This window comes from Salvelinus fontinalis, chromosome 2, assembly GCF_029448725.1.
Source record: "Salvelinus fontinalis isolate EN_2023a chromosome 2, ASM2944872v1, whole genome shotgun sequence".
Taxonomy (NCBI): domain Eukaryota; kingdom Metazoa; phylum Chordata; class Actinopteri; order Salmoniformes; family Salmonidae; genus Salvelinus; species Salvelinus fontinalis.
Genome location: NC_074666.1, coordinates 25,238,014 through 25,310,102, shown reverse-complemented (window position 1 = coordinate 25,310,102; position 72,089 = coordinate 25,238,014). Strand labels below are relative to the sequence as shown.

The following is a 72,089-nucleotide window of genomic DNA, read 5'->3' as shown; positions in this document are numbered from 1 at the left end:
ATACCGGAAGTAGCCTTCCTTTGGACACTGCGCTCAACGCGAGAAGGATATCTGACTGGCCTTTTTCCAAGCATTGGTTTAGCCAGTAATATAGCGTCGGTCATCTTTTTACTTGTTATAGGTGTTAGAAACATCATAATGTAGTTCATTTAAACCGTTTTATAGCAATTTATATCCGTTTAGTGCGATTTTGAGGCATTGCTTTTTAATAGACTTTGAAGCTCCGGGCACGTTTCGAGGTCCCGGTCGTACGGTAGTGGGCATTTCGACGGACAAGTGGACATCTTTCGACCAAAAGAAGATTAGACCCAAGAAAGGATTCATTGTCCAAGATTCTGATGGGAGAACAGCTCATAGTAAGAACAATTTATGATGATAAATCGTGTTTCTGTCGATAAATGTTAAACGTTTATGCCGCCATCTTGTTTGCTATAGCTTCACTTGGCGCAACCTGTATTGAAAAGTAAGGATAATTAAAAAAATGTAATTCCGCGATTGTATTAAGAATTAAATTGTCTATCAATCGCTGTCCACCCTGTATTTTTTAGTCAAGTTTATGAGTATTTATGTATAAGACTAGATCACTGTCTAATATGGTGCAGGACATTTTCTGACCAGCTGAGCTACTTTTGTCATTGTCTAACCATGATTTTGGTGGCTAAATATGCACATTTTCGAACAAACTCTCTATGTATGTTGTAATATGATGTTACAGGAGTGTCATCTGAAGAATTCTGAGAAGGTTAGTGAAAAAATTTATATATTTTGGCGATGATTACGTTATCGCTCTCTTTGGCTAGAATCAATGCTCTGGTAATGTTTGCACATGTGGTATGCTAATATAACGATTTATTGTGTTTTCGCTGTAAGACACTTAGAAAATCTGAAATATTGTCTGTATTCACAGGATCTGTGTCTTTCGATTAGTGTATGCTGTGTATTTTTACGAAATGTTTGATGATTAGTAATTAGGTAATACACGTTGCTCTATGTATTTATTCTAGTCTAGTTGTGATGGTGGGTGCAATTGTAAACTATGATTCTACCTGAAATATGCACATTTTTCTAACAAAACCTATCCTATACCATACATATGTTATCAGACTGTCATCTGATGAGGTTTTTTCTTGGTTAGTGGCTATCAATATCTTAGTTTAGCCGAATTGGTGATAGCTACTGGTGTTGAGAGAAAATGGTGGACAAAGAAAAATAGTGATTTTTGCTAACGTGTTTAGCTAATAGATTTACATATTGTGTCTTCCCTGTAAAACATTTTAAAAATCTGAAATGGTGGCTTTATTCACAGGATCTGTATCTTTCATTAGGTGTCTTGGACTTGTGATTTAATGATATTTAGATACTACTATTTATTTGTGACATTATGGTAGCGATGCTAATGAGTGTGGGGGGGGGGGGGGGGGGTGCACCCGGACCCGGGGTAGAGGCTCGTGAAAGGTTAATATACAGGAGAACTATCACCTTATTGTCAGGGTTGTGTGCGGCGAAGTAGCAGAGTCAAATGCAGGACACAGGTGTTGAGCGAAACACAAAATGTTTACTCAAAAATGACTGCAAAATTCCACAAAGGGAATAATTACAAAACATCATACGAAATAACAACAACCACTAACGTAACAAACAATCACGGACAAAACAGAAATGAAAGCCAGAGGGTTAAATAGGGAACATAATAGGGGAATTGAAACCAGGTGTGTAATATTGCAGACAAAACAAAACGAAACAGAAAAATGGATCGGTGGTGACTAGAAAGCCGGTGACGTCGACCGCCGAACACCACCCGAACAAGGAGAAGGGCCGACTTCGGCGGAAGTCGTGACAGTACCCCCCCCCTTGACGCGCGGCTCCAGCAGCGCGACGACACCGGCCTCGAGGACGACCCGGAGGGCAAGGTGCAGGGCGATCCGGGTGGAGACGGTGAAACTCTTGTAACATGGATGGATCTAGGATGTCCTCCACCGTTACCCATCATCTCTCCTCTGGGCCGTACCCCTCCCACTCCACGAGGTACTGAAGGCCCCTCGCCCGACGCCTAGAATCCATGATAGCTCTTACGCTATACGCCGGGACCCCCTCGATGTCAAGAGGGGGCGGAGGAACCTCCCGCACCTCAGACTGCTGGAGCGGACCAGCCACCACCGGCCTGAGGAGAGACACATGGAACGAGGGGTTAATACGGTAATCAGGGGGGAGTTGTAACCTATAACAAACCTCGTTCAATCTCCTCAGGACTTTAAATGGCCCCACAAACCGCGGACCCAGTTTCCGGCAGGGCAGGTGAAGGGGTAGGTTTCGGGTCGAGAGCCAGACCCGATCCCCCGGTGCATACACCGGGGCCTCACTGCGGTGGCGGTCGGCACTCGCTTTTTGTCTCCTGATGGCACGTTGTAGCCGTACGTGGGCAGCGTTCCAAGTCTCCTCTGAGTGCCGAAACCATTCATCCACCGCAGGAGCCTCAATCTGGCTCTGATGCCATGGTGCCAGGACCGGCTGGTAACCTAGCACACACTGAAAAGGTGATAGGTTGGTAGAGGAGTGGCGGAGGGAGTTTTGTGCCATCTCGGCCCAGGGGATGTAAGCTGCCCACTCCCCCGGCCGGTCATGGCAATAGGACCTCAGAAACCTACCCACATCCTGGTTTACTCTTTCCACCTGCCCGTTGCTCTCGTGGTGGAAACCTGAGGTAAGGCTGACCGAGATCCCCAGGCGTTCCATAAATGCCCTCCAGACTCTAGACGTAAATTGGGGACCCCGAACAGAAACTATATCCTCAGGCACCCCGTAGTGCCGGAATACATGGGTGAACAGAGCCTCCTCAGTTTGTAGAGCCGTAGGGAGACCGGGCAAAGGAAGGAGACGGCAGGACTTAGAAAACCGATCCACAACGACCAGGATCGTGGTGTTACCCCGCGTCGGGGGAAGATCCGTCACGAAATCCACCGATAGGTGCGACCATGGTCGCTGTGGAACGGGAAGGGGTTGTAATTTCCCTCTGGGCAGATGTCTAGGCGCCTTGCACTGTGCACATACCGAACAGGAGGAAACATAAACCCTCACGTCCTTAGCTAAAGTGGGCCACCAGTACTTCCCAGAAAGGCAGCGCACCGTCCGACCGATACCAGGATGACCAGAGGAGGGTGACGTATGAGCCCAACAGATCAAACGAAACGTACAGACGCCCAGCTGGACAGTCATGTGGAATGGACTCTGTACGTGACGCCCGTTCGAGTTCCGCGTCCACCTCCCACACCACCGGTGCCACCAGGCGAGAGGCTGTAATTATGGGAGTGGGATCTGTGGACCTCTCCTCTGTATCATTCAGCCGGGACAGTGCATCTGCCTTAACGTTCTGGGAACCTGGTTTGTAGGTAAGGGTGAAATCAAAACGGGTGAAAAACATGGCCCACCTTGCCTGGCGAGGGTTCATTCTCCTTGCTGCCCGTATGTACTCCAGATTGCGGTGGTCAGTCCAAATGAGAAAAGGGTGTCTAGCCCCCTCAAGCAAGTGTCTCCACGCTTTCAGAGCCATGACAACAGCCAGCAACTCCCGGTCCCCCACATCATAGTTTCGCTCCGCCGGGCTGAGCTTCTTCGAAAAGAATGCACAGGGGCGGAGCTTTAGTGGCGTACCCGAACGCTGAGACAGCACAGCCCCTATCCCCGCCTCGGACGCGTCCACCTCAACTATGAATGCTAAGGAAGGATCAGGATGAGCCAGAACTGGAGCCGAGGTAAACAGAGCCTTCAGGTGACCAAAAGCCCTGTCCGCCCCAGCTGTCCACTGCAGTCGCACCGGTCCTCCCTTCAGCAGTGAGGTAATGGGAGCCGCTACCTGACCAAAACCCCGGATAAATCTCCGGTAGTAGTTGGCAAACCCTAAAAACCGCTGCACCTCCTTTACCGTGGTTGGAGTCGGCCAATTACACACGGCTGAAATGCGGTCATTCTCCATCTCTACCCCTGATGCTGAAAAGCGGTACCCTAGGAAGGAATGGATCGTTGGAAGAACAGACATTTCTCAGCCTTGACGTACAGGTCATGCTCCAACAGTCTACCAAGCACCCTACGCACCAGGGACACATGCTCGGCGCGTGTAGCGGAGTATATTAGAATGTCATCTATATACACCACTACACCCTGCCCGTGCAGGTCCCTGAAGATCTCATGCACAAATGATTTGAAGACTGATGGAGCATTCATTAACCCGTACGGCATGACGAGGTACTCATAATGCCCAGAAGTGGTGCTAAATGCTGTCTTCCACTCATCTCCCCCCTTAATACGCACCAGGTTGTAAGCGCTCCTGAGGTCCAATTTTGTGAAGAAGCGCGCCCCGTGTAATGACTCGGTCATACTGGCTATGAGTGGTAGCGGGTAACTGTATTTTACCGTGATCTTATTTAATCCTCGATAATCAATACACGGGCGCAAACCTCCATCCTTCTTCTTCACAAAAAAGAAACTCGAGGAGATAGGTGAGATGGAAGGCCGAATGTATCCCTGTCCCAGAGATTCGGTGACATATGTCTCCATAGCCACCGTCTCCTCCTGTGACAGAGGATACACATGACTCCTGGGAAGTTTAGCGTCTACCAAGAGATCTATCGCACAATCCCCTGGTCGATGGGGTGGTAATTGAGTCGCCTTCTTCTTACAGAAGGCGAGTGCCAAATCGGCATATTCGGGAGGAATGTGCATATTGGAAACCTGGTTTGGACTTTCCACCGTAGTGGCACCTAAGGAAACACCTACACATCTACCTGAACACTGACAGGACCATCCCTTGAGAGTCCTCTGTTGCCACGAAATAATCGGATCATGAGAAGCCAACCAGGGAAGACCCAACACAACAGGAAACGCAGGAGAGTCGATCAAAAAGAGACTAATTCTCTCCTCGTGATCCCCCTGCGTTCTCATAGCGATGGGCGCTGTGACCTCCCCAATCAGCCCCGACCCCAAAGGACGACTATCTAAGACATGTACAGGGAAGGGAACATCAACAGGAATAATAGGGATCCCTAATCTATGTGCTAAAGAGCAATCAATAAAGTTCCCAGCTGCGCCTGAATCTACTAGCGCCTTATGCTGGGGATGCGAGGAAAACTCAGGAAATTCTATATGTAACCACATGTGCGCAACAGAAGACTCTGGGTGAGTTATGTGCCTACTCACCGGAGATGACCCATCAGTGCTCCGCCTGCTACCTCGACTTCCAGGAGAAACACCCCAGCACCGGACAGCAGTATGTCCTCTGCGTCCACAATTGGTGCATGGAGTGGTCCTCCCTCCGGTCTCCCTTCTAGCAGCCCCTCCTAACTCCATCGGTGTAGGATCCAAGGGGCTGGGTAATGGAACGTGCGGACCCCGATCTAGACGTCCGCGGGAGGCCAACAGGTTATCCAGCCGGATAGATAAATCCACCAGCTGGTCCAGGTTAAGAGTGGTGTCCCTGCAGGCTAACTCCTTACGAACGTCCTCTCGTAGACTACACCTGTAGTGATCGATCAGGGCCCGCTCATTCCATCCCGCACCAGCGGCCAGAGTACGGAAGTCCAGGGCGAAATCTTGAGCGCTCCTCATCCCCTGTCTGAGATGGAACAAACGCTCTCCCGCCGCTCTCCCTTCAGGTGGATGATCAAAGACCGCCCGGAAGCGGCGAGAGAAGTCATCATAGTCATCCAGGGTTTGGCCCTCTCTTCCCCAGATGGCGTTGGCCCACTCCAGGGCCTTTCCAGTCAGACAGGAGATGAGGGTGCCCACTCTCTCTCATCCTGAAGGGGTCGGATGAACAGTTGCCAGGTATAACTCCAACTGTAGGAGGAACCCCTGACACCCGGCTGCTGTACCGTCATACGCTCCTGGGAGCGAGAGCCGAATCCCACTGGGTCCTGACGATGGAGGGATGACCGGTGGAGTAGGGAGAGGCGCGGGTGGGGGTGATGGGGTATGATTTACCGGGAGACTTCCTCTCTCCCATCGGTCCATTGTCTGCAGCACGCGATCCATGGCGGTCCCTAAACTGTGTAACATGGTCGCGTGCTGTTGAACTTGCTCCCCGACTGGGAGAGAGGGGCTGGCTGAGCCTGCTGACTCCATTTGAAGTTTGGTCCGTGATTCTGTCAGGGTTGTGTGCGGCGAAGTAGCAGAGTCAAATGCAGGACACAGGTGTTGAGCGAAACACAAAATGTTTACTCAAAAATGACAGCAAAATTCCACAAAGGGAATAATTACAAAACATCATACGAAATAACAACAACCACTAACGTAACAAACAATCACGGACAAAACAGAAATGAAAGCCAGAGGGTTAAATAGGGAACATAATAGGGGAATGAAACCAGGTGTGTAATATTGCAGACAAAACAAAACGAAACATAAAAATGGATCGGTGGTGACTAGAAAGCCGGTGACGTCAACCGCCGAACACCACCCGAACAAGGAGAAGGGCCGACTTCGGCGGAAGTCGTGAAACTTATGGTGAGGATTGCCGAGTTGCAAGCTCGGCTTCAGACGCAATAGTTAGGCAAGCATCTGTGCCACCAGTTATTACAGCTAGTAGTGTTAATCCCCTGCATTGTCTCCTCAGCCAGACAATTTTCTCATGGCTTCTGGAAAGAAATGCTTTCGGCATGCTCAACCGGTGTCGCGCATTCAGCCGATATAAACTTTCAATCGTTTTCCCCGCTAAGCAATGAGTCAGAGTCAGAGCCAGAGCCTTCTCAGGTCTCTCATCCACCCATTACAGGGTCTGAGCTGCCGAAGCCTCCCACCATTAGCTCTGACAAATTGAAAACCCGATGTCATTGATGACTCTATTACCTGCAATATTAGACCTAAAAATAATCATCCAGCAATCATACATTGTTTACCAGGGGGCAGGGCTACCGACGTAAAGGTTCATCTGAAGATGCTGCTGGCTGAGGCTAAAACTAGCGAGTGTAGAGAGTATAGGGATATTGTTATCAACGTTGACACCAACGATGTTAGGATGAAACAGTCAGAGGTCACCAAACGCAACATAGCTTCAGCATGTAACTTAGCTAGAAAGATGTTTTGGCATCAAGTAATTGTCTCTGGCCCCCTCACAGTTAGGGGGATTGATGAGCTCTACAGCAGACTCACACAACTAAATTGCTGGTTGAAAACTGTTTTTTGCCTCTCCCAAAATATAGAATTTGTAGATAACTGGCCCTCTTTCTGGGACTTCCCCACAAACAGGCCCATGCCTGGCCTGCTGAGGAGTGACGGACTCCATCCAAACTGGCTGGGTGCTCTCATCTTTTCTATCAACATAGACAGGGCTCTAACTCATCTAGCTCCACAGTGAGATAGGGTGCAGGCCAGGCAGCAGACTGTTAGCCAGCCTGCCAGTTTAGTAGAATCTGCCACTAGCACAGTCTGTGTAGTCAGCTCAGCTTTCCCCATTGAGACCGTGTATGTGCCTCAATCTACAGTAGGTCGGGCATGACACAATCTACAGTAGGTCGTGCAAAACTAAACATGCCGGTGTTCTCCTTAGCAGTCTCAATGGAATAAAGACCTCCTCCATTCCTGTTATTATTGAAAGAGATTGTGATAATATCTCACATCTCAAAAAAGGACTATTTAATGTTAGATCCCTCACTACTTGGTCACTTCCATGCCACCCCAAGGAGAAGTGTGATGTCATGCCAGGATTTTTTTTCTATACTCGAATTGAGGTGTTTGAGTCACTGATGTGATCTTCTTGTCCGGTTTTGATTCGCATTTAAAAAATATCCTTTCTTTATTTAAATTATTTTATAAAAAAATCTTCACATTTTCGAACAGTCCATTTAGTAAGGCACGCGTCCATAGAGACATACCAGCTCTACTAACAGCAGTAGAACACCTGCACCTGTTGACGACACAAGTTGTTCTGCTTCCACGAGCACATCCAATTCTAGCATCATTAATTCTACATTTGTTGTTAGCCTAGCTAGCATGGACACTGACAGTTGTGAATCTGATGCAGCCGAAGAACTAATGCCCCCTTACCCGGGAGAGCGCCGGACAACAGACAGGGACGTTGTACCATCGAAGAGGTGCAAATAGATGCAAAATACATTTATTTGGGGTTCACTTATATTGGAAGTAGTGCCTTTTCTCAGCCACAGTGTGTTATATGTGCAGAAGTACTATCTGACAACTTGATGAAACCATTACTCGTGCGCAGACGTTTAGAAACAAAACATGTCAATTTGAAAAACAAGCCACAGGAGTTTTTTGATTGAGAATTAAGACAACTTTTGAGTAGTAAGACGTATAAAAGCAAAAGATACCATTAATAAGAAGGGGCTAAAAGCGTCTTATATGATGAGCTACCGAGTGGCTAGGACAGGCATGCCGCAAATTATTGTGGAGGACTTCATTCTTCCTGCTGCGGCGGATATGGCTGGGACAATGCTGGGGGAAAAGGCCAAAAAAACTATACAGACAATGCCTCCATCAAACAACACTTTTTCACAACACATCAGTGACATGGCAGGAGATATTTTGAAAAATTACTGTTTTGCATACAAGCCAGTGAATTATATGCTTTACAGCTGGATGAGTCAACAGACGTGGCGGGCCTGGCACAGCTCCTGGTATATGTCATTTACGTGTATGGGGGGGCAAATTAAGGAATACATCCTTTTCTGCAAACCACTGGAAACCAGGACAACAGGAGAGGATATTTTTAAAGTACTGGACAGCTTTGTGATATCAAATGGACTTTGGTGGTCAAGATGGGTTGGTATCTATGCAGATGGCGCAAAAGCCATGACAGGGGACATAGTGGAATGGTAACTCGCGTGCAAGCATTTGCTCCCGACGCAACTTGTGTCACGACCGTCTTGAGGATAATGAGTGGACCAAGGCGCAGCGTGAGAGAAATACATCTTCCTTTTATTAGACGAAGACGTAACACGAAACGAAACACTCTTACAAAACTAACAAAACAATAAACGACCGTGAAGCTAATAAACGAAAGTGCACACACAAGCTACTAACGTTCAACATAGACAATTACCCACGAAAGCCTACTGTCTATGGCTGCCTTAAAAATGGCTCCCAATCAGAGACAATGAATGACAGCTGTCTCTGATTGAGAACCATTCAGGCAACCATAGACGTGCCTAGACAACTATACTAAACCCAACCCCATACACTCAACAAAACCCCCTATACAATACTAACCCCCTAAACTAGACAAAACACACAAACATCCCATGTCACACCCTGACCTAACTAAACTAATAAAGAAAATCAATATAACAGAGGCCAGGGTGTGACAACTTGGCTACACTGCAGCATCCACCGAGATGTTCTTGCTGCCAATGAAATGCCTGACAGCTTAAAATGCGTCTTGGACACTACAGTGAAAGTGGTTAACTTTGTTAAAGTAAGGCACCTGAACTCTTGTGTATTTTCTGCCCTATGCAATGATATGGGCAGCGACCATGTATCGCTTTTACAACATACAGAATTACGCTGGTTATCAAGGGACAAAGTATTGACATGTTTTTTTTAAATTGAGAGACAAGATTCACGTTTTCTTTAATGAACATCATTTTATCTTGTCTGACCGATGAGAGTTTCTCACATAACTGGCCTATCTGGATGATGTTTTTTCTCGCCTGAATGATCTGAATCTAGGATTACAGGGACAGTCCACAACTATATTCAATGTGCGGGACAAAATTGAGGCTATGATTAAGAAGTTGGCGCTCTTCTCTGTCTGCATTAACAAGGACATCACACAGGTCTTTCCATCATTGTATCATTTTAGGGACAATGTCAAATGTGATATAGTTCTGCACCTGAGTGAGTTGGGTACGCAATTATGCAGGTACTTTCCCGAAACGGGTGACACAAACAACTGGATTTGTTATGCCTTTCATGCCCTGCCTCCAGTCCACTTACCGATATCTGAACAAGAGAGTCTCATCCAAATTGAAAATGGAATTTAATCAGAATCCACTTCCAGATTTCTGGATTGGGCTGTGCTCAGAGTATCCTGCCTTGGCAAATCGTGCTGTTAAGACACTGATGCCCTTTGCAACCAAGTACCTATGTGAGAGTGGATTCTTGGCCCTCACTAGCATGAAAACTAAATACAGGCACAGACTGTGTGTAGAAAATGATTTAAGACTGAGACTCTCTCCAATGCAACCCAACATTGCAGAGTTATGAGCATCCTTTCAAGCACACCCTTCTCATTAACATGTGGTGAGTTATTACTTTTTTTTTATGAACAAATAAGCTTTTATATGTAAGACGGTTAAATAAAGAGCAACATTAATGATTATTATTATTTGTACCCTGGTCGTATAAGAGCTCTTTGTCACTTCCCACTAGCCGGGTTGTGACAAAAACTCACACTCATTCTTATGTTTTATAAAAGTATTTTATAAAAGTATTGTATAGTGTGTATGTGGCAGGCTTACGATGATGGCAAAAAAACAACATTTGAGAGTGCACTAACCCTGGTGTTAAACGGAGTACGCAGCTGGAGGTTGAATGTTTGAAGGGATACGGGACTATACAAAATTTGGGAACCACTGCTCTAGTGGTATGGGGGCTGTGCTTCGGCAAAGTGGGTAGGGTTATATCCTGCCTGGTTGACCCTGTACGGTGGTATCGTCGGAGACGAGTTGAGACTGGCCGGGGGCCCTAAGCAACCGCTTATGTCGCTTATGCCTGTACCTGGCCGTAGCCCGTCCCCCCCACTTGTGCCATGTCAGAGCACACCTGGACAACCTATTGTGTGTTTTTTTTAAAAGTAAACAGGGTGATAAATGAGCTGAAAAGGAGACTTGATCAGGTTGAAAATCACAGCTCGTACATTGTTTGCTGCCTGATGTTTCAGTCACTCAATATTTTGGACAAATACGGATGAAAGTAAGGAGGGACTCTCAACACAATCAAACTAGCGTGGGCAATGATCATAAGTCATAACGTGGCTAATAGGCTATCTTATCAACAGTTTTAATGTATTTCTTGAGTACACTAAAAACAGAGAAACCTGTTGTAGCTAGCTATTGTAGCTACCTAGCTGCTGTGAGGATGTAATGTCATCGCTTGGACGAGTGGCTAAAGCTAAATAAGATGTAATTTGGTCATTTATTAGCTAGCTAACAAGAAATGTGACGCACCTCTTGAACTATTGTTATCCACGGTTAGCATATGTCTTAGTTGTCAAACAAATGTATTTGGCATTGATCAAATTGTCAGGCAAGAAAGCTGGTTAATCCTTTTCAGTTGTCAAAAATGTGGTTTATGGGACATAAGCAGGTATTTGAGGGCAGGCTGCAGCAGGGCTAGCGAGCAGGCTACTAGTCACCATCGTATCAGTGCAATTACTCGCTGAAAAAGTTTGACAGAGTATATCCAAAGATACTGGTTTGCGCTTTTTTCTGTGGTTTATCCCTCACTAGATTTCATTTGTGCTGTTGCAGCTCCCTGTGAAAACACGGTTCAAAGTGAATTGCATATCCCCATATTGCAATGGCTTATTTCCATATACCAACTGTAGCTCTGATTGGTTTAGGTGCACCGGTCTGTTTAAAGTCTGGTTAAAGTCTGGGCATGGAGAAGATTGACACGTTTTAATTCAATTTTAATCGACTTTGGTGTCTATTAATTGTCCAAACCCATGGCCGCTTTCCCATTCACATTAATGAAGAAATTTAACAAATACCCAATTCAACTTAATTCCCAAACATTCTATGAATGTATGAAAATGTGAAATGACCGTATCCGTGTGATTGCTTCTCACAATTTTTTTTATAATTCACCATATTCTTCCAGAGGGTGTAAATAAACATATTTTAATTAGATTTAATGATGCTAAAACGCTGTTAGTTCTTATAAGGTCTTTGTTCACAGACTATTACCACATTGTTTTCATCAAAGGATAATTGTGTGTTGATTCAGAAAGTGGTGTTGATACAAAATGACTTGGCAGGATTGGATTGACTTGTTAATTGCAGAAGGCATAAACTTGTTTTAAAAGAGCAACCTGGAGTTCAAACATTAACAAAGTGTCTCATCTCGCCACTGTTTCGGCAAACGGCTAAGGGATGGGGCTGGAGAAATGTAATGGAAAAAAAACCTGTCACCTGATCCATGATGATCTTCTCATTCAAGGACTGTGCACTATAATCCTAAAATGGCACATTGCTCTTTTTTTATTTAATGAGTCGGATGGGAAGGATATACTCCAAAACCCAAACAGGCCCTCATCCCTGTCATTCGCTGGAGAAGAACAGGGAGATTTTGCAGAAAGAGATCAGGGTGACTTGTGCGGATCAGGAGATGAGTGGATAACCTGCCTTTGCCCTCCGTACTGCTAGCTGGAAAATAAATAGGACGAACTGAAAGCACGTATATCCCACCAACGGGACATTAAAAACTGTAATATCTTATGTTTCACCGAGTCGTGACTGAACGACGACATTAATAACATACAGCTGGCGGGTTATACACTCTATCGGCAGGATAGAAAAGCAGCCTCTGGTAAGACACAGGGAGGGGGCCTATGCATATTTGTAAACAACAACTTTTGCACGATATCTAAGGAAGACTCGAGGTTTTGCTCGCCTGAGTTAGAGTATCTCATGATAAGCTGCACACTACACTCTCTATCTAGAGAGTTTTCATCTGTATTCTTTGTAGCCATCTACACACCACCACAGACCGATACTGGCACTAAAACCGCACTCAAAGAGTTGAATACCGCCATAAACAAACAGGAAAACGCTCATCCAGTGGCGGCGCTCCTAGTGGCCGGGGACTTTAATGCAGGGAAATTAAAATCAGCATGTTAAATGTGCAACCAGAGCGAAAAAACTCTAGACCACCTTTCCCCCACACACATAGACGAGTACAAAGCTCTCCCTCGCCCTCCGTTTGGCAAATCTGACTATAATTCTATCCTCCTGATTCCTGCTTAAAAGCAAAGATTAAAACAAGTGACTCGGTCTATAAAAAAGTGGTCAGCTGAAGCAGATGCTAAGCTACATGACCGTTTTGCTAGCACAGACTGGAATATGTTACGGGATTCTTTTGATGACATTGAGGAGTACGTCACATCAGTCACTGGCTTCATTAATAAGTGCCTCCATGATGTCGTCTCCACAGTGACCTTACGTACATACCCCAACCAGAAGCCAATGATTACAGGCAACATTCGCACTGAACTAAAGGGTAGAACTGCCGCTTTTATTAAGGAGTGGGACTCTAACCTGGAAGCTTATAAGAAATCTCGCTATGCCTTCCAACGAACCATCAAACAGGCAAAGCGTCAATACAGGACTAAGATCGAATCATACTACACTGGCTCCGATGCTCGACGGATGTGGCAGGGCTTGCAAACTATTACAGACTACAAAGGACAGCACAGCTGAGAGCTACCCAGTGACACGAGCCTACCAGATGAGCTGAATAACTTATTTCCTCGCTTCGAGGCAAGTAACACTGAAACATGCATGAGAGCATCAGCTGTTCCGGATGACTGTGTGATCATGCTCTCCGCAGCCGATGTGAGTGGGGCCAGACGGATTACCAGGAAGTGTACACTGAGCATGCGCTGACCAACTGGCAAGTGTCTTCACTGACATTTTCAACGTCTCCCTGTCTGAGTCTATAATACCAACATGTTTCAAGCTGAGCACCATAGTCCCTGTGCCCAAGAACACTAAGCTAACCTGCCTAAATGACTACCAACCCGTAGCACTCACGTCTGTAGCCATGAAATGCTTTGAAAGGCTGGTCATGGCTCACATCATTAACTCAGAAACCCTAGACCCACTCCAATTTCTATACTGCCCCAACAGATCCACAGATGATGCAATCTCTAGATTATAGAGATCTGAGGATCCATGCCAAATCTTTTCAGTCTCCTAAGGGGGAATAGGCATTGCCGTGCCCTCTTCATGACTGTATTGGTGTGTTTGGACCATGTTGGTGATGTGGACACCAAGGAACTTAATTAGGGATAGGGACACCAGCCAACAACATCAGGTGAAATTGGAGGGTGCGCAATTCAAATAAATAATCGTAACATTAAACATTCATGAACATACAAGTATCTTATATAATTTAATTGCTTAAATTATTGTTAATCTAACTGTGTTGTCCGATTTACAATAGGCTTTACGGCGAAAGCATACCATGCTATTATCTGAGGACGGCACCCCACAAAAACGTATTTTTCAAACAACACAGGCTTCATAAAATCACAAATAGCGATTAAATAAATCATTTACTTTGAAGATCTTCCTCTGTTTGCAATCCTAAGGATCCCAGCTACAACATGAATGGTTGTTTTGTTAGATAAAATCCTTCTTTATATCCCCAAAAGTCTGCTTAGCTGGCGCCATCGATTTCAGTAATCGACTCGTTCAACATGTAGACAAAGGAGTCCAAAAAGCTACCACTAAACTTCATCCAAACAAGTCAAACGACTTTTCTATTCAATCCTCAGGTACTCTAACATGTAAATAAATTATAATATTTCATACTGAAAGTAGTATGTTCAATAGTGCGCCGAAAGACTGATATTGTTCCGGTGCTCTTCTCACCAAAACTCCAAATTCTTGCTTGTTTTTCAAAAAACAAGCTTGAAACCTTGAATAAAGACTGTTGACATCTAGTGGAAGCCATAGGAATTGTAATCTGGGAGACGGATTTACATAGGAACAATAGGTTTCCTTTATAAGAGCCTGGGACCTCAAAAAAAAGTCCCACTTAGGTTTTTCTTCTGATTTTTGCCTGCCATATCAATTGTGTTATAGTCTCAGACATTAGTTTAACAGTTTTAGAAATTACAAAGTGTTTTCTATCCAATGCTTCAATTATATGCATATCCTGGCTTCTGGGCCTGAGTAACAGGTAGTTTACTTTGGGCATGCCAGTCAGGCGGAAATTTAGAAAAAAAGACCCTAGCCTGAAGAAGATTTATAAACTTGAAACTCACTTTTGAGAAAATGTTCTTTGAATGTTTTGGTATCTAGTGAAGAGCTCTTCTTTGTCTACAGTTGTGGCCAAAAGTTTTGAGAATGACACAAATATTACTTTTCACAAAGTCTGCTGCCTCAGTTTGTATGATGATAAATTTGTATATACTCTAGAATGCTATGAAGAGTGATCAGATGAATTGCAATTAATTGCAAAGTCCCTCTTTGCCATGCAAATGAACTGAATCCCCCCAAAAATATTTCCACTGCATTTCAGCCCTGCTACAAAAGGACCAGCTGACATCATGTCAGTGATTCTCTCGTTAACACACGTGTGAGTATTGACGAGGACAAGGCTGGAGATCACTGTGTCATGCTGATTGAGTTCGAAAAACAGACTGGAAGCTTCAAAAGGAGGGTGGTGCTTGGAATCATTGTTCTTCCTCTGTCAACCATGGTTACCTGCAAGGAAACACGTGCCGTCATCATTGCTTTGCACAAAAAAGGGCTTCACAGGCAAGGATATTGCTGCCAGTAAGATTGCACCTAAATCAACCATTTATCGGATCATCAAGAACTTCAAGGAGAACGGTTCAATTGTTGTGAAGAAGGCTACAGGGCGCCCAAGAAAGTCCAGAAAGTGCCAGGACCGTCACCTAAAGTTGATTAAGCTGCAGGATCGGGGCACCACCAGTACAGAGCTTGCTCGGGAATGGCAGAAGGCAGGTGTGAGTGCATCTGCACGCACAGTGAGGCGAAGACTTTTGGAGGATGGCCTGGTGTCAAGAAGGGCAGCAAAGAAGCCACTTCTCTCCAGGAAAAACATCAGGGACAGACTGATATTCTGCAACAGGTACAGGGATTGGACTGCTGAGGACTGGGTTAAAGTCATTTTCTCTAATGAATCCCCTTTCCGATTGTTTCGGGCATCCGGAAAAAAAGCTTGACAAGGTAAGTGCTACCATCCGTCCTGTGTCATTCCAACAGTAAAGCATCCTGAGACCATTCATGTGTGGGTTTGCTTCTCAGCCAAGGGATTGGGCTCACTCACAATTGTACCTAAGAACACAGCCATGAATAAAGAATGGTACCAACACATCCTCCGAGAGCAACTTCTCCCAACCATTCAGGAACAGTTTGGTGACGAAGAATGCCTTTTCCAGCATGATGGAGCACCTTGCCATAAGGCAAAAGTGATAACTAAGTGGCTCGGGGAACACAACATTGATATTTTGGGTCCATGGCCAGGAAACTCCCCAGACCTTAATCCCATTGAGAATTTATAGTCAATCCTCAAGATGCGGGTGGACAAACAAAAACCCACAGATTCTGACAAACTCCAATCATTGATTATGCAAGAATGGGCTGCCATCAGTCAGGATGTGGCCCAGAAGTTAATTGACAGCATGCCAGGGCGGATTGCAGAGGTCTTGAAAAAGAAGAGTGAACACTGCAAATATTGACTCTGCATCAACTTCATGTAATTGTCAATAAAAGCCTTTGACAAATATGAAATGCTTGTAATTATACTCATTATTCCATAATAACATCTGACAAAAACATCTAAAGACACATCTAAACATCTAAAGACGCAGAAAACTTTGTGAAAATGTATATTTGTCTCATTCTCAAAACTTTTGACCACGACTGTACACCCATTCAGCGTCATTCACACCCTCTTAAGCTTTAGCCCCACCCATCTCGTTCCGCTCTCGGAGCGTTCAGAGCACACACTTGACGCTCTGGTCAATGATTTGTTTACCTCTGGATAACACGAAAACAGCCTAACCAGCACTGCTAGCAACAATTTCTTTCCTCTTTTATTGCCATAGTTTACTGACACCAGCCATATTCAATGGGTGTTATACACTTAGAGCTGAAGACATGTAGGTAGCTAGCTAGGTAACCAATGAACCTAGGTAGGTAAACAATGTGTAAGATCACAAACGTCACGTAACGTTAGCTAACGAGCCACCCAGCTAACATTAGCTAGTTATACAACAATGAACACAGTGCCAAATCATGTGATTACTACCTTGCATGAATATGCTGAAAGCTACCAACCAGGTTCAATGTTATCTAGCCAACAATAGGATCTAACTAGCAAAGCAAACGGCTTTGGGATACAAGTAATAATGTCATACAAGTAATGTTAGCTGTTAGCTGCACACTCGACAACCACTGTGATTATTATTATTTGACCATGCTGGTCATCTATGAACATTTGAACATCTTGGCCATGTTCTGTTATAATCTCCACCCGGCACAGCCAGAAGAGGACTGGCCACCCCTCATAGCCTGGTTCCTCTCTAGGTGTCTTCCTAGGTTCTGTCTGGCCTTTCAAGGGAGTTTTTCCTGCCACCGTGCTTCTATACCTGCATTGCTTGCTGTTTGGGTTTTAGGCTGTCTTTCTGTACAGCACTTTGAGATATCAGCTGATGTAAGAAGGGCTTTATAAATACATTTGATTTGATTTGATGCTCTGATAGTCCTTTAGGTGCCTTTTGGCAATCTCCAAGCGGGCTGTCATGTGCCTTTTACTGATAAGTGGTTCCGGCTGGTCAATCTACCATAAAAGGCCTGATTGATGTAGTTCTGCAGAGATGGTTGTCCATCTGGAAGGTTCTCCCATCTCCACGAAGGAACTCTGGATCTCTGTCAGTGACCATCGGGTCACCTAGGCTCTCCCTGACCAAGGCCCTTCTCCCCTGATTGCTCAGTTTGGCCAGGCGACCAGCTCTAGGAAGAGTCTTGGTGGTTCCAAACTTCTTCAATTTAAGAATGATGGAGGCCACTGTGTTCTTGGGGACCTTCAATGCTGCAGACATTTTTGGTACCCTTCCCCAGATCTGTGCCTTGACACAATCCTGTCTCGGAGCTCTACGGACAATTCCTTCCAACTCATGACTTGGTTTTTGCTCTGACATGCACTGTCAACTGTGGGACCTTATATAGAGCGGTGTGTGCCTTTCCAAATCATGTCCAATCAATTGAATTTACCACAGGTGGACTCCCAAGTTGTAGACACATCTGAAGGATGATCAATGGAAACAGGATTCACCTAAGCCCAGTTTCCAGTCTCATAGAAAATTTTCTGAATACTTACGTGAATAAGGTATTTAAGTTTTGTATTTGTAGTAAATTTGCCAAAATTAATAGAAACCTGTTTTCGCTTTGTCATTGTGGGGTATTGTGTGTAAAATGTGTTTTATCAATTTCAGAGTAAGTCTTTAACGTAACAAAATGTGGAAAAAGGGAAGCGGTCTGAATACTTTCCGAATGCACTGTATATTGAATTTTCCTATAATGGCACTATTAATCTTGATTTTACGTGCTCATTAGTGCATTAACCATGAGGTTATGCCATCTTATTAACATCCCTACTGTCAACATTCCTACACACTAGCTAACTGACATGCCGTCCCGTCATGTCTTTTGAGGTTGTGAAGTAGTGTGAAGTCCAAACTGAGCACTGACATCACCCAAAACAGTCATCCTATTTCCCATGTCAATTAGCCTTTCTGTCACCAAAACATAGACCATACTATTTTTTTCCAGATTAAAATCGTCAGACTTGTCATACATCTATTAACCATTATATTGCTGTGTTTGATCTCATCATGGTTCCACAAATATTTGTTTTTCTGACCGTTTGTACATTATTTGTGCTTTTTAGTGGTGTGTGTATGGAGAAACTCTGAGGAGGGGGAGTGTCTCTCAGTCACGCAGGGATAAATAGAGAGGCAGAGCTCACAATCTGTCAGAAGGGTGATCAAACAGGAGCAGGACCTCAGCATTTTTAACCCTTTCTTTCAAATGGAGGAACACAAAGATGTTCAACACTGTTTTCATAACTCTTCTTGCAGGAAGGCTTCGCTATCAACATCTATTTACATAACACTGTACATTTTGTTCTCATTAATTTCAGCGGTTACAGTATTTTTGAACGTACTGGTGATCATCTCGATCTATCACTTCAAGCAGCTCCACACTCCAACCAACCTGCTCATCCTCTCTCTGGCTGTGACAGATTTCCTGGTGGGACTGATTGTGATACCAGTAGTGACTGTGGCAGTAATGGAATCATGCTGGGTTTTTGGGAAATATTTCTGTGTGTTTTTTCTCTTCGTCGGTTACTTAATTATTTCTTTGTCTCTGGGCAATTTGGTTTTGATATCTATTGACCGTTATGTAGCTGTGTGTTATCCCTTGTTGTACCACTCAAAAATAACAATACCAAGAATTATCTGTTGGATATTGATTACCTGGTGTTGGTGTAGCATATACAATGCTGCTATTTCAAATAACTCTGTAACTGTACAGGTACCCAAAATGTGTTTTGAAGAATGTTTTATTTTTGAAGGATTTAACTGGAGTAAAACCATTGACTTTGTAATTATAATGGTTGTTCCATGCTATATTATTATAACACTTTATTTCAAAATATTTGTGGCCGCCAGATCACAGGCCAGAAAGATATTTTCAAAAGAGGCTGCCACCAAGTCTGGTGTTAAAATTGTACAGGCAAATACATCTGAGAGAAAAGCAGCAAAAACTCTATCTATTGTAGTTTTCACCTATCTCACTTGTTGGATTTCTATTTTTTTTCTAAATTTTTTTTTTCTACAATCATTAACTTACTTAGTCTTGCTACCATTTCTTAATTCCTTAATTAATCCAATAATTTATGCTTTCTTTTATCCATGGTTCAAAGCGATAGCTAAACATAGTTTAACTCTAATGTTAAGGCGTTTATAGTTCCTACATTTTTATTCAAAAGTTTGACAAACATAAATTTGATATTGTTATTTTCAAACTATACTGTTGTTGTAATTGTTTATTTCATGATACACTTACATGACTTCTCAGTAAGCTGTTGTTATCATAGATACATTTGGTGTTGATTCAGAATGTGGTGTTGATACAGCATGATTTGGCTGTATTGGATTGTAATGACTTGTTAATTGCCGAAGGCATAAGCTTGTTATAAAGACATTTTTGTCATTTTGGGTTGTACATTCCAAAGACCAAAGTCTGTGTTTGTTCCATGTTATTTAATGATAAATAGTATGTAAGTATTCTAAAAGTAAAGTACATTTTGAGGACGTCATGAATCAGTCCAGATGTTATTTAACACCACCCTCTAGTGGCTCCATGGTGACACAATGTCTTTAACAAGTGTAGTAAAGTTTAAATGTACAATACTGCTTGATATCATATACTGTCCAGGTCTATATCAATGGTGTATTTTGTAAGAATTTGATGTTAAAATGTAACAATGTGAAAAAATGACAAATAATAATGCTCCAAAAGAGAGATTTGCACAATCACAGGACTTTTTGCACAGTCGTTAGACTTACAACATAGATGTTTGTTGTGGTAAGGGTCTGGGTGCATGTACATTGAGTAATTGATTGATTAAATCTTATGTTACACAAAGATATAAAAAAATTCTAAACTAACCTAATCGTTGAATTTGTACACCCGTTACTGAAATGGTTGTTCCAGTTTAAATGGCTTAGGTAGTTTCCTCCCACTTTTATTAACCCTGGCAGTCATTATAAATGCAGGTTGTGAGTGAATGAAACATTTAAACTGTTGGATAGCCTAAGGCTGGCTAGAATCCAATACGAATTACACATCACTTTGTAAATCAGCAAAATCTGATTTAGTTAGTCTTGCAAAATTCTGGTACATTTCCAAGGTCTTACAGAAATCCTCATTGGACGATTGTTTCGGGACAGTTGGGGGAATTTTTCAACCCTACTTGCAGGCCTGATGTGGCCTGTAAACTATGAATTCCAGGCCATTGTATAAGGCCTTATGATATATGTAAGGGTTCAATTATAATGATAATATTCCCCTAGGCACTCTGAAGGAATTCAACAACCATGTCTCTGTCACATACAAATACAGTCATGGGTGGTAACTCTACAATTCAATCGAAAAGTCAAGGCACACTGTGAAATTATTTGGAGAAGTGGCTTAGTGTTGGTGTTGAATTGAATTTAAGTATACCTTACTCAAAGAAAATGCATTTGTATTACTCATATGGTACTACTGCTCACTTCAGCTATTTAAGAATATTAACTTATTATTATAATTTTTTTAAATAATCAGTTTCCTCAAAATGTTTGAGTAGCCATAACTTATCCGGTTTTACTGTGCAGTCAAAAACTATGAGGTTGGAATAATACTGTGAAATTATGATAATGCCCTTTAAGTTTAAGAGTTGTTTGAAAATAATGAAAAAAAGACTGCTTGTTTTGGTGGAATGGAGCTCTGGCCTGCCTGGTGACAACACCAGGCAATAAATTTGTTAATAGACCAATAAAATAGAGAGTTCCAAACCTCTCTGCCAATAACAGTTTGTTTTCAGTTTTCCCCTCCCCACTCAGACAACACACAGACAGTCCTAGCTAAATTTGTGCTTGAGAAATTGCTTTTTTGTTTATTTTAATGTAAAACAATCACAGTAAGGCACTTATTTTGAGGTGTTATAAAACAGCTATGAATGTGCTTATACCACAGGATGAGTTGAAAGGATCACAAAACTTGACCAATCTAAGGATCTCCAAGAAACATGGGCAAATGCGAGCACAGATGTATTTAGGATTTTTTTTGACAATTAACTGGTCTGAGTTGTACAAATTGGATCATGTCCAGATATAAAATTAACAATATGCATGTATGCGGATGACGTTCTGTTATTCCTTAAAGACCCAGGCTCAAGCGTACCTAGATTGATGGATGTTCTACAAACATTTGGAACATATTCAGGGTATGTGCTTAACGTACACAAGACCCAAGCCCTAGTATATAATTATACCCCACAGGAAGAGCTGAAGAGTAGGTATAACTTCACCTGGACCTCTTCATCCATTAAATATCTTGGAGTATACCTACCAAAAGATACACCCAAACTTTATTGCATGAATTACGATCACATCAACAAGAAAATATATGATGACCTAGACAGGTGGAACTCACTTTCCTTAGATCTTAGTAGCAGAATTGAAACAATCAAAATTAACATCCTGCCGAGGTTATTGTATTTGTTCCAATCACTGCCCATAGAAATCCCACCTAAACAGTTTAGGGAATGGGATAAACGGATATCAAGGTTTATCTGGAACAGTAAGAGACCAAGAACTTGATATACAACATTACAATTACCAAAACACTGTGGGGGTATGGCCTTACCAAACCTAAAAGATTATTATGTGTCAGCCCAATGAGACCTCTGGTGTGTTGGTGCAATTCAGAATGTGAATCCAAATGGAAAGACATCGAGACTACTTTGACAGAGATACCCATACAGTCAGTTTTGGGAAATAAGGACATGGTAAAAGAAATATACAATAGACAAAATCAGTGGATTCATTTCTCTCTGAAGACATGGTTAGGGTAGTTAAGCAAAATAATTTAAACAGAGAGATCAAACTGCTGAGTTGGCCCGCATACGACCCCAGCTTCATCTCTGCAACTCAGGACAGCAGATTTAAACAATGGACGCAGAAAGGCATCACATCATTCAGTACAATTATAAGGAATGGGAACCTAGATAACTTCCAGGACCTAAGTAAAAAACATGGCTTGGATAAACAAGATTTTTACAGATAGTCCGACACTATTTCTTAAGGGAGATAAAAATGACTGACCCTCAAGCACCTCCAAAATTAATCCAAGTATGCACTAACGCATACAACTTGGGGAGTAACAAAAAAACGATTTCAAATCTCTACTTGGGTATTCAATCCTCAAAGAAACATTCTACAAACTATATTAAAAAGAAATGGGAGGAGGAACTTAGCATTGAAATAACTGATGAAACATGGTTGAACATATTAGAGACTCAACAAAGCTCCACCAACTCAAGGTCATGTAGAGAATTCTGTTGTAAGAATGTTATACGTTTCTTCATAACACCTAAACTGAAATCAAAACAGACTGGCTCACCACACCCTTGTTGGAGAGAATGCGGTCTATTGAGGGCGGACCACTCTCATATCTTTTGGTCCTGCCCCGCAATCAAAACTTACTGGGGAGAAATAAGATCTAACATTGGAAAAATAATGGGATTTGACATAGAACAAACATTAATTTCTTTGTACTTGGGTGAAATACCTGATAACTTACACAATAGAGAAAGTACCTCTTGAAGGTCCTACTGGCAGCCAGTAAAAAGGCTATCACTAGGAAATGGCTACAAAAAGACCCTCCCACAGTGACACAATGGATAGACATTGTAGAAGAAATACACCACATGGAGCGTATGACCTTTGCTTTAAGAACTCAACAGGAGAGGTCAGGAATACTGGGAGAAATGGGTTTCATACTTGGAAAGGGTCTAATTCAAAGATGCTAATGTAACTAATATGATGATATGATGATGAAGGTATGAAGTGCACTGTAACTGCCAGATCTTTTTTGTTCTTTTATTTTACTTTATTTGTACTTTCTTTGTGTTCCTACAATAAAAACAAAATATAAAAAAAAATAATAATAAAAAATGAACAACAAAAAAACACAAAAATGTTCAAACAAAATGGAAGAAAGTATAATTTTAGAACAAAACCAAAGTTTCTGGGGCACAAAGGGATTAGGTACAGCTGTGAAAAAGCAATGTGTGCAGACTACGGTAACAGCGTGCTATATTATTATGATGATGTTTTTTTGATTGGTAGTTGGTCAGGTAACTAAGTAGTTGATGTTGCAATTGCAACATGTAGCTCTCCAGGACCAGGTTTGGAGAGCCTTGCTTTATACAGTCCAAACAATGTGTTTTGATGACAGTATACTTGACAATACTGCCACTAGCTAGCTAGCCATTCACACCTTTAGTGACGTAACATGGAGGATATGAACCCGGTTTGAGGGCAGACACTGGTTTTGAAGTTTGCAGGCAGGGCTATCTCATGTGATAATGACCGACTCATGTCCGCTATATTTGAGAGTGCCCAATGTGGGGTGCCATTGTAATAGGTGGGATATGAACCGGGTCTCCCATGTGAGCAACCAACATCTTTATACCCTAAGACCAAGAGGAAATTCCCCCTTGGACTGAGGGCAGACACTGGTTTTGAAGTTCGCAGGCGAGGCTACCTCATCACGTGATCATGAATGGCTTATGTCTGCTACATAGGCATGACATGAGCTCACTGTGCACCCATGGCATAGCCAGCTAGCTACAGGAGGAATTCAGAATTATAAAACTTACTTTGCAGCACATCATTCACTGGCTGGTGTGTACATACCACATCATTTCTAGGTGTTTTCAACCACACAAGTCTGAGCTACGATCTGCCCAGATTAAAAAAAACGGGCAAAATGCCCCACAAGAGAATGGGAAAATCTGGACCATTGTTACAGCATCATTAAAGGGGCATACCACGCCCCTCTCGGGAACTATAAGTATGTGATGATCCAACTCTATTCCCTCATACAGACAGGAACGAAAAACCTGCAAACCTGTCAAACATACAGTGAAGAAATGGACCAGTGAGGCCTTTGGGGAAATAAACCTCTTGAGCTGGCAAAAATGAATAAGCTGTTTAAACAAAACAAAAAGTCTGACATATGTTTGACATATGGCTGGATTCAGTTTGCTGCTTCCAATCCGATGGATGTAAGCGGTAGTATACCAGCTTGTTTCATAAGCTTGACTTCCGTGTAATGCAGAGTGAACTGTACTATTGAATGCGTCTCGAGCGAGGGAATCCCGCTACACGTCTTAAAATGTCAAATGCAAAAACATTTTCAATAAAGATGTGTGTGTTTATCTTAGATGGACACAAGTTGTACCAAAATAAGTGCCTGGCTCTTGGGAGCTGTCCGTGTCCGACAGCGGGGGTAAACACTACAGCGAAAGTCATGAAACTAGTGCCTGAAAATACAAGGATGTTGTTTTTCATTTTACAATTGCTCCACATAACTTCATAATAAGACAAATAACCCTGAACCCTCTGTTTGAAACAATATATTTTTAAAGGATTCAAAGGGTGAACAGCCAGATGAAAAAACAATACCAGATGAGTGTGATGTATTTGAGCCTGTGCTGTGACAATTCAGTAAGTAGCACACAAATATGGACCAGTCCACTATATTCTACAGTTCTCCACCTTTACGTGGATATAAAGGTTTACTAGCCTAATCTTCATGGCCCTCATTATACTGTCTTTTAGCTGGGCATAGCAAATACTGTTTAGGTGAAAATCCCTACAAAGATGTCAGCCACGAGGTTTTAGAGGACTGCCTGGACTCCAACGATTAGGACATTTTCAAAGAAGACAATACCAACATACATGACTACACAGACAGTGAAACATCTTACATCAGTGTCTGCGAGGAAAACTGCATTCCAACCAGCACTTTTGTCACATTCAACAATCATTAATCCTGGTTCAATGCAGAGGTGAGAGGCCTTCACTCTGCCAAGTAAGGGGCACATAGGAGCGGCAACAATGACCAATACATGGTGGCAAAACACCTACTGAACTAACATAATGGAAGCCAAACGACAATATAAGGAGCTGCTAGAAAAACAATTCTCCACCAACAACTGCTCATCTGTACGGAAGGGCCTTCAGAAGATCACAAATTACAAACAAGACCCCCCATGCATCTGACGACCCAATTCAATAATATATTTAAAACATTTTTTTTTTTTTTACAGTGGTGTAAAGTACTTAAGTAAAAATACTTTAAAGTACTACTAAAGTAGTTTTTTGGGGGTATCTGTATTTTACTATTTATTCATTACATTCCTAAAGAAAAGTATGTACTTTTTTACTCCAAACATTTTCCCTGACACCCAAAAGTACTTGTTACATTTTGACAGGAAAATGGTCCAATTCACACACTTATCAAGAGAACATCCCTGGTCATCTCTACTGCCTCTGATCTGGCGGACTCACTAAACAAAAATGCTTTGGTTGTAAATTATGTCTGAGTGTTTGTGTGTGCCCCTGGCTATCCGTCAATAACAAAAAACAAGAACATGGTGCCGTTTGGATTTCGTTAATATAGGGAATTTGAAGATATTTACACTTTTACTTCAGTATATTTGTGCAATTGCATTTACTTCTGATACTTAAGTATATTTAAAACCAAATATATATTTTCTTTGACTCAAGTAGTATTTTACCGGGTGACTTTCAATTTTAGGTGAGTCATTTTTATCAAGGTATTTTTACTTTTACCCAAGTATGGCAATTGAGTACTTTTTCCAACACTGTTTATTTATTTAACCTTTATTTAACAAGACAAGTCAGTTAAGAACAAATTCTTATTTACAATGACGGCCTAACCCGGCCAAACACTAACACGAACGATGCTGGGCCAGTGACGCCTCTAGCACCCAAATATACACTACCATTCAGAAGTTTGGGGTCATTTAGAAATGTCCTCATTTTTGAAAGAAAATCACATTCTTTGTCCATTAAAATAAGATCAAATTGATCAGAAATACAGTGTAGACATTGTTAATGTTGTAAATGACTATTGTAGCTGGAAATGGCTGATTTTTAATGGAATATCTACATAGGTGTACGGAGGCCAATTATCAGCAACCATCTCTCCTGTGTTCCAATGGCAAGTTGTGTTAGCTAATCAAAGTTTATCATTTTAAAAGGCTAATTGATCATTAGAAAACCCTTTTGCAATGATGTTAGCACAGCTCAAAACTGTTGTTCTGATTAAAGAAGCAATAAAACTGGCCTTCTTTAGACTAGTTGAGTATCTGGAGCATCAGCCATTTGTAATTACAAATTACAAACTTCAGAAGCATTTTCAAACCTCAAATGCAAGTTTTACATTTCCTAACACTGTATGCTTTGGTGGTGTTTGTGTGTGCAGAGATACTCTGAGGAGGGGGGGGGGTATGTTTGTCACTCAGGGATAAATAGAGAGGCAGAGCTCAGAGTTTGTCAGTCACAGAAGGCTGACCTGACAGTCACACATAGGACTAAGCAAGAGCAGGACCTCAGCATTTTTATCCTTTATTACAAATGGAGGAACACGAAGATGCTCAATACTGTTTTCCAGGACATAACTCTTCTTGCAGAAAGGTTTTGCTATCAACATCGATTTACATAACACTGTACATATTCTTCTTATCGATTGCAGCAGTTACAGTCTTTTTGAACGTACTGGTGATCATCTCCGTCTCTCACTTCAAGCAGCTCCACACTCCAACCAACCTGCTCATCCTTTCTCTGGCTGTGGCAGATCTGCTGGTGGGACTGATTGTGATACCAGCAGGGACCGTAGCAATAATGGAATCATGTTGGTTTTTGTGGAAATATTTCTGTGTGTTTTATGTCTTCATCAGTTTTTTCGTTCTATCCATATCTCTCTGCAATTTGCTATTGATATCTATTGACCGCTATGTTGCTGTGTGTGATCCCTTATTTTACCACTCTAAAATAACAATAACAAGAATTACATGTTCTATATCCATTATATGGTTTTGTTGTATCATATACAATGCAGCTTTTATAAAAATAATTGTAAATGTAGAATTACCTAAAAGGTGTTTTGAAGAATGTTTTTTTGTTGAAGATTTTAAATGGATTAGCATCATTGACCTTGTAATTACAATGATTGTCCCGTGCTCTATTATTATAACACTTTATTTGAAAATATTTTTGGTTGCCAGATCACAGGCCAGAAAGGTATTTTCAAAAGAGGCTGCCACCAAGTCTGGTGTTAAAACTGTACAGGTGAATAAGACTGAGAGAAAAGCAGCAAAAACTCTATCTATTGTAGTTTTCACCTATTTCACTTGTTGGATTCCAATTTATTTTATCCAGTTTTTTTCTCACCAATTATCACTTTACTTAAGCTTTCTGCCATTTCTTAATTCCTTAACTAATCCAATAATTTATGCTTTCTATTATCCATGGTTCAAAGTCACAGCTAAACATATTTTAACTCTGAAGTTAAGGCATTCATAATTCTGTTTTTATTCCTAAATTTGACAAACAGATTTGATATTGTTATTTGAAACTATGCTGTTGTTGTAATTGCTTAATTCATGTAACAATACACTGACATGACTTTTCTCCATTTTTTGTTGTCATCATAGACACGTTTGGTGTTGATTCAGATTGTGTTGTGATTTAGAATAGAATGATAGAATGATTTGGCAGGATTGGACAGGAATGAGTTGTTAATTGGGGAAGGCATAAACTTGTTATAAAGACATAGTAATTTTGGGTTGTACATTCCAAAGACCAAAGTCTGTGGTTGTTCCATGTCATTTAATGATACATAGTATGTCAGTACTGTAAAAGTTATGTACATTTTGAGGACTTCATTAATCATTCTTAATGTTGTTGAACACCACCATCTAGTGGCTCATTGGCAACACAACGTCTTCAACAAGTGTAGTGAAGTTGAAATGCAAATATAACTGCCCAAGTAAATATGAATTACATATTAATAGGCACCTTAATAGGCCGTTTGGACACCACTAACCAGAACAACTTCAATTCACCTTGGCACTCTTGTAGAATCTGGAACTCTATACCTCATTTACTGGAGTGTTTCCATTATTTTGTCAGTTACCTGTACAATACTGCATGATATAAGATAACGTCCAGGTCTAACTCAATGGTGTATTGTGTAAGAATGTGATGGTAAAATTTAACTACATGCAAACATGACATAAATAATAATGCCCCAAAATAAAGATTTACACAATGACAGGATTTTGTGCAAGGTATGTTAAATGTCACAGTACAGTAGTTAGACTTGCATTATAAATGTTCCTAGTGCCAAGGGTTTGGGAGATACTGTTGAAGCTGTTGAGGAGGGCTACCTTGATTAAATGGGTTATAGTGAATTATTCAAAATATATCTTTTTTGGTGTGAAATGTTATTTTATAAGGTAATCACTGAAATGCTTTTCATATAATTGATTGATGTAACTGAACTGGAAATCACATTTCTTAGTCTTTTTTTAATTAGGGTGATTGGTTCAGAGTACAGTGTGGTTGTTCTGATGTCTGACAAATAGTATTTGTCCCCATGATATAACTGAATCAAAGTCTCCCTTAACTTGAAGAAGTATGTTTCATAATTCAGTTCAGTTAGACATTTCTCTGTACTTTGCTCTGTTTATCTTTCCCTCAATCCTGACTAGTCTCCCAGTCCCTGACACTGAAAAACATCCCCACAGCATGATGCTACCACCACCATGCTTCACCATAGGGATGGTGCCAGGTTTCCTCCAGGCGTGACGCTTGGCATTCAGGTCGAAGAGTTCAATCTTGGTTTCACCAGATCAGATCATTTTGTTTTTCATGGTCTGAGAGTCCCTTAGGTGCCTTTTGACAATCTCCAAGCGGGCTGCCATGTGCCGTTTACTGAGGAGCGGCTTCCGTCTGGCCACTCTTGGTCACCTCCCTGATCAAGGCCCTTCTCCCTCGATTGCTCAGTTTTGCCAGGAAGCCAGCTCTAGTAAGAGTATTGGTGGTTCAAAACTTATTGAATTTAAGAATGATGGAGGCCACTGTGTTTTTGGGGACCTTCAATGCTGCAGAAATGTTTTGGTACCTTTCCCCAGATCTGTGCCACGACACATTGCTGTCTCGGCACACTAGGACAATTCCCACTCATGGCTTGGTTTTTGCTCTGACATGCACTGTCAATTGTTGGACTTTTTATAGACAGGTTTGTGCCTTTCCAAATCATATCCAATCAATTGAATTTACCACAGGTGGACTCCAATCAAGTTGTAGAAACATCTGAAAGATGATCAATGGAAACAGGATGCACCTGAGCTACATTTCAAGCAAACCTTATTTAAAAATAAGATTTTTAATACTTTGGAAAATTTTCTAAAAACCTGCTTTTGCTTTGTCATTATTCGGTATTGTGTGTAGATTAATGAGGAAAAACATTTATTTAATCCATTTTAGAATAAGGCTGTAACGTAACAAAATGGAAAAAAATTCAAGGGGTCTGAATACTTTCTGAATGCACTGTATGTGAGAGATATAGACCGGCTACTCTCTCTCACCACAACAATGGCCATGTGTTAGTCTATATAGGCTACAATGTTGCGCAAACCATGAACCTGATCCTGCCCAACACAAATCAAATCCTTGAACTCTGATTGCTTTTTTTGTTGTAGAATTTTTCCATTGTAAACAGTGACAATTATTTTTCATGCCTGCGAGGTACCAGATCCTGGTAAATGGGTTTATTAACGAAACGGTTCAAAACTGAGAGGTGCCAACTCCTGTCCAGACATGTAAGGTATTTAAGTACTGTAAAAGTAAAGTACATTTTGAGGACTTCATGAATCATTTCATATGTTGTTTAACGTCACCCCTTTGTGTCCCAATGGGGACATAAAAAAATAAAAAATAAAATAAAATACTCAAATAACAGAAATACTCATCATAAACTTTGATGAAAGATTTTACATAGAATTAAAGATAAACTTGATCTTAATGCAACCGCTGTGTCAGATTTCAAAAAAGCTTTACGGCAAAAGCACAATATTCAATAATCTGAGAACAGCGTTCGGCCACAAAAGGAAGCCATACAGTTACCCGCCAAATTGTGGAGTGTCAGGAGAATTTTCAATCCCAATGATAATAACAATCACTCAATAGCTTAATAATAATTAGTGAAAGGTTTAATAATAATTAGTGAAAGACTCAGCTTATGCAAAAGGTAAGTACAGTTTATTCACGAGAACGTTCTGAAGTCCACAATACAAAGACATCCATTTTATAGCAGCGCACATACTGCCACACAAACAGTATCATACGCACATACATACACACCAACAGTAGGTATCCTACGCACCTACTGTATCAATACCCAGCCGACAAAGATTAGGGACCGTGAAAAGCACTCCCGTCCTCTCCCAAATCTCTCGGTGGCCCCTAGCCAATGTCGGCACCAAATCTTGCTCAGACAGTCTGTGTTTAAGATACTATAGAGACATATTGTAAAGATATCTAATTTTACTGACTAAAACTACACACATCATTAATAATAATTTTATGATTCTAATCAGTTTCATACAATTATATGGTTTCAGGGTGGAACATTCTAATAATTCATTTAAACATATAAATTCCATCAACAGGAGTCAACAAAAGTCATAAATAGCATTATAAATCTTCACTTACCTTTGCTGATCTTCGTCGGAATGCACTCCCAGGACTCCCACTTCCACAATAAATGTTCGTTTTGTTCGGGTAATGTCCATCATTTATGTCTAAATAGCTACTTTTGTTAGCGTGTTTGGTAAACAAATCCAAAGTCACGAAGCGCGTTCACTAAAAGCAGATGAAATGTCAGAATTGTCAGTGTCACGATCGTCTTGCTGAGAGAGAGTGGACCAAGGCGCAGCGTGTGCAAAATACATCTCTTTATTTTTAGAGAAGGGAAAAACACGCAACGAACACTATTACAAAAACAAAACAAAACAAACGATCGTGAAGCTAAAGACGTAAGTGCAAACACAAGCTACAAACATACAACATAGACAACTACCCACAAAAGCCTACTGCCTATGGCTGCCTTAAATATGGCTCCCAATCAGAGACAATGAATGACAGCTGTCTCTGATTGAGAACCAATCTAGGCAGCCGTAGACATAACTAGACAACTACACTCTACTCTGCCCCATACACATATAACACCCCTAGACACTACAAAACACATACATTCCCCATGTCACACCCTGACCGAACTAAAAAACATAAAGAAAACAAAGAATACTAAGGCCAGGGCGTGACACAGAGCATGGTCAGCTCATGGCAGACCTTACTCATTCCCGTCTCCTTCGGCCCCACTTCACAGTAGAAGCATCAGACAAGGTTCTAAAGACTGTTGACATCTAGCGGAAGCCGTAGGAAGTGCAAACTGACCCATTCAAGGCGATGAGTTGAAAACCTACAAACCTCAGATTTGCTTGGATTTATTTCTCAGGTTTTTGCCTGCCATATGAGTTCTGTTATACTCACAGAAATCATTCAAACAGTTTTAGAAACGTCAGAGTGTTTTCTATCCAATACTAATAATATTATGCATATCTTAGCAACTGGGACTGAGGAGCAGGCAATTTACTCTGGGCACCTCTGGGCACCTTTTCATCCAAGCTACTCAATACTGCCCCTGCAGCCATAAGAAGTTAACAAGAAATTTGTGGAGTGGTTGAAAGCGAGTTTTAATGACTCCAACCTAAGTGTATGTAAACTTCCGACTTCAACTGTATATCGATAACAGTCACTTATTAATCAATTACCTCATATCAGTCTTATTCTGAACGTCGCATACTTCTTCGATCTGCACAAACCCAAGTCTTACTGATCGTTCCATACCACACAAATTGATTTTGATTATTTATTTATGAACACACTAAATGATAACACAGGGTACACACACACGGTATAGGTTATTGGTTAGAAACTTAATATGATGACAACAGATCCCTAGCGGACTAACACAGTATGACACTTGTTACACAAGATGGAGAGTTCAAGGGAGAGATAGAAAGCGAGAGAGAAAGAGAAGTAACACTTGGATACTTTTGGGAACTACTTTCACAGTAACCCTAATACCTTGCCCCAAGGTAAAGGTAAGAAGAAATACATGTATTTACGTGTTGAAGGTCTTCTTCTGGTATCTCTGTTGGACCCAAGCCTTCGAGAAAAGGGTGAGATTCACCGCCTGTCTAATTTACAACCGAGTATTAAGGTGTAAAAACCAGCCCACCCCCCCTTCCCCTCTTCTGTGGGTAAGAGGGTCTGGCTTTTGTCAGCTATTTAAAGCTGATATGGGCCTTTGATCCTCAGTCCTTGGTAGCGGGCCGCATCGGTGGCATTGTGTTATCCGCAAAGTGGGCGAAGACGGTGTTTAGCTTGTCTGGAAGCAAGACGTGGCTAGTTTTCCTTTTGTAGACTGTGATTGTATGTAGACCCTGCCACATATGTCTTGTGATTGAACATTTACATTACATTACATTTAAGTAATTTAGCAGACGCTCTTATCCAGAGCGACTTATAGATTGGTGCATTCACCTTATGATATCCATTGAATTGCGACTCCACTTTGTCTCTGTACTGATGTTTTGCCTGTTTGATTGCCTTGCGGAGGGAATATCTACACTGTTTGTATTCTGCCATACTCCCAGTCACCTTGCCATGGTTAAATGCAGTGGTGGTTTGCCCTTTCAGTTTTGTGCGAATTCTGCCATCTACCCACGGTTTTTGGTTAGGGTAGGTTTTAATAGTCACAGTGGGTACAACATCTCCTATGTCTTCACCATTCTAAATAAGGCTACACAGCACATAATCCACTAGAGTTTGTGCTGTTCTTGCATACAATTTTATTATTGTTGTAATGTGTATGTTACTGCTATTGTTTTTATATGTTGTTTACATTTTGCCAAGTAGATAGTTATTTCTCCAGCACAGTCTAGCTGCTTCTGTTTAGATAATAGAAACAGGAACATTTGGTTTTGTTGGGGGGGGGACAATAGCTCTTCTTTTGCAATAAAATGCCTATGTTTTGTAATCAGAAATGTATGGTTTGTAATCTGTGACTTTCATTATGGCATCGCCATAGCAATCTTGTTGGGCCATTTTCGGAGAATACTGTACCCAGAATCACCTGCACTTGAGGAGGGATTCACGTGAGAGATGACTGAGTGACAGAGAAGTAAAGGGATGGAGTTGGAACGTGTTGTGCCACTAAAGTTTGTGTCGCTGCTACTTGGACGGATTAAACTATTGAACACTTACTTGTTGCCCGACTATTTATCATAGAAACAATGGGTCCTTCGGAGAAGGTGATAGATAAATAAGTTGCTGTTACAGTATCATTGTTGTATAGTGCCACACCTCTTCTTTTCAGTTCACATCTTAGGAAGGTCTTATCAGAGGCCTGACTTTAATTTTAAATTCAATGCAACATTTCTGAAACAAGCAGTTGGCATATAAGATGTGTCTATATTGATAGTAGATTGTAATTTAGCTGTGTTGAGCCTGGTTCATCATTTAGTTGTCTTGATTCTGTATGGTAATATATCTGTGTTGACCCTGTATAATAATTTAGCAGTGACGATCGTGGATCATTATTTAGCTGTGTTGATAAACAATGATCCATGAAATGAAAAAACCCTATTATTAAATAAAGTAACTATAGAGAGGCGTGTATGATTGAGACTTGAGTGAGGTAAGGGTAGGGTTGCAAAAATCTGTTACCTTTCACAAAATCCCCTGGTTTTCCAGAATACCTGGTAGGAAAATTCCAGAAATCAGGAGGGAATAAGCAGGATCTTCCACAATTATCCAAACAGGATTGCTGGAAAACCTGGAATATTCGGGAAAGTTACCTGATTTTGTAAACCTCTATAAGGGGGAGGTTAAGCAGAGTTGAGTAAGATTCACACTCTCGTGATGGTGATGAGGTATCCCTGCATGTGGTTTCAAAATCAGTGGCACCTTTGGTCCAAGAGGAAATTTACTCTAGGCCTAATGGCTAAGATGTTCATTTTCCATGCAGGAGACCAAGGTTCAGATCCCAGCTGTGACAGAGGCATGATTCAAAGGTGGGATTCTTGACCTGTGCAGACTTTTTTTAGGGGTAAGGGTTGTACTAAGCCAGACTGAGAGTGTCCTAATGAAAGTTGTACTCTTGTGCATGCACACAAATTACACTACAAAGGGTTCATTGTCAGGTTAACTCTGAATGTTTATGCCTTGGAGTATAGCATGTGTTTGTCTCCAACACCTTTAATTGGAATAATTCCTGTGAGTTTTGGACCTCATTATGCCAGAGACTTCCATACAGATTATACCATTATCCTCTGGTGTGAGAAACTTAAAGTCAAGCGAACTTCATTAAGGAGTTGTTCACTTACCCAGTAGAGATGCTATGGTCATAGTGACATCAGTCACAGAGCACAGGTTGTTGGTGTAATATGCTCTTTGGAATTCATGAGGTCTACAGAGGTGAAATTGTGTCTGTGTGTGTGTTTGTGCGTGCGTGCTTGACACGTTTAATTGGTTGAGTGCTATGTGTTATTATTACAGAGTCTTGCAGGACCCTCTGGAATCTGAGAGAACAACAACAAACCAGAACATCGCAGAATGATGTCTGTCAAATATTATTTGTTCCTATGATGTAACTGTCTCCCTCAACTTGAGGAATTATTTCATAATTTAGTTCAAATGGACAATTTTACAAGTCTATGGAATGTTCTTATGGAATGCCATAAGAGCACACACCATAACGTTATACCATCTTATCAACTTCTTGACTTTCAATTTCCCTTTGCACATATTCCATGACATATTGACATGTTCATGACGACTCCTGGAGTCTCGCAGGGCCATCTTTCGAAATCTTGTTTTGTTAATTCAATTATTGAAAGTCTGGAGAACTTCAGTGTGGTATTTTATGGGAGGGCTGGCTGTAATCATTCACTGTTCATTTTGTATCCTATGACCGCTAGCTTGTTGCCCCCTCTGTTTTCTGGAACTCAGGTGTCTGAGCTGATTATCAAGGTGGATAGAGGGCCATCTTGGCCCAAAGCATGTCTTGGCATCGGCAGCACCATTCAGGACATTCACCATCTTTAAGTAGTCAACTGGGTGGGACTTGATAAGGGTTAAAGAAAATTAATAGAAGTCTATTCAGGTCAGCTGGAGGAGTCAGCCAATTAATTATACTCGTGAGCAAACATTTCTAGAGACAGCAGGAGCGGTAGAGATACTCTCAATGATCGGCTATGAAAAGCCAACTGACATTTATTCCTGAGGTGCTGACTTGTTGCACCCTCGACAACTACTGTGATTATTATTATTTGACCACGCTGGTCATTTATGAACATTTGAACATCTTGGCCAAGATCTGTTATAATCTCCACCCGGCACGGCCAGAAGAGGACTGGCCACACCTCATAGCCTGGTTCCTCTCTAGGTTTCTTCCTAGGTTTTGGCCTTTCTAGGGAGTTTTTCCTAGCCACCGTGCTTCTACACCTGCATTGCTTGCTGTTAGGGGTTTTAGGCTGGGTTTCTGTACAGCACTTTGATATATCAGCTGATGTAAGATGGGCTATATAAATACATTTGATTTGATTTGATTTCATAACTGCAGGTGGAACTAAATCACCAACCTTGGCATTAAGGCATGGACAGATCTGTAGGATTAAATATATGCTCAACGTATAACAAAATAAAAAAATTAAATAATGAATAATAACTATTACATTATTCGTTGATTATTACATTATAAAGTGGTTAAAAAAGGATCAATGGTGTAATAGCTCAAACAGAAATCTCATAATTAAAATTCCTCAAACATACAAGTATCTTATACCATTTTAAAGATAAACTTGTTGTTAATCCCACCACAGTGTCCGATTTCAAAAAGGGTTTACGATGAAAGCACACCATCTGATTATGTTAGGTCAGTACCTAGTCACAGAAAAACACAGCCATTTTTCCAGCCAGAAAGGAGTCACAAAAAGCAGAAATATAGAGAAAATGAATCACTAACCTTTGATGATCTTCATCAGATGACACTCATAGGACTTCATGTTACACAATACATGTATGTTTTGTTCGATAAAGTTAATATTTATATCCAAAAATCTTACTTTACATTGGCGCGTTATGTTCAGTAATGTTTTGCCTCCAAAACATCCAGTGATTTTGCAGAGAGCCACATCAATTTACAGAAATACTCATAATAAACATTGATAAAAGATACAAGTGTTTTACATGGAACTTTAGATAAACATCTCCTTAATGCAACCGCTGTGTCAGATTTCCAAAAAACTTTACGGAAAATGCAATAATGCAATAATGCAATAATCTGAGTACGGCGCTCAGACGCAAAAACAAGCCATGTTGTGGAGTCAACAGAAGTCAGAAATAGCATTATAAATATTCATTTACCTTTGATGATCTTCATCAGAATGCACTCCCAGGAATCCCAGTTCCACAATAAATGTTTGTTTTGTTCGATAAAGTCCATAATTTATGTCCAAATACCTCCTTTGTGTTTGCGTGTTTAGGTCAAAACATCCAAATTCATGGCGCGCAGGCCAGGCGAAAAGTCAAAAAATGCCATTACAGTTCGTAGAAACATGTCAAACGATGTATAGAATCAATCTTTAGGATGTTTTTAACATAAATCTTCAATAATATTTCAACCGGAGAATTCCTTTGTCTGTAGAAATGCAATGCAACGCAGCTAACTCACGGGGCGCGCCTGATTGAGCCAGACCCCTGACTCAATCAGCTTTTATTCCCTCATCCTTCACAGTAGAAGCATCAAACAAGGTTCTAAAGACTGTTGACATCTTGTGGAACCCTTAGAAAGTGCAATATGACCCCATAGACACTGTATATTGGATAGGCAAACCAACAAACTTCAGATGTCCCACTTCCTGGTTGGATTTTTCACAGGTTTTTACCTGCCATATGAGTTCTGTTATACTCACAGACATCATTCAAACAGTTATAGAAACATCAGCGTGTTTTCTATCCAAATCTACTAATACTATGCATATCTTAGCTTCTGGGCCTGAGTACCAGGCAGTTTACTCTGGGCACCTTATTCATCCAAGCTACTCAATACTGCCCCCAGCCATAAGATGTTTTAAACCAATAATGTACTAACAACCTATAATCACTCTTTCTTTAATGGCATGAATTGAGGAACATTGCATTTGCATCTATTGCCACAACATAATTGCACTTCCATTCTGACCTTGCAAACATCCAGTGTCATAGAAAATAAAGAAAAACACATTCCTTAATTTGATGACACATCTTGAAGTCATGTGACTAGACAAATTCTAAATTCTACTGATCACAAACATATTTACCACCTTATGACAGGATTGACCAGACCACTTTGCCTTACAGAGTGGAGATGGAACCAGACTCATGTCAACCCCCCCCCCCGCCCCTTGCAGCCTGTGGCGATACAGCACGTAGCACTGCCCTTACCGCCTGACGTATCCCCACCAACACCACCCGTATGACCGTCAGAGATGGTAAAAGATTATTTAACAATGGATATACATGTCCTCAAATATGGAAGGTAAGACCATTCTAGCCAATGAGAGGGAATATACAGTATGTGTATGAACAAAAGGGACAACTCCAAAATGGAATATTCAATGTGGTTTATTGTCATCAACTGCCTGAATTCTATGGAGAAGGTATAGAAATATGCATAGTGTAAAGGTTGTCAATGTCGTTCTCCTCCTCAGACGAGGAGGAGCATGGATCGGACCAAGATGCGGAGTAGGAGGTATTCATGATTTTAATGGCAAACCAACAAACACTACAAATTAACAAAATAACAAACGTGACTAACCTGCAACAGTCCTGTGTGGCCCAAACGCTAACACAGGAAACAAACACCCACAAAACACCAGTGAACCCTGGCTGCCTTAGTATGACTCTCAATCAGAGACAAACGATACACACCTGTCTCTAATTGAGAATCATACCAGGCCGAACACAAAACCCCACATAGAAATATAAAACATAGACTGCCCACCCAACACTCACGCCCTGACCAATAAAGACATATAAAACAGGTCAGGAACGTGACAGAATCCCCCCCTTAAGGTGCGAACTCCGGGCGCACCAGCACAAAGTCTAGGGGAGGGTCTGGGTGGGCATCTGACCACGGTGGTGGCTCAGGCTCTGGGCGAGGTCCCCACCCCACCATAGTCACTCCCCGCTTCCGTATTCCCCTCCCAATGACCACCCTCCAACTCAACCCACCTAAATGAAGGGGCAGCATCAGGATAAGGGCCAGCACCGGGATAAGGGGCAGCAGCTCCGGGATAAGGGGCAGCAGCTCCGGGATAAGGGGCAGCACCTCCGGGAGAAGGGGCAGCAGCTCCGGGAGAAGGGGCAGCAGCTCCGGGATAAGGGGCAGCAGCTCCGGGATAAGGGGCAGCAGCTCCGGGATAAGGGGCAGCTGCTCCGGGATAAGGGGCAGCTGCTCCGGGATAAGGGGCAGCTCCGGACTGAGTGGCAGCTCCGGACTGAGTGGCAGCTCATGACTGGAGGGCAGCTCATGACTGGAGGGCAGCTCATGACTGGAGGGCAGCTCATGACTGGAGGGCAGCTCATGACTGGCGGGCAGCTCATGACTGGCGGGCGTCTCTGGCAGCTCCTGACTGGCGGGCGTCTCTGGCAGCTCCTGACTGGCGGGCGTCTCTGGCAGCTCCTGACTGGCGGGCGTCTCTGGCAGCTCCTGACTGGCGGGCGTCTCTGGCAGCTCCTGACTGGCGGGCGTCTCTGGCAGCTCCTGACTGGCGGGCGTCTCTGGCAGCTCCTGACTAGCGGGCGTCTCTGGCAGCTCCTGACTGGCGGGCGTCTCTGGCAGCTCCTGACTGGCGGGCGTCTCTGGCAGCTCCTGACTGGCGGGCGTCTCTGGCAGCTCCTGACTGGCGGGCGTCTCTGGCAGCTCCTGACTGGCTGGCGTCTCTGGCGGCTCCTGACTGACGGACGGCTCTAGCGGCTCCTGACTGACGGACGGCTCTACTGGCTCGGGACAGACGGGCGGCTCTACTGGCTCATGGCAGACGGATGACTCAGACGGCGCTGGGCAGACGGATGGCTCAGACGGCGCTGGGCAGACGGATGGCTCAGACGGCGCTGGGCAGACGGATGGCTCAGACGGCGCTGGGCAGACGGATGGCTCAGACGGCGCTGGGCAGACGGATGGCTCAGACGGCGCTGGGCAGACGGATGGCTCAGACGGCGCTGGGCAGACGGATGGCTCAGACGGCGCTGGGCAGACGGATGGCTCAGACGGCGCTGGGCAGACGGATGGCTCAGACGGCGCTGGGCAGACGGATGGCTCAGACGGCGCTGGGCAGACGGATGGCTCAGACGGCGCTGGGCAGACGGATGGCTCAGACGGCGCTGGGCAGACGGATGGCTCAGACGGCGCTGGGCAGACGGGCAGTTCAGACGGCGCTGGGCAGACGGGCAGTTCAGGCGCCGCTGGGCAGACGGGCAGTTCAGGCACCGCTGGGCAGACGGGCAGTTCAGGCACCGCTGGGCAGACGGGCAGTTCAGGCACCGCTGGGCAGACGGGCAGTTCAGGCACCGCTGGGCAGACGGCAGACTCTGGCCGGCTGAGACGCACTATAGGCCTGATGCGTGGTGCCGGAACTGGAGGTACCGGGCTGAGGGCACGCACCTCAGGGCGAGTGCGGGGAGGAGGAACAGGGGTCTGTTGATGCACTGGAAGCCTGGTGCGTGGTGTAGGCACTGGTGGTACTGGGCTGGGGCGGGAAGGTGGCGCCGGATATACCGGACCGTGAAGGAGGACACGCGCTCTTGAGCACCGAGCCTCTCCAACCTTACCAGGTTGAATGGTCCCCGTAGCCCTGCCAGTGCGGCGAGGTGGAATAGCCCGCACTGGGCTATGCAGGCGAACCGGGTACACCACCTGTAAGGCTGGTGCCATGTACGCCGGCCCGAGAAGACGTACTGGAGGCCAGATACGTTGGGCCGGCTTCATGACATCCGGCTCGATGCCCAACCTAGCCCTCCCAGTGCGGCAAGGTGGAATAGCCCGCACTGGGCTAAGCACGCGTACTGGGGACACCGTGCGCTTTACCGCATAACACGGTGTCTGACCAGCACGACGCCCTCTCACTCCACGGTAAGCCCGGGGAGTTGGCTCAGGTAACCAACCCGGCTTCGCCATACTCCCCTTTATCCCCCCCCCAAGACATTTTTGGGTGAGCCTCTCGGGCTTCCAGCCGCTCTGCCTTGCTTTAGCCTCATAAAACCTCCTCTCCGCTTTCGCTGCCTCCAGCTCCGCTTTGGGGCGGCGACACTCCACTGGCTCTGCCCAGGGTCCTTTACCGTCTAGGATCTCCTCCCAAGTCAATTCCTCTTTTCCCCATTGTTGTTGTTCCTGCCTTCCTTCTCCACTCCACTTGATCCTGTTTGGGTGGGTGTTTCTGTAAAGGTTGTCAATGTCGTTCTCCTCCTCAGACGAGGAGGAGCATGGATCGGACCAAGATGCGGAGTAGGAGGTATTCATGATTTTAATGGCAAACCAACAAACACTACAAATTAACAAAACAACAAACGTGACTAACCTGCAACAGTCCTGTGTGGCCCAAATGCTAACACAGGAAACAAACACCCACAAAACACCAGTGAACCCTGGTTGCCTTAGTATGACTCTCAATCAGAGACAAACGATACACACCTGTCTCTAATTGAGAATCATACCAGGCCGAACACAAAACCCCACATAGAAATAGAAAACATAGACTGCCCACCCAACACTCACGCCCTGACCAATAAAGACATCTAAAACAAGAGAAAACAGGTCAGGAACGTGACACATAGCCCATCTTGAATTTCAACAGGGACAAATCCAATATAAAGTATTTTTTCTCAAAGTGCATCACACTTACAATACCAGTCAAAGTTTGGAGACATTCAAGGGTTTTTCTTTGTTTTTACTGTATTATTGTAGAATAATAATGAAGACATCAAAGCAATGAAATAACACATATGGAAACATGTAGTAACCAAAAAAGTGTTTACATTTTTTAAAATATATTTTAGATTTTAGATTTTTTAAAGTAGCCACAGATCAATGAATTCTGCACACAATGTGCTTATTTTAATTGTATTTATTTTACCCCCTTTTTCTCCCCAATTTCGATTTTGTCTCATTGCTGCAACTCCCCAACAGGCTCGGGAGGTGCATGTCAAGTCATGCATTCTCCTAACCCGCGCTTCTTAACACCCGCCCGCTTCACTCAGAAGCCAGCCGGACCAATGTGTTGGAGGAAACACCGTTCAACTGACGACCGACGTCAGCCTGCAGGCGCCCAGCCCACCACAAGGAGTCGCTAGAGCTCGATGAGCCAAATTAAGCCCCCCCCTCTGGCAAAACCCTCCACTAACCCGGATAACATTGGGCCAATTGTGCACTGCCCTATGGGACTCCCGATCACGGCCGGTTGTAATACAGCTCGGTTGTGCGCAGCCCCGGTTCTATGCGGATATGAGTGAGATGTTACACTTATCGGAGAGTCACAAGCTCTAAGTATCCAATCACACAGTGTCAGTTGGAGACCAACAGGTCGAGTGGCGAATGAGATGATCCCCAGACCTCCAAAAAGGGATCCATTCACCCGCCAACTGGTCATTCTCGAGCATGCATCTCTTCCTTGTGCTCTTGTGAGCAGGGAAAAGCGGTGACACATCTGTCGTGGAAATTCAGTACTGAGAGAGACTTGGTCATTTCTTCAAACAATCATCTTATTTAATTTTGATTAATAATTGCAGTAATGAAACCAGTCAGCCCAACAGTCTTGACTGTTGAGATGAGCAGCCTAGCCTTTACAGACAATGCACAGTTTTTATATAGCTTCCAGTCATCTGGGAAACTAAGTAAAACACCATCCTGTGTAGATAACCAAGGTGGCTTATGGGAAGGTTAGAAATGACTGACAAAGCAATCTTGGTATCAGCTATATAAAACTATGCGACTCACAAAGACATGGTGGTTGGAACCAAAAATCTCAAATTTGGACTCATCAGACCACAGGACAGATTTCCACTGGTCTAATGTCCATTGCTCGTGTTTCTTGGCCCAAGCAAGTCTCTTCTTATTATTGTTGTCCTTTAGCAGTACTTTCTTTGCAGCAATTCAACCATGAAGGCCTGATTCATGCAGTCTGTTCTGAAAGTTGTTTGTGCATACAGTATATTCTGAAAGTATTCAAATCACATAGACAACTGTACCAGGCTGGGATGCAGTATGCTGTCGTTGGTGCTCCTGTAGAAAACTGAGGGCCCTCTGGGACAGGCCAGATTTCTTCAGAATCCTGAGGTTGAAGAATTGCTATTGTGTCTTCTTCAGCAAGTGCACTCAGGCGATACAGACGATCGTACGCTCAGCCAAATGCACAATTGGGTGCACACTGCCTTCCATCCAAGACACCTACAACACCATGTGTCGCATGAAGCCCAAGATGATCACCAGGGACTCCGTGCCAGGCACTCCGTACCAGAGCCATGGCCTTTTCTCCCTGTTTCCATCAATCAGACACTGGCAGTATAGAAGTACCATGCAAAAACTGTAAGACTGGCAAAAATCTTCTAAACACAGACCATCAGGCTGCTGAATAGTCGCTACTAGTCAGCTACCTTCTCCCCCTGTCTCTCCCCTCTGCTCCCCAGTCTTCCTCCACCCCCTCTGCTGTTCCCCCCGCCATCAACAGACATTTTACCATGCCCCCATCCCAGTGGACATGTATCATCGCTACAGTTGTTAATAAGTACTGTTCATACATATCAACTTTTATTTTTTATTATTATATTTTATTATTTACATTGTTTTACTTAACTTTGTCCTGCATTTTTGGAGCTCGGAGCTCAATAATTTCACTGTACCCTGTATGTAACAGTATAACTTTACGTCGTTCCCTCGCCCCGACATGGGCGCGTACCAGGGACCCTCTTCACACATCAACAACAGTCACCCACGAAGCAGCGTTACCCATCGCTTCACAAAAGCTGCGGCCCTTGCAGAGCAAGGGGAAACCCTACTTAAAGTCTCAGAGCAAGTGACGTAACTGATTGAAATGCTACTAGCGCGTACCCGCTAACTAGCTAGCCATTTCACATCCGTTACATGTACATGTGACTATTAAACTCTTTAATCTAAACGAGTCAGTAAGGCTGAAGGACAGGCTGTGTGGACACAACAACATCCAATGCTGTCATGCATCACATCATGGATTCACCAATGATTTGCTAATCAGAACGTTCGAGCATTGGTGTGCTCACGTGTTTCTGTTTTCGTGGTGTGTGTGCAGAGAGACTCTGAGGAGGGGAGTGTCTGTCAGTCACTCTGGGATAAATAGAGAGGCAGAGCTCAGAGTTTGTCAGAAGGCTGACCTGACAGTGTCACACACAGGACCAAGCAGGAACAGGAACATTTTTACCCTTCGTTACAGATGAAGGAACACGAAGATGCTCAATACTGTTTTCCAGACCAAAACTCTTCTTGCAGAAAGGCTTTGCTATCGACATCTATTTACATAACACTGTACATCTTCATCTCATTGATTTCAGCGGTTACAGTACTTTTGAACGTACTGGTGATCATCTCCGTCTCTCACTTCAAGAAGCTCCACACTCCAACCAACCTGCTCATCCTCTCTTTGGCTGTGGCAGATCTCCTGGTGGGACTGATTGTGATACCAGTAGTGGCTGTAACAGTAATGGAATCATGCTGGTTTTATGGGAAATATTTCTGTGTGATTTCTCTCTATATCAATTATTTATGTCTCTCTTTATCTCTGGGCAATTTGATATTGATATCTATTGACCGCTATGTTGCTGTGTGTGATCCCTTGATGTACCACTCAAAAATAACAATAACAAGAATAATTGGTTGTATATCAATTACCTGGTGTAGTTGTATCATATACAATGCTCTTATTTTAAATAATTATGTTAATATAAATGTACCCAGACAGTGTTTGGAAGAATGTGTTGTTGTTGAAGGATTTATCTGGAGTAGCATCATTGACCTTCTATTTTCAAGTGTTATCCCGTGCTCAGTTATTATAACACTTTATTTGAAAATATTTGTGGTCGCCAGATCACAGGCCAGAAAGGTATTTTCAAAAGAGGCTGCCACCAAGTCTGGTGTTAAAACTGTACAGGTGAATAAGACTGAGACAAAAGCAGCAAAAACTCTATCTATTGTAGTTTTCATGTTATGCTGGTGAATGAGGACCCAAAAGCGACTTAACAGAAACAGAGTCTTTATTCCAGTCTTAAACAAAAACGATACTCCTGGATCTGTCTAAGGTAAATACAAAACAGGAAAACTGAAATCCTCTCGTCAGTAGAGAGGAACGACTGGAGACGCGACCACTGACTGCAGGTCGCTTCGGGAAGGCACAGGTCGTAGCTGACATAGACACCTGCTCACACGCAGCATCTGAAGAAGGCAAAAACACGACAGGGCGGAACAAGGACACAGAACAGCAAACATCAAACAAGGATCCGACAAGGACAGAAGCGGAAAACAGAGGGAGAAATAGGGACTCTAATCAGAGGGCAAAATAGGGGACAGGTGTGAAAGAGTAAATGAGGTAGTTAGGAGAATGAGGAACAGCTGGGAGCAGGAACGGAACGATAGAGAGAGAGCGAGAGAGGGAGAGAGGGAGGGGGAGAGAGAGGGATAGAAAGAGGGAAAGAACCTAATAAGACCAGCAGAGGGAAACGAATAGAAGGGAAGCACAGGGACAAGACATGATAATCAATGACAAAACATGACAGTACCCCCCCACTCACCGAGCGCCTCCTGGCGCACTCGAGGAGGAACCCTGGCGGCAACGGAGGAAATCATCAATCAACGAACGGTCCAGCACGTCCCGAGATGGAACCCAACTCCTCTCCTCAGGACCGTAACCCTCCCAATCCACTAAGTACTGGTGACCACGTCCCCGAGAACGCATGTCCATGATCTTCCGTACCTTGTAAATAGGTGCGCCCTCGACAAGGACGGGGGGGGGGGAAGGAAGACGAACGGGAGCGCGAAGAAAAGGCTTGACACAGGAGACATGGAAGACAGGGTGGACGCGACGAAGATGTCGCGGAAGAAGCAGTCGCACAGCGACAGGATTGACGACCTGAGAGACACGGAACGGACCAATGAACCGCGGAGTCAACTTGCGAGAAGCTGTCGTAAGGGGAAGGTTACGAGTGGAAAGCCACACTCTCTGACCGCGACAATACCTAGGACTCTTAATCCTACGTTTATTGGCGGCTCTCACAGTCTGCGCCCTGTAACGGCAAAGTGCAGACCTGACCCTCCTCCAGGTGCGCTCACAACGTTGGACAAAAACCTGAGCGGAGGGAACGCTGGACTCGGCGAGCTGGGACGAGAACAGAGGAGGCTGGTACCCAAGACTACTCTGAAACGGAGATAGCCCGGTAGCAGACGAAGGAAGCGAGTTGTGAGCGTATTCTGCCCAGGGGAGCTGTTCTGCCCAAGACGCAGGGTTACGAAAAGAAAGGCTGCGTAATATGCGACCAATCGTCTGATTGGCCCTTTCTGCTTGACCGTTAGACTGGGGATGAAACCCGGAAGAAAGACTGACGGAAGCACCAATCAAACGACAGAACTCCCTCCAAAACTGTGACGTGAATTGCGGACCTCTGTCTGAAACGGCGTCTAACGGGAGGCCATGAATTCTGAACACATTCTCAATGATGATTTGTGCCGTCTCCTTAGCGGAAGGAAGCTTAGCGAGGGGAATGAAATGTGCCGCCTTAGAGAACCTATCGACAACCGTAAGAATCACAGTCTTCCCCGCAGACGAAGGCAGACCGGTAATAAAGTCTAAGGCGATGTGAGACCATGGTCGAGAAGGAATGGGAAGCGGTCTGAGACGACCGGCAGGAGGAGAGTTACCTGACTTAGTCTGCGCGCAGTCCGAACAAGCAGCCACGAAACGGCGCGTGTCACGCTCCTGAGTAGGCCACCAAAACCGCTGGCGAATAGAAGCAAGCGTACCCCGAACGCCGGGGTGGCCAGCTAACTTGGCAGAGTGAGCCCACTGAAGAACAGCCAGACGAGTAGAGACAGGAACGAACAGAAGGTTACTAGGACAAGCACGCGGCGACGCAGTGTGAGTAAGTGCTTGCTTTACCTGTCTCTCAATTCCCCAGAAAGTCAACCCAACAACACGCCCCTCAGGGAGAATCCCCTCGGGGTCGATAGAAGCCACAGAAGAACCAAATAGACGGGATAAGGCATCAGGCTTGGTGTTCTTATTTCCCGGACGATAAGAAATCACGAACTCGAAACGAGCGAAAAACAACGCCCAACGAGCTTGACGTGCATTAAGTCGTTTGGCAGAACGGATGTACTCAAGGTTCTTATGGTCAGTCCAAACGACAAAAGGGACGGTCGCCCCCTCCAACCACTGTCGCCATTCGCCTAGGGCTAAGCGGATGGCGAGCAGTTCGCGGTTACCAACATCATAGTTGCGTTCCGATGGCGACAGGCGATGAGAAAAATAAGCGCAAGGATGGACCTTATCGTCAGAATGGAAGCGCTGGGACAGAATGGCTCCCACGCCCACCTCTGAAGCGTCAACCTCGACAATAAATTGTTTAGTGACGTCAGGAGTAACAAGGATAGGAGCGGATGTAAAACGCTTCTTGAGGAGATCAAAAGCTCCCTGGGCGGAACCGGACCACTTAAAGCACGTCTTGACAGAAGTCAGAGCTTTGAGAGGAGCAGCCACTTGACCGAAATTACGAATGAAACGCCGATAGAAATTAGCGAAACCGAGAAAGCGCTGCAACTCGACACGTGACTTAGGAACGGGCCAATCGCTGACAGCCTGGACCTTAGCGGGATCCATCTGAATGCCTTCAGCGGAAATAACAGAACCGAGAAATGTGACAGAGGAGACATAAAAGGCGCACTTCTCAGCCTTCACGTAGAGACAATTCTCTAAAAGACGCTGGAGTACACGTCGAACGTGCTGAACATGAATCTCGAGTGACGGTGAAAAAATCGGGATATCGTCAAGGTAAACGAAAACAAAGATGTTCAGCATGTCTCTCAGTACATCATTAACTAATGCCTGAAAGACAGCTGGAGCATTAGCGAGACCGAACGGCAGAACCCGGTATTCAAAATGCCCTAACGGAGTGTTAAACGCCGTTTTCCACTCGTCCCCCTCTCTGATACGCACGAGATGGTAAGCGTTACGAAGGTCCAACTTAGTAAAGAACCTGGCTCCCTGCAGAATCTCGAAGGCTGACGACATAAGGGGAAGCGGATAACGATTCTTAACCGTTATGTCATTCAGCCCTCGATAATCCACGCAGGGGCGCAGAGTACCGTCCTTCTTCTTAACCTGTTGGGGATGGGGGCGCTGTTTAGACTATTTATGCTAATTTGGCTAATTTTTTAAACGGCTTCCCACAAAATCCTTGATCGTACAATATGCATATTATTATTATTATTGGATAGAAAACAGTCTATAGTTTCTATAGGAGTTGAAATTTTGTCTCTAAGTGGACCAGAGCCCATTCTACAGCAATTTCCCTGACATGGAGTCAGATTTGAGAAATGTTGGCCACTCTTCTGAAGTCAGTTAAAAGGGCACTGTCGTTGCTATGACTATACGGACACTTCTTACGTCTTCCCCTGGATGCCTTTACGTGATGACGATTCCAACGGGGTCGATTGCGCGTTCACAGGCCCTACAAATGAAAAAACCCTGAAGCTAGTCATTCTTTGGGAGCTGCGTCATGAGCCTAGAGGACACCGGCGCGCACCTGTTCCAAGCGTTAGTTTAGCCTGTTATATTTCTCCGGTCATCTTTTCACTCGTTATAGGAGTTAAAAACATCATAAGGTAGTTAATTTAAAGCGTTTTATAGCAATTTATATCCGTTTAGTGCGATTTTGGGACATTTATTTTTGCAACGATGTGAAAAGTTGGGCACGCTTTTCAGTTCATCCCGAACGCAGTTGACATTTCCACATGGCAAGAGGACAGCTTTCCACCAAAAGACGATTTCTCCCAAGAAAGGATCCTTTGCCCAAGATACTGATGGAAGAACAGCTCAAGGTAGGACATTTTTATTATGATAAATCGTGTTTCTGTCGAAACATTTTAGTGGCTTAGGACGCCATGTTTTTTGACGTAGCTTCGCTTGGCGCAAACTGTATTGAAAAGTAAGGATAAATTAAAAAATGTAATAACGCAATTGTATTAAGAATTAAATTGTCTATCAATCCCTGTCCACCCTATATTTTTTAGTCACGTTTATGAGTATTTATGTATAAGAGTAGATCACTGTCTAAGTGGCGCAAGGACTTTTTCTTTACCAGCTTGTCTACATTTCACATTGTCTAACCATGATTTTGGTGGCTAAATATAAACATTTTCGATCAAACTGTATATGCATGTTGTAATGTGATGTTACAGGAGTGTCATCGGAAGAATTCTGAGAAGGTTAGTGAAAAAATTAATATCTTTTGGCGATGTTGACTTTTATCGCTCACTTTGGCTAGAATCAATGCTGGGCTGCTAATTGCTATGTGCTAAGCTAATATAACGATTTATTGTGTTTTCGCTGTAAGACACTTAGAAAATCTGAAATATTGTCTGTATTCACAGGATCTGTGTCTTTCGATTCGTGTATGCTGTGTATTTTTACGAAATGTTTGATGATTAGTAGTTAGGTAAACACGTTGCTCATTGTAATTATTCTAGTCCATTTGTGATGGTGGGTGCAATTGTAAACTATGCCATCTATCTGAAATATGCACTTTTTTTCTAACAAAACCTATCCCATACCATAAATATGTTATCAGACTGTCATCTAATGAGTTTTTTTGTTGGTTAGGGGCTATAAATATCTTAGTTTAGCCGAATTGGTGATGGCTACTGGTGTTGGTGGACAAATAAAAGATGGTGGATTATGCTAATGTGTTTTTAGGTAATAGATGTACATCTTTACATATTGTGTCTTCCCTGTAAAACATTTTAAAAATCGGAAATGTTGACTGGATTCACAAGATCTGTGTCTTTCATTAGCTGTATTGGACTTTAATGTGTGAAAGTTAAATATTTTAAAAAAATATTTTTTTTGAATTTCGCGGCACTGGTTTTTCAGTGGGGGGGGGGGGGGGTGTGCCGCTAGCGCCACGCTGATCCTAGACAGGTTAACAAAAAAAAAACCCCGCTCCGGCGGGAGAGGAAGAAGGCACCACGGTACCGGCGTCGAGAGAAACAGACAGATAATCCTCGAGAGCCTTACGTTCGGGAGCCGACAGAGAGTATAGTCTACCCCGAGGGGGAGTGGTTCCCGGAAGGAGATCAATACAACAATCATACGACCGGTGAGGAGGAAGGGAGTTGGCTCTGGACCGACTGAAGACCGTGCGCAGATCATGATATTCCTCCGGCACTCCTGTCAAATCACCAGGTTCCTCCTGAGAAGAGGGGACAGAAGAAACAGGAGGGATAGCAGACATTAAACACTTCACATGACAAGAAACGTTCCAGGATAGGATAGAATTACTAGACCAATTAATAGAAGGATTATGACATACTAGCCAGGGATGACCCAAAACAACAGGTGTAAAAGGTGAACGAAAAATCAAAAAGGAAATGGTCTCACTGTGGTTACCAGATACTGTGAGGGTTAACCTGTCTAGGATCAGCGTGGCGCTAGCGGCACTCCCCCCCCCCCCCCACTGAAAAACCAGTGCCGCGAAATTCAAAAAAAATATTTTTTTAAAATATTTAACTTTCACACATTAAAGTCCAATACAGCTAATGAAAGACACAGATCTTATGAATCCAGTCAACATTTCCGATTTTTAAAATGTTTTACAGGGAAGACACAATATGTAAAGATGTACATCTATTACCTAAAAACACATTAGCATATTCCACCATCTTTTATTTGTCCACCAACACCAGTAGCCATCACCAATTCGGCTAAACTAAGATATTTATAGCCCCTAACCAACAAAAAAACTCATTAGATGACAGTCTGATAACATATTTATGGTATGGGATAGGTTTTGTTAGAAAAAAGTGCATATTTCAGGTATATGGCATAGTTTACAATTGCACCCACCATCACAAATGGACTAGAATAATTACAATGAGCAACGTGTTTACCTAACTACTAATCATCAAACATTTCGTAAAAATACACAGCATACACGAATCGAAAGACACAGATCCTGTGAATACAGACAATATTTCAGATTTTCTAAGTGTCTTACAGCGAAAACACAATAAATCGTTATATTAGCTTAGCACATAGCAATTAGCAGCCCAGCATTGATTCTAGCCAAAGTGAGCGATAAAAGTCAACATCGCCAAAAGATATTAATTTTTTCACTAACCTTCTCAGAATTCTTCCGATGACACTCCTGTAACATCACATTACAACATGCATATACAGTTTGATCGAAAATGTTTATATTTAGCCACCAAAATCATGGTTAGACAATGTGAAATGTAGACAAGCTGGTAAAGAAAACGTCCTTGCGCCACTTAGACAGTGATCTACTCTTATACATAAATACTCATAAACGTGACTAAAAAATATAGGGTGGACAGGGATTGATAGACAATTTAATTCTTAATACAATTGCGTTATTACATTTTTTAATTTATCCTTACTTTTCAATACAGTTTGCGCCAAGCGAAGCTACGTCAAAAAACATGGCGTCCTAAGCCACTAAAATGTTTCGACAGAAACACGATTTATCATAATAAAAATGTCCTACCTTGAGCTGTTCTTCCATCAGTATCTTGGGCAAAGGATCCTTTCTTGGGAGAAATCGTCTTTTGGTGGAAAGCTGTCCTCTTGCCATGTGGAAATGTCAACTACGTTCGGGATGAACTGAAAAGCGTGCCCAACTTTTCACATCGTTGCAAAAATAAATGTCCCAAAATCGCACTAAACGGATATAAATTGCTATAAAACGCTTTAAATTAACTACTTTGTGATGTTTGTAACTCCTATAACGAGTGAAAAGATGACCGGAGAAATATAACAGGCTAAACTAACGCTTGGAACAGGAGAGGGTCGGTGTCTTCCACGCGCGTTACGCAGCAAGAAAAGACTTGCTAGCTAAAGGTTTTTTTCATTTGTAGGGCCTGTGAACGAGCAATCGAGCCCGTTGGAATCGTCATCACGTAAAGGCATCCAGGGGAAGACGTAAGAAGTGTCCGTATAGTCATAGCAACGACAGTGCCCGTTTAAATGACTTCAGAAAAGTGGCCAACGTTTCTCAAATCTGACTCCATGTCAGGGAAATTGCTGTAGAATGGGCTCTGTTCCACTTAGAGACAAAATTTCAACTCCTATAGAAACTATAGACTGTTTTCTATCCAATAATAATAATAATATGCATATTGTACGATCAAGGATTTTGTGGGAAGCCGTTTAAAAAATTAGCCACATTAGCATAAATAGTCTAAACAGCGCCCCCATCCCCAACAGGTTAAAGGTAGTGTCTCACATCTGATACTGGGAAGAAGACTACCATCTAAGGCGAACATGGGCGTGGGCTTCCCTAACTGTCTGAGAGGAATTTCATGCTTCCGAGCCCATGCTTCGTCCATAAAACAACCCTCAGCCCCAGAGTCTATCAAGGCACTGCAGGAAGCAGCCGAACCAGACCAGCGTAGATGGACCAACAAGGTAGTACAGGATCTTGATGGAGAGACCTGAGTAGTAGCGCTCACCAGTAGCCCTCCGCTTACTGATGAGCTCTGGCTTCTACTGGACATGAAATAACAAAATGTCCAGCAGAACCGCAATAGAGGCAAAGGCGGTTGCTGATTCTCCGTTCCCTCTCCTTAGTCGAGATGCGAATACCTCCCAGCTGCATGGGCTCAGTCTGTGAGCTGATGGGAGAAGATGGTAGAGATGCGGAGAGGGGAAACACCGTTAACGCGAGCTCTCCTCCACGAGCTCGGTAACGAAGATCTACCCGTCGTTCTATGCGGATGGCGAGTGCAATCAAAGAGTCCACGCTGGAAGGAACCTCCCGGGAGAGAATCTCATCTTTAACCTCAGCGTGGAGTCCCTCCAGAAAACGAGCGAGCAACGCCGGCTCGTTCCAGTCACTGGAGGCAGCAAGAGTGCGAAACTCTATAGAGTAATCCGTTATGGATCAATCACCTTGACATAGGGAAGCCAGGGCCCTGGAAGCCTCCTTCCCAAAAACTGAACGATCAAAAACCCATATCATCTCCTCTTTAAAGTTCTGATAATCGTTAGTACACTCAGCCCTTGCCTCCCAGATAGCTGTGCCCCACTCCCGAGCCCGACCAGTAAGGAGTGATATGACGTAGGCGATCCGAGCTCTCTCTCTTGAGTATGTGTGGGGCTGGAGAGAGAACACAATATCACACTGGGTGAGAAAGGAGCGGCACTCAGTGGGTTGCCCAGAGTAACATGGTGGGTTATTAACCCTAGGTTCCGGAGACTCGGAAGACCAGGAAGTAGCAGGTGGCACGAGACGAAGACTCTGAAACTGTCCTGCGAGGTTGGAAACCTGAGCGGCCAGGGTTTCAACGGCATGACGAGCAGTAGACAATTCCTGCTCGTGTCTGCCGAGCATTGCTCCCTGGATCTCGATGGCAGTGTTGCGAGAATCCGTAGTCGCTGGGTCCATTCCTGGTCGGATCCTTCTGTTATGCTGGTGAATGAGGACCCAAAAGCGACTTAACAGAAACAGAGTCTTTATTCCAGTCTTAAACAAAAACGATACTCCTGGATCTGTCTAAGGTAAATACAAAACAGGAAAACTGAAATCCTCTCGTCAGTAGAGAGGAACGACTGGAGACGCGACCACTGACTGCAGGTCTCTTCGGGAAGGCACAGGTCGTAGCTGACATAGACACCTGCTCACACGCAGCATCTGAAGAAGGCAAAAACACGACAGGGCGGAACAAGGACACAGAACAGCAAACATCAAACAAGGATCCGACAAGGACAGAAGCGGAAAACAGAGGGAGAAATAGGGACTCTAATCAGAGGGCAAAATAGGGGACAGGTGTGAAAGAGTAAATGAGGTAGTTAGGAGAATGAGGAACAGCTGGGAGCAGGAACGGAACGATAGAGAGAGAGAGCGAGAGAGGGAGAGAGGGAGGGGGAGAGAGAGGGATAGAAAGAGGGAAAGAACCTAATAAGACCAGCAGAGGGAAACGAATAGAAGGGAAGCACAGGGACAAGACATGATAATCAATGACAAAACATGACATTTCACCTATCTCACTTGTTGGATTCCAATATTTTTTATACAGTTTTTTTCCCAGCAATCATCAGTTTACTTAAGCTTTCTGCCATTTGTTAATTCCTTAATTAATCCAATCATTTATGCTTTATTTTATCCATGGTTCAAAGTGACAGCTAAACATATTTTAACTCTGAAGTTAAGGCTGTCATAGTTCCTGCATTTTTATTCAAAGTTTGACAAATATAGATGACTTATGTCATGTAACAATACACTGACATAGAATTTCATTCTGAGATAGGTTCAGTTAACAGTTGTCATTCTAGATAAATGTGGTATTGATTCAGAATGTGATGTTGATACAGTTTGATTGTGAATGCAGAATGCATAAGCTTGTTATTAATTGATTGTAGTTCCATGTTATGTAATGATAAATATTATCTAAGTACTGTAAAAGTAAAATGCAATGAGGTCTTCATGAATCCTTTTATATGTTGTTTAGCAAGTGTAGTTAAACTACTCCATAATATCAGATTATGTCCAGGTCTAACTTAATGGTGTATAGTGTAAGAAGTTGAGGGTTAATGTAAGAATATGCAATTATGTGTAACACCTCTTAAAGATTGGTCCCTTTTTTCTCAGTTTTCGCCTAATATGACATACCCAAATCTAACTGCCTGTAGCTCATGCCCTGAAGCAAGGATATGTATATTATTGGTACCATTTGAAAGGAAACACTTTGAAGTTTATGGAAATGTGAAAGGAATGTAGTAGAATATAGCGCAATAGATCGGGTAAAAGATAATAAAGAAAAAACAACAGTTCTTTTGTATTTCATTTGTACCATCATTTTTGAAATGCAATAGAAAGGCCATGATGTATTATTCCAGCCCAGGTGCAATTTATATTTTGGCCACTAGATGGCATCAGTGTATGTGAAAAGTTTTAGACTGATCCAATGAACCATTGCATTTCTGTTCAAACATTTGTATCAAGACTGACCAAATGTGCCTAATTTGTTTATTAATAACTTTTCATGTTCAAAATTGTGCACTCTCGTCAAACAATAGCATGGTATTATTTCACTGTAATAGTTACTATAAATTGTACAGTGCAGTTAGATTAGGAAGAATTTAAGCTTTCTGCCAATATCAGATATGTCTTTGTCCTGGGAAATGTTCTTGTTACTTAAAACCTCATGCTAATTGCATTAGCCTACGTTAGCTCAACCGTCCCGTGGAAGGGACACCGATCCCGAAGAAGAGTATGTCAGTACTGTAAAAGTATAGTGCATTTTGAGGATGTCATAAATCATTCTATATGTTGTTTAACATTACCTTCTAGTGGCTCAATGGCAACACAACGTCTTGAACAAGTGTAGTAAAGTTGAAAATGTACAATACTGCGAGATATCATATAATGTCCAGGTCTAACGCAATGGTGTATTGAGTAAGAATTTGATGATGAAAGGTAACACTATGCAGTTATGACATAAATAATATTGCTCCTAAAGAGAGATTCACACAATCATAGCATTTTGTGCAAGGTATGGTTACTGTCACAATACAGTAGTTAGTCTTGCATTATAGATGTTCATAGTGCCAAGGGTTTGGGAGCTTCCATTGAAGCTGTTGAGGAAGGCAAACTTTATGAAATGTCTTATTCCAAAACAGTTGTGATTTTTGTGTGAAATGTTATTTTATAAGGTAATCATGTGAAGTGCTTTTTAGATCATTGATTGATCTAAATTAACTTAGTTGGAAATCACATTTCTTTGTCACTTTTTTTAATCATAAACAACAACAACAACAAATAAAAAATGAAGAAAACATCAAAGAGGTGATTGGGTCAGAGGACACTGTGGTTGTTCTGATGTGTGACAATAGTATTTGTCACCACGATGTAAGTAAGCAAAGTGTGTTTCATAATTCAGTTCAGATGGACATTTTTACAAGTCCATACAATGTTCCTGTGGAATGCCACATACAGTAAATGTTGGTTGCATGTGCTATAAGCACATACACCATAAAAGTATACCATCTTGTCAACTTCCCTACAGTCAACTTCCCTACAAACTGGCCACCTGACGTGCTGTGCAGTCCTGTCTCCTGTGTCTGTGAGTCATGGTCCAAACTGAGCACTGATATCAAATCAAATCAAATTGTATTTGTCTATTGCACCAAATAGAACAGGTTTTGACCTTACAGTGAAATGCTTACTTACAAGCCCTAAACCAACAATGCACATTTAAGAAAAATAAGTGTTAAGAAAGTATTTACTAAAATAAACTGATGTAAAAAAAAATAAGAAAATAGAAAAATAACAAATAATTAAAGAGCAACAATAAAATAACTGTAGCGAGGCTATATACAGCGGGATCCGGTACAGAGTCAGTGTGCGGGAGCACAGGTTAGTTGAGGTAATTGAGGTAATATGTACATGTAGGTAGAGGTAAAGTGACTATGAATAGATAATAAACAAAGAGTAGAGAAAGTTTAAAAATGGAGGTGGGTTGGACAATGTAAATAATCTGGGTAGCCATTTGATTAGCTGTTCAGGAGACTTATGGCTTGGGTTAAGAAGCTGTTAAGAAGCCTTTTGGACCTAAACTTGGCGCTCCGGTACCGCTTGCTGTGCGGTAGCAGAGACAGCAATCTATGACTGGGTTTCTGGAGTCTTTGGCAATTTTTAGGGCCTTCCTCTGACACCTCCTAATATAGAGGTCCTGGGTGGCAGGAAGCTTGGCCCCAGTGATATCCTGGGCTGTACGCACTATCCTCTGTAGTGCCTTGTGGTCGGAGGCCAAGCAGTTGCGATACCAGGCGGTGATGCAACCAGTCAGGATGCTCTCGATGGTGCAGCAGTAGAACGTCTTGAGGATCTGAGGCTCCATGCCAAACCTTTTCAGTCTCCTGAGGGTGAATAAGCGTTGTCGTGCCCTCTTCACCTCTGTCTTGGTGTTTTTGGACCATGATAGTTTGTTGGTGATGTGGACACCAAGGAACTTGAAGCTCTCAACCTGCTCCACTACAGCCCCGTCGATGAGAATGGGGGCATACTCTGTCCTCCTATTCCTGGAGTCCACAATAATCTCCTTTGTCTTGATCACATTGAGGGAGAGGTTGTAATCCTGGCATCACACTGCCAGGTCTCTGACCTCCTCCCTGTAGGCTGTCTTATTGTTGTTAGTGATCAGGCCTACTACTGTTGTGTTGTCTGAAAACTTGATGTTTGAGTTGGAGGTGTACGTGGCCACGCAGTCGTGGGTGAACAGGGAGTAGAGGAGTAGGCTGAGCACATGCCCTTGTGTTGAGGATCAGCGAAGTGGAGATGTTGTTTCCTAACTTCACCACCTGGGGTCGGCCCGTCAGGAAGTTCAGGAACTAGTTGCACAGGGCAGGGTTCAGACCCAGGGCATCAAACTTAATGATGAGCTTGTAGGGTACTATGGTGTTGAATGCTGAGCTATAGTCAATGAACAGCATTCTTACATAGGTATACCTCTTGTCCAGATGGGATAGGGCAGTGTGCAGTGCGATGGCGATTGCATCGGTCTGTGGATCTATTGGGGCGGTAAGCAAATTTAAGTGGGTCTAAGATGACAGGTAAGGTAGAGGTGATATGATCCTTTACTAGTCTGTCAAAGCGCTTCATGATATCTGAAGTGAGTGCTACGGGGCGATAGTAATTTAGTTCAGTTACCTTTGCTCTCTTGGGTACAGGAACAATGACGGACATCTTGAAGCATGTGGGGACAGAAGAATGGGATAGGAAGAGATTGAATATGTCCGTAAACCCACCACCCAGATGGTCTGCGTATGCTCTGAGGACGCGGCTAGGGATGCTGTCTGGGAGAGGGTAAAAGATTATCTAACAATGGATATACATGTCCTCAAATATGGAAGGTAAGACCATTCTAGCCAATGAGAGGGAATATCAGTATGTGTATGAACAAAAGGGACAACTCCAAAATGGAATATTCAATGTGGTTTATTGTCATCAACTGCCTGAATTCTATGGAGAAGGTATAGAAATATGCATAGCCCGTCTTGAATTTCAACAGGGACAAATCCAATTTAAAGTATTTTTTCTCAAAGTGCATCACACTTACAGTACCAGTCAAAGTTTGGAGACATTCAAGGGTTTTTCTTTGTTTTTACTGTATTATTGTAGAATAATAATGAAGACATCAAAGCAATGAAATAACACATATGGAAACATGTAGTAACCAAAAAAGTGTTTACATTTTTTAAAATATATTTTAGATTTTTGATTTTTAACCTGTTTGGGGTGCAAGCCCGACCTCGGACCGAAAATGACAACAGCTGCAGAGCGCGAAATTCAAAATCTATTTTTTAAAAATATTTAACTTTTACACATTAACAAGTCCAATACAGCATTTGAAAGATAAACATCTTGTCAATCCAGCCAACATGTCCGATTTTTTAAATGTTTTACAGAGAAAACACCACATATATTTATGTTAGCTCACCACCAAATACAAAAGTGGACAGACACGTATGAATTATGATTATGAAGTATGAATTATGATTGAAGTAGCATGCACAACCAACCGAAATAAACTAAAACCAACCTAAAGAGCCCAGAAAAAACGACCTCAGATGACAGTCATATAACATGTTACACAATAAATCTATGTTTTGTTCATAAAAAGTGCATATTTTAGCTATAAATCTGTTTTACATTGATGCTACCCAAAAATGCTAACACATAGCTAGAGTCTGAATCCAGCCGGGAGTAGCCAGAGAAAATACATACACCAACGTCGGCTACTAATTACACCTCATAAAACATTTCAGAAAAACATATGGTGGATAACTAATGAAAGACAGATATCTTGTGAATACAGACAACATTTCCGATTTTTGAAGTGTTTTACAGCGAAAACACAATATATCGTTATATTAGCTAACATCATAAGCTAGCATAAGGCAGCATTGATTCTAGTCAAGCGCTAGCCTAGCATAGTTAGCAGCGTTAGCATTCAACAGTTCGACATATATATGAAAAAGCATCCCAAATTGGGTCTTATCTTTCTTGGTACTCCATCAGAATGTTGTAACGGGGTCCAATGTCCAGTAGAGTCTTTAGTTGGGTTCCAGAACGAAGGATTCCCCTCTTTGGTTAGCTAGCACGGTAGCATTGCTGCGCCAGAAAGCGTTTCTTCAAAAAATTCTTCCGTCGTTTCACATCTAAAGTCCAGAATAAATTGCAATAATATAATTAAAGTATATTGAAAAAACAACCTTTAGGATGATTTTGTGACATGTAGCAAATAATATCGTAGTCAGGCATCATATTCAAAGTTATCTACCTTGTTCCAGAAGCCGAGATCAAATTATCCTTCGCGCCCGGATTTTTATTTTAACTGCGCATGTCTCACAAGAAGTTCTGTTATTCAGTCCAGGGACGAGATATTCGACCCCTTTCAATTCTCACTTCCGCATTACAGTCTGAGGTACGCCTCTGACGTGTCCCTATGGTCCCAAGTCAAATGGCCTTTTATAGAGAAGGTCTTAAAGAGACACATCGCATTTTGGGAAACTCAATTCGGCTGGGAAAATGGCTGTAAAAATATTTCTGTTCAACTTAGAGAAACAATTCAAACCTTTTTAGAAACTACAGACTGTTATCTATCCAACAGTAGTAAATATATGCATATTGGAAAATAAAAAGTTTCTTAGGAGGCCGTTTGAAAATGTGCACACATTTTCCAGTTTTTTCAATATTCAGCGTGCAGCCAGAACAGGTTTTAAAAGTAGCCACAGATCAATGAATTCTGCACACAATGTGCTTATTTTAATTGTATTTATTTTACCCCCTTTTTCTCCCCAATTTCGATTTTGTCTCATCGCTGCAACTCCCCAACAGGCTCGGGAGGTGCATGTCAAGTCATGCATTCTCCTAACCCGCGCTTCTTAACCTGTCTAGGATCAGCGTGGCGCTAGCGGCACCCCCCCCCCCCCACTGAAAAACCAGTGCCGCGAAATTCAAAAAAAATATATTTTTAAAATATTTAACTTTCACACATTAAAGTCCAATACAGCTAATGAAAGACACAGATCTTGTGAATCCAGTCAACATTTCCGATTTTTAAAATGTTTTACAGGGAAGACACAATATGTAAAGATGTACATCTATTACCTAAAAACACATTAGCATAATCCACCATCTTTTATTTGTCCACCAACACCAGTAGCCATCACCAATTCGGCTAAACTAAGATATTTATAGCCCCTAACCAACAAAAAAACTCATTAGATGACAGTCTGATAACATATTTATGGTATGGGATAGGTTTTGTTAGAAAAAAGTGCATATTTCAGGTAGATGGCATAGTTTACAATTGCACCCACCATCACAAATGGACTAGAATAATTACAATGAGCAACGTGTTTACCTAACTACTAATCATCAAACATTTCGTAAAAATACACAGCATACACGAATCGAAAGACACAGATCCTGTGAATACAGACAATATTTCAGATTTTCTAAGTGTCTTACAGCGAAAACACAATAAATCGTTATATTAGCTTAGCACATAGCAATTAGCAGCCCAGCATTGATTCTAGCCAAAGTGAGCGATAAAAGTCAACATCGCCAAAAGATATTAATTTTTTCACTAACCTTCTCAGAATTCTTCCGATGACACTCCTGTAACATCACATTACAACATGCATATACAGTTTGATCGAAAATGTTTATATTTAGCCACCAAAATCATGGTTAGACAATGTGAAATGTAACTCAGCTGGTCAGAATTTGTCCTTGCGCCACTTAGACAGTGATCTACTCTTATACATAAATACTCATAAACGTGACTAAAAAATATAGGGTGGACAGGGATTGATAGACAATTTAATTCTTAATACAATTGCGTTATTACATTTTTTAATTTATCCTTACTTTTCAATACAGTTTGCGCCTAGCGAAGCTACGTCAAAAAACATGGCGTCCTAAGCCACTAAAATGTTTCGACAGAAACACGATTTATCATAATAAAAATGTCCTACCTTGAGCTGTTCTTCCATCAGTATCTTGGGCAAAGGATCCTTTCTTGGGAGAAATCGTCTTTTGGTGGAAAGCTGTCCTCTTGCCATGTGGAAATGTCAACTGCGTTCGGGATGAACTGAAAAGCGTGCCCAACTTTTCACATCGTTGCAAAAATAAATGTCCCAAAATCGCACTAAACGGATATAAATTGCTATAAAACGCTTTAAATTAACTACTTTATGATGTTTGTAACTCCTATAACGAGTGAAAAGATGACCGGAGAAATATAACAGGCTAAACTAACGCTTGGAACAGGAGAGGGTCGGTGTCTTCCACGCGCGTTACGCAGCAAGAAAAGACTTGCTAGCTAAAGGTTTTTTTCATTTGTAGGGCCTGTGAACGAGCAATCGACCCCGTTGGAATCGTCATCACGTAAAGGCATCCAGGGGAAGACGTAAGAAGTGTCCGTATAGTCATAGCAACGACAGTGCCCTTTTAACTGACTTCAGAAAAGTGGCCAACATTTCTCAAATCTGACTCCATGTCAGGGAAATTGCTGTAGAATGGGCTCTGTTCCACTTAGAGACAAAATTTCAACTCCTATAGAAACTATAGACTGTTTTCTATCCAATAATAATAATAATATGCATATTGTACGATCAAGGATTTTGTGGGAAGCCGTTTAAAAAATTAGCCACATTAGCATAAATAGTCTAAACAGCGCCCCCATCCCCAACAGGTTAACACCCGCCCGCTTCACTCAGAAGCCAGCCGGACCAATGTGTTGGAGGAAACACCGTTCCGGCGCCGACCGAGATGGCCGCCTCGCTTCGCGTTCCTTGGAAAATATGCAGTATTTTGTTTTTTTATGTGTTATTTCTTACATTGGTACCCCAGGTGATCTTAGGTTTCATTACATACAGTCGGGAGGAACTACTGAATATACGATTAACGTCAACTAACCATCGTTCCTACCAGGAATATGACTTTCCCGAAACGGATCCAGTGTTTTGCCTTCCACCCAATACAATGGATCTGATCCCAGCCGGCGACCCTACGCGACGCCGTAAAAGGGGCAAACGTAGCGGTCTCCTGGTCAGGCTTCGGAGACGGGCACATCGCGCTCCACTCCCTAGCATACTACTCGCCAATGTCCAGTCTCTTGACAATAAGGTTGATGAAATCCGAGCACGGGTAACATTCCAGAGAGACATCAGGGATTGCAACGTGCTCTGCTTCACGGAAACATGGCTAACTCAAGAGACGCTAACGGAGTCGGTGCAGCCAGCTGGTTTCTTCACGCATCGCGCCGACAGAAACAAACATCTTTCTGGTAAGAAGAGGGGCGGGGGGGTATGCCTCATGATTAACGAGACGTGGTGTGATCATCATAACAACACACAGGAACTCAAATCATTCTGTTCACCTGATCTAGAACTCCTCACAATCAAATGTCGACCGCATTATCTACCAAGGGAATTCTCTTCGATCATAATCACAGCCGTATATATTCCCCCCCAAGCAGACACATCGATGGCCCTGAACGAACTCTATCTGACTCTTTGTAAACTGGAAACCACACACCCTGAGGCTGCATTCATCGTAGCCGGGGATTTTAACAAGGCTAATCTAAAAACAAAACTCCCTAAATTCTATCAGCATATCGATTGTGCTACCAGGGCTGGTAAAACCCAGGATCATTGTTATACTAACTTCCGCGACGCATATAAGGCCCTCCCCTGCCCTCCTTTCGGAAAAGCTGACCACGACTCCATTTTGTTGATTCCAGCCTACAAACAGAAACTAAAACAACAAGCTCCCGCGCTCAGGTCTGTTCAATGCTGGTCCGACCAATCTGATTCCACGCTTCAAGACTGCTTCGATCACGCGGATTGGAATATGTTCTGCATTGCGTCCAACAACAACATTGAAGAATATGCTGATTCGGTGAGCGAGTTCATTAGGAAGTGCATTGACGATGTCGTACCCACAGCAACGATTAAAACATTCCCAAACCAGAAACCGTGGATTGACGGCAGCATTCGCGTGAAACTGAAAGCGCGAACCACTGCTTTTAACCAGGGCAAGGTGACCGGAAACATGACCGAATACACACAGTGTAGCTATTCTCTCCGCAAGGCTATCAAACAGGCTAAGTCCCAGTACAGAGACAAAATAGAGTCGCAATTCAACAGCTCAGACACAAGAGGTATGTGGCAGGGTCTACAGTCTATCACGGATTACAAAAAAAAAAACCAGCCCCGTCGCGGACCAGGATGTCTTGCTCCCAGACAGGCTAAATAACTTTTTTTGCCCGCTTTGAGGACAATACAGTGCCACTGACACGGCCCGCTACCAAAACCTGCGGGCTCTCCTTCACTGCAGCCGAGGTGAGTAAAACATTTAAACGTGTTAACCCTCGCAAGGCTGCAGGCCCAGACGGCATTCCCAGCCGCGTCCTCAGAGCATGCGCAGACCAGCTGGCTGGTGTGTTTACGGACATATTCAATCAATCCTTATCCCAGTCTGCTGTTCCCACATGCTTCAAGAGGGCCACCATTGTTCCTGTTCCCAAGAAAGCTAAGGTAACTGAGCTAAACGACTACCGCCCCGTAGCACTCACTTCCGTCATCATGAAGTGCTTTGAGAGACTAGTCAAGGACCATATCACCTCCACCCTACCGGACACCCTAGACCCACTCCAATTTGCTTACCGACCCAATAGGTCCACCGACGACGCAATCGCAACCACACTGCACACTGCCCTAACCCATCTGGACAAGAGGAATACCTATGTGAGAATGCTGTTCATCGACTACAGCTCAGCATTTAACACCATAGTACCCTCCAAACTCGTCATCAAGCTCGAGACCCTGGGTCTCGACCCCGCCCTGTGCAACTGGGTCCTGGACTTCCTGACGGGCCGCCCCCAGGTGGTGAGGGTAGGTAACAACATCTCCACCCCGCTGATCCTCAACACTGGGGCCCCACAAGGGTGCGTTCTGAGCCCTCTCCTGTACTCCCTGTTCACCCACGACTGCGTGGCCATGCACGCCTCCAACTCAATCATCAAGTTTGCGGATGACACTACAGTGGTAGGCTTGATTACCAACAACAACGAGACGGCCTACAGGGAGGAGGTGAGGGCCCTCGGAGTGTGGTGTCAGGAAAATAACCTCACACTCAACGTCAACAAAACAAAGGAGATGATTGTGGACTTCAGGAAACAGCAGAGGGAGCACCCCCCTATCCACATCGACGGGTCAGTAGTGGAGAAGGTGGAAAGTTTTAAGTTCCTCGGTGTACACATCACGGACAAACTGAATTGGTCCACCCACACAGACAGCGTTGTGAAGAAGGCGCAGCAGCGCCTCTTCAACCTCAGGAGGCTGAAGAAATTCGGCTTGTCACCAAAAGCACTCACAAACTTCTACAGATGCACAATCGAGAGCATCCTGTCGGGCTGTATCACCGCCTGGTACGGCAACTGCTCCGCCCACAACCGTAAGGCTCTCCAGAGGGTAGTGAGGTCTGCAGAACGCATCACCGGGGGCAAACTACCTGCCCTCCAGGACACCTACACCACCCGATGTCACAGGAAGGCCATAAAGATCATCAAGGACAACAACCACCCAAGCCACTGCCTGTTCACCCCGCTATCATCCAGAAGGCGAGGTCAGTACAGGTGCATCAAAGCAGGGACCGAGAGACTGAAAAACAGCTTCTATCTCAAGGCCATCAGACTGTTAAACAGCCACCACTAACATTTAGCGGCCGCTGCCAACATACTGACTCAACTCCAGCCACTTTAAAAATGGGAATTGATGGAAATTATGTAAAAATGTACCACTAGCCACTTTAAACAATGCCACTTAATATAATGTTTACATACCCTACATTACCCATCTCATATGTATATGTATATACTGTACTCTATATCATCTACTGCATCTTGCCATCTTTATGTAATACAGTGATCCCTCGCCACTTCGCGGTTCACTTATCGCGGATTCGCTATTTCGCGGATTTTCATAATGCATTTTTTTTTTTTTTTTGGTACATTGTGCTCTGCATTCTGATTCGCTAAAAACTCACTCCCGCTTCTTGTATCAAAACATGCTACGAATTGTGCTATCATTTTGTCGTCTCGTGCAGTTATGTGTACGTACATAAAACAGCTTGGCAAATTTACATTAAGTTGGCCAAATTATCTTGTAATTTCGAACATCTCCTAAACCCATAATGTCGACGAAACGCTCTGAAGAGCAGTGAAACGGCCTACACGTGAGTCACTGTATTTGTATACATGTAATAGTTGCTAATTGTAAAAAAAAAAAAAGTTTTCTATTTCGCGGATTTCACTTATCGCGGGTCATTTTCGGAACGTAACCCCCGCGATAAACGAGGGATTACTGTACATGTACCACTAGCCACTTTAAACTACGCCACTGTATGTTTACATACCCTACAGTACTCATCTCATATGTATATACCGTACTCTATACCATCTACTGCATCTTGCCTATGCCGTTCTGTACCATCACTCATTCATATATCTTTATGTACATATTCTTTATCCCTTTACACTTGCGTGTATAAGGTAGTAGTTGTGGAATTGTTAGGTTAGATTACTTGTTGTTATTACTGCATTGTCGGAACTAGAAGCACAAGCATTTCGCTACACTCGCATTAACATCTGCTAACCATGTGTATGTGACTAATAACATTTGATTTGTTTTGATTTGATTTGACCGACGTCAGCCTGCAGGCGCCCAGCCCACCACAAGGAGTCGCTAGAGCTCGATGAGCCAAATAAAGCCCCCCCCCTGGCCAAACCCTCCACTAACCCGGATGACATTGGGCCAATTGTGCACTGCCCTATGGGACTCCCGATCACGGCCGGTTGTGATACAGCTCGGGATCGAACCCAGGTCTGTAGTGATGCCTTTAGCACTGCGATGCAGTGCCTTATACTACTGTGCCACTCGTTAGGCCCCTTTCCATTGCATTTTTGACCAGGAACAATATTTGATTTGATGTGTATGACATTTTTGGTGAAATATTCATAACATGATTAATACGTGGCCAGAATTCTGCACCTTTTTATAGTTGACTTTACAATTTTTAGATACCTCTAGCTCAAACACAGATTTTGATGGGGATTTTTTATTACCCTAATTAGGTTTCCACTCGGATGCAGACATCGACTTCAGAGGTTGTCCTACTAGAAACCTGGTTGCATGGGTTAGTGGCAGGCCAGTTAGTCAAGAACTTCGTCATAACCGTAACATGTCATTTGCAGAGGGGCCCAAAGAGAGCCTTGGAAGGAGGTGGTAGGACATCCATGGGGAGGCCCGGTGTGCTGGGGCTGTATAGCATCCACCCCAGAGAGGGGCAACCCCCATGCCTACTGACATGGAGCAATGGAAGAATGAACTACACGCATACTTGATGACTGAGATGTAAGGTGAGATAAAAGCCTCTATAATGCATAGAATCTCAAGTAACACTGTTCAGTGTATCTTTCTTTCAGAAGTGGACCCAAAACGTTGGGTTACTTGCGCAGCCCCGGTTCTATGCGGATATGAGTGAGATGTTACACTTATCGGAGAGTCACAAGCTCTAAGTATCCAATCACACAGTGTCAGTTGGAGACCAACAGGTCGAGTGGCGAATGAGATGATCCCCAGACCTCCAAAAAGGGATCCATTCACCCGCCAACTGGTCATTCTCGAGCATGCATCTCTTCCTTGTGCTCTTGTGAGCAGGGAAAAGCGGTGACACATCTGTCGTGGAAATTCAGTACTGAGAGAGACTTGGTCATTTCTTCAAACAATCATCTTATTTAATTTTGATTAATAATTGCAGTAATGAAACCAGTCAGCCCAACAGTCTTGACTGTTGAGATGAGCAGCCTAGCCTTTACAGACAATGCACAGTTTTTATATAGCTTCCAGGCATCTGGGAAACTAAGTAAAACACCATCTTGTGTAGATAACCAAGGTGGCTTATGGGAAGGTTAGAAATGACTGACTAAGCAATCTTGGTATCAGCTATATAAAACTGTGCATTGTCTGTAAAGGCTGCTCATCTCAACAGTCAAGACTGTTGGGCTGACTGGTTTCATGACTGCAATAATTAATCCAAATTAAATAAGATGATTGTTTGAAGAAATGACCAAGTCTCTCTCGGTACTGAATCTTGAGGCAACAATGAGGCATTGTTCTAAACTCTTCCAGGTTCTCTCTATCTCGGGTCACATACACACCACATCTTGTCTATGGAATGCCAGCGTTTAGGTTTTTATCACCAGTCATTGTCAGCTCAAGCCATCTCTAGCATACTAACTGCAGGAAGCTGGAGTGGAAACCATCTCTTTACAGAAAAACTGAATTAAACAGAGCAGAAATGTCCAATTTGTTAAATATTAATTGCTAACTATTAATATTAAACCTGTCTAGCCCCGGGGTGCCGCTAGCGGCACTCCTCCCACATTCCACTGAAAAGGCAGAGCGCGAAATTCAAAAAAAAAATATTTTTTAAATATTTAACTTTCACACATTAACAAGTCCAATGCAGCTAATGAAAGACACAGATCGTGTGAATCCAGCCAACATGTCCGATTTTTAAAATGTTTTACAGGGAAGACACAATATGTAAATCTATTAGCTAAACACCTTAGCAAAAGACACCATCTTTTCTTTGTCCACCAACACCACTAGCTATCACCAATTCGGCTAAACTAAGATATTGATAGCCACTAACCAAGAAAAAACCTCATCAGATGACAGTCTGATAACATATTTATGGTATAGTATAGGTTTTGTTAGAAAAATGTGCATATTTCAGGTAGAAATCATAGTTTACAATTGCACCCACCGTCACAAATCGACTAGAATAAATACATAGAGCAACGTGTATTACCTAATTACTAATCATCAAACATTTCGTAAAAATACACAGCATACACTAATCGAAAGACACAGATCCTGTGAATACAGACAATATTTCAGATTTTCTAAGTGTCTTACAGCGAAAACACAATAAATCGTTATATTAGCATACCACATGTGCAAACATTACCAGAGCATTGATTCTAGCCAAAGAGAGCGATAACGTCAACATCGCCAAAATCTATTAATTTTTTCACTAACCTTCTCAGAATTCTTCAGATGACACTCCTGTAACATCATATTACAACATACATATACAGTTTGTTCGAAAATGTGCATATTTAGCCACCAAAATCATGGTTAGACAATGACAAAAGTTGCCCAGCAGGTCAGAAAATGTCGTGCGCCATATTAGACAGTGATCTAGTCGTATACATAAATACTCATAAACGTGACTAAAAAATATAGGGTGGACAGCGATTGATAGACAATTTAATTCTTAATACAATCGCTGATTTAGATTTTTTAAATTATCCTTACTTTTCAATACAGTTTGCGCCAAGCGAAGCTACGTCTAACAAAATGGCGTCATAAGCGATTAACATTTTTCGACAGAAACACGATTTATCATAATAAATTGTTCTTACTTTGAGCTGTTCTTCCATCAGAATCTTGGGCAAAGAATCCTTTCTTGGGTCTAATCGTCTTTTGGTCGAAAGCTGTCCTCTTGCCATGTGGAAATGCCCACTGCGTTCGGCATGAACTGGAAACGTGCCCGGCGCTTCAAAGTGTCTCAGAAATAAATGTCCCAAAATCGCACTAAACGGATATAAATTGCTATAAAACGGTTTAAATTAACTACCTTATGATGTCTTTAACACCTATTACAAGTAAAAACATGACCTGAGAAATATTACTGGCTACACTAATGCTTGGAAAAAGAGCAGGTCGGTGTCCACCGCGCGTCCGGCGCAGCTGGAAAAGAGTTACTACCTACACGTTGATCTGCTTTATAGAGGCTGTGATTGCGCAATCGAAACCATTCAAAGCGTCATCACGTAAAGACATCCAGGGGAAGACGTAAGCAGTGTCTGTATCCTCATAGCATTCACGGGGACCTTTAAACTGACTCTAGATCAGGGGCAAAGATGTGTGAAATCTGACTCCATGTCAGGGAAATTGCTGTAGAATGAGTTCTGTTCCACTCAGAGACAAAATTTCAACGGCTATAGAAACTAGAGACTGTTTTCTATCCAATAATAATAATAATATGCATATTGTACGAGCAAGAATTGAGTAGGAAGCCGTTTAAAAATTACACGATTTCCAGAAAAAGTGACAACAGCACCCCCTATCCTCATGAGGTTTTAAACAAACCAGGTAAATATGTCTTTTTTTAAATCAAACATCTCACTCATATTCTCATAGAACCGGGGTTACGCAAGTAACTCAAAGTTGTATTTCTAATATTTGCTTTGATGTGTCACTTATGGGACACCGTAATGTAGACATGTTCTCTGAAGCCAGGGTAGTTACAACAGTATCACCCCTCAGAGGGAAGAAAACGAAGGTACATTGACATTCAGTCAGTGAAAGACCAGGTAAACATATGAGGGGTGGTCCAATGTGCCATAACGCAAATCTCCCATAACGATATGCTTAGAACAGTGCCCAAGAGGTAGCCATACATCTGGTGTAACCAGCCCTTCCCGGCTGTAATTCTTGCTATTATATTTTCCAATAGAATAGGTAATGATGTAAGGGGCCTCCACTTGCAGGGAGGTGTCCAAAAACACAGAGTTAGTTTCCGCTCTTGTGCAATACTCTCGCTTTCATCAAAGCAAATGGACACATGCTAACACATGCTGGACATAAACAGTAGACACTCTACTTCCGTCAACGGGACAAGCGGTGGGTGTAAGCACAAGCTCCAAGGCATGACAATATAGAGTACCAGGCAAAAGTTTGGACACACCTACTCATTCCATGGTTTTTCTTTATTTGTACTATTTTCTACATTGTAGTGAAAACATCAAAACTATGAAATAACACATATGGAATCATGTAGTAACCAAAAAAGTGTTAAATCAAAATATATTTAACATTTGAGATTCTTCAAAGTAGTCACCCTTTGCCTTGATCACAGCTTTGCACACTCTTGGCATTCTCTCAACCAGCTTCACCTGGAATGCTCTTCCAACAGTCTTGAAGGAGTTCCCACATATATTGAGCACTTGGTGGCTGCTTTTCCTTCACTCTGAGGTCCAACTTATCCCAATCCATCTCAATTGGGTTGAGGTCGGGTGATTGTGGCCAGGTCATCTGATGCAGCACTCCATCACTCTCCTTCTTGGTAAAAGCCCTTACACAGCCTGGAGGTGTGTTGTGTCATTGTCCTGTTGAAGAACAAATGATAGTCCCAAGCGCAAACCAGATGGGATGGCGTATTGCTGCAGAATGTTGTGCCTTGAACACCATCACACTTCCTCCTCCATGCTTCCCGGTGGGAACCACATATGTGGGGATCATTCGTTTTCCTACTATGCGTCTCACAAAGACATGGTGGTTGGAACCAAAAATCTCAAATTTGGACTCATCAGACCACAGGACAGATTTCCACTGGTCTAATGTCCATTGCTCGTGTTTCTTTGCCCAAGCAAGTCTCTTCTTATTATTGTTGTCCTTTAGCAGTACTTTCTTTGCAGCAATTCAACCATGAAGGCCTGATTCATGCAGTCTCTTCTGAAAGTTGATGTTGAGATGTGTCTGTTACTAACTTTCTGAAACATTTACTTGAGCTGCAATTTCTGAGGCTGGTAACTTTCATTAATGAACTTAATCTCTGCAGCAGAGGTAACTCTGGGTCTTCCTTTCCTGTGGCGGTCCTCATGAGAGCCAGTTCCATCATAGCGCTTGATGGTTTTTTGCGACTGCACTTGTAGAAACTTTAAAAGTTCTTGACATGTTCTGGATTGACTGACCATGTCTTAAATTAATGATGGACTGTCATTTCTCTTTGCTTATTTGAGCTGTTTTTGCCATAATTTGTGCATACAGTATATTCTGAAAGTATTCAAATCACATAGACAACCGTACCAGGCTGGGATGCAGTATGCTGTCGTTGGTGCTCCTGTAGAAAACTGAGGGCCCTCGGGGACAGGCCAGATTTCTTCAGAATGCTGAGGTTGAAGAATTGCTATTGTGTCTTCTTCAGCAAGTGCACTCAGGCGATACAGACGATCGTACGCTCAGCCAAATGCACAATTGGGTGCACACTGCCTTCCATCCAAGACACCTACAACACCATGTGTCGCATGAAGCCCAAGAAGATCACCAGGGACTCCGTACCAGGGACTCCGTGCCAGGGACTCCGTACCAGAGCCATGGCCTTTTCTCCCTGTTTCCATCAATCAGACACTGGCAGTATAGAAGTACCATGCAAAAACTGTAAGACTGGCAAAAAATCTTCTAAACACAGACCATAAGGCTGCTGAATAGTCGCTACTAGTCAGCTACCTTCTCCCCCTGTCTCTCCCCTCTGCTCCCCAGTCTTCCTCCACCCCCTCTGCTGTTCCCCCCGCCATCAACAGACATTTTACCATGCCCCCATCCCAGTGGACATGTATCATCGCTACAGTTGTTAATAAGTACTGTTCATACATATCAACTTTTATTTTTTATTATTATATTTTATTATTTACATTGTTTTACTTAACTTGTTCCTGCATTTTTGGAGCTCGGAGCTCAATAATTTCACTGTACATGTGACTATTAAACTCTTTAATCTAAACTAATCAGTAAGGCTGAAGGACAGGCTGTGTGGACACAGCAACATCCAATCCTGTCATGCATCACATCATGGATTCACAAATGATTTGCTAATCAGAACGTTCAAGCATTGGTGTGCTCACGTGTTTCTGTTTTCGTGGTGTGTGTGCAGAGAGACTCTGAGGAGGGGAGTGTCTGTCAGTCACTCTGGGATAAATAGAGAGGCAGAGCTCAGAGTTTGTCAGAAGGCTGACCTGACAGTGTCACACACAGGACCAAGCAGGAACAGGAACATTTTTACCCTTCGTTACAGATGAAGGAACACGAAGATTCTCAATACTGTTTTCCAGACCAAAACTCTTCTTGCAGAAAGGCTTTGCTATCGACATCTATTTACATAACACTGTACATCTTCATCTCATTGATTTCAGCGGTTACAGTATTTTTGAACGTACTGGTGATCATCTCCGTCTCTCACTTCAAGAAGCTCCACACTCCAACCAACCTGCTCATCCTCTCTTTGGCTGTGGCAGATCTCCTGGTGGGACTGATTGTGATACCAGTAGTGGCTGTAACAGTAATGGAATCATGCTGGTTTTATGGGAAATATTTCTGTGTGATTTCTCTCT

The 72,089-nt window shown here is 42.9% G+C and overlaps 4 protein-coding genes across 4 annotated transcripts in view; all 4 read left to right on the top strand.

The window, feature by feature from the left end:
• The first annotated feature begins 17,473 nt into the window (after positions 1-17,473).
• Positions 17,474-20,305, top strand: LOC129868721 (trace amine-associated receptor 13c-like). The gene has a single exon (XM_055942926.1). It carries the CDS (start codon positions 18,795-18,797, stop codon positions 19,734-19,736), a length of 942 nt encoding a protein of 313 aa, XP_055798901.1. The 5' UTR covers positions 17,474-18,794; the 3' UTR covers positions 19,737-20,305.
• Positions 20,306-26,986: 6,681 nt separating this feature from the next.
• On the top strand, positions 26,987-34,550 carry LOC129866851 (trace amine-associated receptor 13c-like). The gene is made up of 2 exons (XM_055939833.1): positions 26,987-27,700; positions 34,512-34,550. The coding sequence occupies exons 1-2, from the start codon at positions 26,987-26,989 to the stop codon at positions 34,548-34,550; spliced, it is 753 nt and encodes a 250-aa protein (XP_055795808.1).
• Positions 34,551-43,986: 9,436 nt separating this feature from the next.
• LOC129815254 (trace amine-associated receptor 13c-like) lies at positions 43,987-44,766 on the top strand. Its single transcript, XM_055868876.1, has one exon. The coding sequence runs from the start codon at positions 43,987-43,989 to the stop codon at positions 44,764-44,766; it is 780 nt and encodes a 259-aa protein (XP_055724851.1).
• Positions 44,767-71,773: 27,007 nt separating this feature from the next.
• The window catches only part of LOC129868718 (trace amine-associated receptor 13c-like), a 1,510-nt gene continuing 1,194 nt past the window's right edge, over positions 71,774-72,089 (top strand). Inside the window, exon 1 of the mRNA XM_055942911.1 lies at positions 71,774-72,089. This exon is cut by the window's right edge and continues 1,194 nt beyond it. Within this exon, the coding sequence (XP_055798886.1) occupies positions 71,774-72,089 (316 nt within the window).

Bases quoted from the DNA above. Each gene is read 5' to 3' on its own strand.
- LOC129868721 (XM_055942926.1), top strand. From the start codon at position 18,795: ATGGAGGAACACAAAGATGTTCAACACTGTTTTCATAACTCTTCTTGC.
- LOC129815254 (XM_055868876.1), top strand. From the start codon at position 43,987: ATGAAGGAACACGAAGATGCTCAATACTGTTTTCCAGACCAAAACTCT.
- LOC129866851 (XM_055939833.1), top strand. From the start codon at position 26,987: ATGGAGGAACACGAAGATGCTCAATACTGTTTTCCAGGACATAACTCT. The intron at 27,701-34,511 runs GTGAATAAGACT...TTTTCCATGCAG, and splicing joins CTGGTGTTAAAACTGTACAG to GAGACCAAGGTTCAGATCCC.